The sequence below is a fragment of the Humulus lupulus genome, chromosome 1, assembly GCF_963169125.1.
Source record: "Humulus lupulus chromosome 1, drHumLupu1.1, whole genome shotgun sequence".
In the NCBI taxonomy this organism is placed as follows: Eukaryota; Viridiplantae; Streptophyta; class Magnoliopsida; order Rosales; family Cannabaceae; genus Humulus; species Humulus lupulus.
The window spans coordinates 28,808,850-28,880,938 of record NC_084793.1 but is presented as its reverse complement, the minus strand read 5'-3'; the positions used below and the strand labels follow the sequence as shown (position 1 = coordinate 28,880,938).

The window sequence follows — 72,089 nt, the reverse complement described above, 5'->3', positions numbered from 1 at the left end:
AATTTTCATATTTTCATAAAATTAATATAATAATATATTTCATCAAAATAATTTATAAACAATTTTATTCATGAAATATTTTTCAACATAATTAAAAAAAAAATACATCTATTGAATACTAGAATCAAGTATAATTTTTAAAATTACAGAAATACCCTTATTTTATTTTTAATAATATTTCATTTGTTATTTTAAACTAAAGTAATGATATAAATGTTTTACAAATCAATTTCTTTAAATAAACAAATATTATTTATCATTTTATAGTTTGATATATGTATATTTGTTTTTATATTATAAGCTTCAAAAATAAAATAAGTCATTAACTAAAAAATTATTGGTTTAAGATTTTTTTTTTTTAAAAAATAATAATAATTTTGAAGTGTTGCACATTCCTAGGTATTTGAAAATCACTTGTCAGATGGGTTTCACTTAAACATAGAATCAGGAAAAGTTAAAACCCTGGAGTACAGATTCTCAGGTTAGAAAAACTCAAACCCAGTACTAAACATGGGAAAGTATTCAGATTCTCATTCCCGTGTCTAGATTCCTGCATATCAAACGACCCTTTAGAGATTAGAGAGAGTATGAGGGGGGAAGCCTAGAGCTACGATTATCAACTAAGTAGAAATCAACGCATTGCTTGACAAACATTTATTCATTAAATTTTTAGAAATAACATAACATAAAAAAATGTTTTGAGATAAGCAAAATACTAAAACGCTTATCTTCTATTTCTTAGGTGCTTTAACTAGCCATGAACCCATGTGTCCTGGTAGCCGAGAGTCATAAATATTCACTTAGTTAAATAGAGAAACATCTCAATTAATAAAACACCATAGACTTTTATTAACTACCTATTCCATCTTATCAAAGTAACGAAAACTCATGTGTCTCGGTAGGCGAGAGTCACAAATATTTCTTACTTTATGAGTTTGACCCACGATTTTGATTATTATAAACTTAATTCCTATAGTCACCGTGGGGATGATTCTATAGAAGGTCCATCTATAACTATCTATTCTAAGAAATTTAACCATGTTAAGAAGTCCAGTGAACACCTTCCGTAGGGAGACGAAATCAAAGCACCACAAGGCCCCACTGAACTCTAACCTTGTTAAATCAACGGTGGAGATTGAATTCAAATTTTTAAAACTCATTGTTAAATATTTTAGTATTTTATTCTTTTTGAAAAATATCAACTTAGGTTTGCCAAATTATTAAAATAATTAATAAACAAACTTAGGTTTGCTAAATTATAAAAATAAACAATAAACCAACTTAGGTTTGCCAAATTAATAAAATAATTAATAAACCATAGTTTATAATTTTTCCATTAATTCTAAAATTACCATTGAAAATTAATCCAAATTAGAATTAATTTGTTTCTAATCAATTATTAGGCCCAACTAAAAAGAATAACCTAATACAATTAAGTCCAACTTAGGTAAATGAGCCTTAACAATTTGAGCTTGCATGGAGGAGAGTTAGGTTCAGTATGTCGGATCCACTACTAAGGCTCCCTAACTTCCACACAAAGCCCAAAAAGACAGGAATTTAAACTTTCGTTTTATTAATTGTTATTCAATTGATTAGGCTCAATCTAGTAATGCAAAGCAAATGAGCATTCACAAATGGAACCACCCACAAGAGAAGAATTTAAATTTTACATGTTCAATTGGGCCCAAATAAAACCTAACATTTTATGAAAGTTTTATTTGAGTTTTCCCACATTTTTCTAAAAAAAAAAAAAAAAATAGGCCATCATTATACTTATATTTAAAACTCAAATGCAAAAAATAACTTAATAATGATGCTAGATATATTAATTTTCATATTAATTGGATGGGCCTAACATGAAAACCTATATGACATGTTACACAACTTTATGCATCATTACATTTATCACCAAAATAAATAAATCAATTGCTAAAATAAATAAATAAATCAACATCTAAAACAATTAATTGAGTTATCAAAATTAATTTATTTATTAAATATTTACCATAAAGTTTTTCCCAATTAAAAACTTACCACATAATTAATTTAATTGTCATAAAAGATAATATCTCAAATTTTTAAAATTGGATACTTAGATATTTCTTTAGCACAACAAAAACAAAAAAATATCTTAATTAATTTTTATATTATATATATAAATGGAAGATTTCTCAATAGTTACTACCTAAAATAAATAAACCAAAAATCAATAGTAAAAAAATCACACAAAATAACATATATAATTTAGTTAAACTTAAAAAAAATCAACACAACATATAGTTATTATAAACTAATACAATACCCACATATTACAAAAGAAATACTTTAAAGAAATTTAAATTAAATTAACAAAAAATGTACTCAATTAAAAATTAACTAGACATCAATCCTAAATATACATAAACAAAAGCTAGACAACAACTCAAAATAGACTAAAAAAAAGTAAATAATTAAACATCCTCAAAAAAGTTATTACTAAATTTTTTAAATGTGTCAAAAATAAACTAAAAATATACATTAGAATAACTGAAAATAACCCTTAAATCAACTAAAAATCAACTAGATATTTATCGACTATAATAAAGTTAAAAAAAAACAATTACAAATCACTTAGACATTAACCTCATAGCAATATAATGTTGAAAAAAAATCACTAAAAATCAACACCAAAAAACACAAAATGCACAAATATACCAAAAATATATCCAATATATATACTAACGGTAAACTTATAAAATAGTAAAACTCAACCTTAATTTATTTTACAATATAATACTAAAAATATTAATCTTGATCTATAATTATACTTTTACAAATAATATTATAAATTAATCCTTAAAAATAATTATAAAATAATCATATAACAATATCTTTAATTATCAATGGTATTAGAAAATTGGTACACGTGCCTTATCTATTGTTGTGCCTTAGATATATTTTTCATTTAGGCCATATCTTTTACTTTACACATAAGCTTCCCCATACTATAAACCTATAAAAAAAATGGGACTTTGGTGCAAAATAATGAAAGTAAGTAAATGTTCATCATTTTAATTTTGTAATAAAATAGTCTGGTCATCTTTTTAATATTACATGTCACTAGATATGCTATTTAGCAAATTACTATTTTTTTCTAAATATTTTAATATTATGGTATATGTATATTAGTTTTATTTAATTAATTTTTATTTTAAAGTTATTTTGATTTTTTTTTTCATATTTTATGGGTTGTTGAATGATATACCATACCATAAAATATAAACTCTAAGTTGAAAAATAATATACCAACAAAACTTACAAATTTACTACTAAAAAATATATATACTATCTTAACAAAATTATATACTACCATTAAAATATATGTACCATGATACAAAATTATATACTACCATTATGTATAACAAGATAGAAACTAAATATCATAAAAAAAATTGATATACCATATCATAAAAAGCATATACACTAGTTGGAAAATAATATACTAACAACTCATAAAAAACTAAAAAAATCTATATAACTTTAAAATAAAAACTAATTAAACAAAACTAATATACATATACTACTATATTAAAGTCATAAGCTCCTAAATGAATAAATAAATTATAGAAAATAGCAATTTAGGTAATCAACAATGCAAAATAGTTATTTCTCTACAATTTAAAAAATAAATACATTAACTTTTTGATGCTATTGTTTTGGGTCATTTACTGTAATTTCTCATAGAAAATAAAACACATACCCAAAATATATTTAATACGTATAAACATATTATATATATATATGAAAAAAAAAAGAAATTAATCATAAGAAGCACTTGGCAATAGTTGAGAGAAATAACAATTGCATGCAGAGAACTCGACATGGTCAGTTGAGGTGTGATCATAAGGTTATCCACAACTTAATATAAGACATCTAGATTTGCAATAGCAAGCGACCTCAATTATAGTAATAAGAATCTGACACCAAAAAAGGTAGCAGCATTTTGTAATTATGCCACCAAGTGCTAATGTCTCTATATTATATATCCTCTTTAAGATCTTTTTCGTAATACACCAACTGCTGGATTACAGCAAAAAGTTTTGGTCAACTTGCTATCAGCTAAAGTTCCTTACAAGCCATCACTTTGCAAGGTGAACCCATCATCAGCATAGAAAATGTTGGAGATGACTAGATGAAGAAACATCTTCAAGGTTTTTTTTTTTCATCTAGCTTACTTCAACATGCAAACAATAAAAGCAAGCACTTTGAAGGACTCTGTAGAGAAATTGGTCCAGCTAGGCACCAACTCCCATCAGTTTGACCGTGATCTCAGACAATGTTCTAACAAGTTAGAGACCTCCGTATTTGTCAATGCTTGGCCATGGAAGTCAAGCCGCAACTGTGTCTCAAAAACGTCCAAAGTGTAGAAATGGTCGTCTTCCTCTAATTGTGTAACATCCAAAATTCCTAATAAGGCTTAGTGCCTTGATTACGGACATAGGAATGAAATATTGGAATATTATGTGTTCATATGTAAATTAATTGAATATTTATGTGATTATGTGAATTGCATGTGTTATATTATTATATGACTAATTATGCATGTTTAAGTGTATTAAATGTGCGAAATAGACCCGCTTTTATTTAAAAGGGCATATTTGTAATTTTGACCCTTGAGGGTATAATTGTGATTACATGATTGAGACCATATTATTATGTGGATATATTTGAGATATTCGGCAAGATTCGGTCCTTTCGAGAAAGATAATGGTTTAGTCACAAATGAGACTTATACCCAGCTCAGGGTGAACCAAGGGGTATTTCGGTAATTCGGTAAATTATCACGACTCACTAGAGTATGAGTCGTGTTTTGGGAAAAATAGTGATTTTCCTGGTTTGGCGGAATTAATTGGAAATTTTAAGTGTAATGTGAGATGGGAGAGTAAAATGACGATTTTTCCCTTAGTGGGCTTTAAGATGGAAGTTTTGTCTTATGCGCATTTTGGTCTTTTAGACCCTTAAGTTATTGTAGCTAAGTTTATCAACTCAGGAGGAAGGAAAGCAGGGGAACACAAAAATAGAACTCTCTCTCTCTCTCTCTCTCTCACGTTTCTCTCTCTAAGCTTTGAGGTTTTGTAAGAGAATTTGAATATTTAAGGAGATTTGAGGCAAGTTAGAGGTTGCTAAAGCTAGGAGAACTAATTGGGGATTCAAATTTTTGCAGAGGTAACTCAATTATCTGAGTTTAGTTTTTGGTTAATAATTCTTTTTGAAGCTTTATTGGAATTCTAAGTTTAAGAGATTTTGATTGAGTTTTAAGATTGGTTTTGATGTTTCTGAGCTGTTGGGACCATTATAATCTAGAATGTGCCAGATGCAGGAGACTGTAGGATCTTAAAATTTAAATCTAGATGCATGCTTCCTATTATTTTTCCAAACACATAATAGAAACATAGAATAACACGACATACATATGAACATTAGATTCGTAAATTAACATAAATACAATGATGTAGAAACTTACGAATACGCAGCGGAACTGGAACAACTCCTTCCTTCAATCTCTCTAACTCTTGATTCCTTTCTGTAGCAGAGTATTATCAAGAGATTGAACTAGATCAGCAACACAGTCTTCCTCACCAAGCCTTTGATCAATCTAGAACTAGTGTGGGCTGGTTCTCAACACATGAGAAAGAGATCTAGAAAAGAAGAAGAGAAAGTGGCTAAGAAAGGATTAGAGTGTCTAGGTTATCACTTACCAATGAATTAACTAATACTGACCTGTGAAAACCCTAGATATCATATTCCTTATATAGACAAATTAATGGGCTTTATTTAAATTTAAATTTAAATTTAAATTTTGAATTAATTAAACTAATAAACAAAAAGATAAAAGCCTTGGGCTCCCACAAATGGGCTTGGGCCCAATACTTTTATTTTGAATTTAAATCCCAATTGGGCCTAAATTCAAAACCTTTTATTTATTTATTTATTTTAATTAATTAACTAAATCCTTATTCAAATTAACTAATTAAAATTTGAAACTTGATTTAATTTTTATTTATTTATATTGACACCAATTTATCAATATTAATAAATTTACCCAAAGATTCTCTTTTATTCTCTAAATCTCATATCTCTATAAATTTTCCAAAATTGACCTAGTCAACTTTAAAAAATCCTAATTGATAATTAAATCAATTAATTGAAACATTCTAGATGATTTACTCAAAGGTGATGCGGGGACCATGGATCCATGAAATCAAGCTCCAATAAGTTACCGTGAATTTATTTACGAATAATTTCACTACCTTATTAATTCCTCGTGACTCCACTATAGACTTGGAATTGAACTCTTGAATTCATAGAACGTATTTTCCAAAGCATAAATACGTTATCCATTGTTATAACCATTACAGTTAGTCAATCCTCTATCAATGACTTACTAACAAGCTGGGTGAAAATTACCGTTTTACCCCTCATCAGTATTTTATCTGTAACTCCCACTAAGTTCCTTATAAATGATATTTCCGTGAACTTAATCACAGAAATGAGATCTCAATCATTTAACCTTTTGAACAAAGCAATTAAGGAAATCATATTTTCACTTCTCATACAGAAGTTATAGATTTCATATCTATGAATAATACTCCCACTCAATTTCATTACTAAATCTCCAAGATGTAAGTATGGGCTAGACCGTAGGGTAAGCTGGTAACGAACAAGTCAAAAGATTTAAATAATATAATTAGCAGAATATTATCACTCAGAATTAAGATCGACTTAACCTATGGTCAACGTTGTGATATTGATTAGATTCGATAACAACGATACTTATTTATCAATCAATAATCAATGTCGGTCCTAGTCCGATGTAACCAAATACATCCGATCATATCTACTTGGTCAATGCCTTGGACAAGACATCACACTCCTAATGTGTAAGTAGATCATATCGTAGATTTCCTAATCAGTGAAAATCCAATGCACTGATCTAATCTATGACTTGTTCTTTTGAACATATAATTACAACTATAATCCACTGTGACCTAGTCACCATAATTGTAACTATCCATATGTTCAGGATTTTATGAATGTTTGTATTAATTGAATAAACATGTAATAAAACAAGCGAACAATGCAATTGAATAAACAAAATGATTTCTACTTCTTTTATTGATAATAATAACGTGTTACATAAGAAAAATGGATTTATTAAGGGCATAAAACCCAACAAACTCCCACTTGCCCTTTTAAAACAAATGAGACATGTTTTTCAAACCCATTCCCTCTACATGCTTCACGAAAACACTCTCAGCCAAAGTCTTGGTAAAAGGATCTGCCAGATTGTCTTCCGACGCTATCTTCATCACCTTGACTTCACCCCTGGACACATATTCCCTAATGATGTGGTATTTCCTCTCTATATGCTTTGCTCTTTTATGACTTCGAGGTTCTTTCGAATTTGCTATAGCCCCATTATTGTCACAGTACAATATGAGTGGTTTATCCATTCCTGGAATAACATCGAGATCCATGTAGAACTTCTTCAGCCAGACTATTTCCTTAGCCGCTTCAGACGCAGCTATGTACTCAGCCTCCATGGTGGAATCTGAAATGGCAGATTGCTTAACGCTTCTCCAAATCACAGCTCCACCCCCAAGAGTAAACACCATTCCAGAAGTAGACTTCCTGTCATCGACATCTGTCTGAAAATCAGAATCAGTGTAGCCTATCGGGTCTAGTGAACCTCCCGAATAGACCAGCATATAATCCTTTGTTCTTCGTAGATACTTCAGTATGTGCTTGACCGCTGCCCAATGTTGTCTACCAGGATTTGACTGGTACCTGCTTACAACTCCCACTGCATAGCAGATGTCTGGTCTAGTGCATAACATAGCATACATAAGACTTCCAACTGCAGATGCATAGGGAATCTGTTTCATCTCTTCTTCCTCTTGAGGAGTCTGTGGAGACTGCTTCTTAGAAAGATAAACTCCATGTCGGGATGGCAACAGTCCCTTCTTCGAGTTTTTCATAGAGAAACGTTCAAGTACCTTATCTATGTACGCTGCTTGAGATAGCGCCAACATCTTGTTCTTCCTATCCCGAATGATCTGGATGCCGAGAACGTAACTAGCTTCACCCAAATCTTTCATCTGAAATTTGGTCCCGAGCCAGTTCTTTATGTCTGATAATTTCTTGACATTGTTGCCAATGAGTAAAATATCATCTACATAAAGTACCAAGAACACTTTCACATCATTTTCCCTTAGTTGGTAAACACAGGGTTCATCGACGTTCTGCTCAAAACCATAGGTCTTAATTATTTCATTAAACCTTAAGTTCCAGGAGCGTGAAGCTTGTTTAAGACCATAAATGGACCTATTGAGCTTGCATACTTTCTTTTCCTGTCCAGCTACTACAAATCCTTCTGGTTGATCCATATAAATGGTCTCATCAAGAAAGCCATTGAGAAATGCTATCTTGACGTCCATTTGCCAAATCTCATAATTAAGAGCTGCAGCTATGGATAAAAGTATGCGAATGGATTTTAACATGGCCACTGGAGAGAAAGTTTCCTCATAGTCAACTCCCTCTCTTTAGGTATAACCCTTTGCCACAAGTCGAGCTTTATATGTCTCAACATTTCCACCTGCTCCTCTTTTCTTCTTGTAGATCCACTTGCATCCAATGGGCCTAAAATCCATCGGCGCTTCTACAAGATCCCAGACGGAATTGGAGTACATGGACTCCATTTCTTGGTTCATGGCTTCGAACCACAAATCCTTTTCAGAACTAACCATTGCCTGTTTAAAGGACAATGGATCATCATCACGAGTGTCAGTTACTACCATATTGGTTTCACCATCCATCCCGTAGCGTTCCGGGTTCCGAGAAACCCTCCCACTACGACGAGGCACCGTAACTGTCTGACTTGGACCAGCTGTCTGTTCTTCTTCAACGTTCTTGTTGATTTGCATTGGTATGGGTTGAATATTTCCTGCTGATTGCATTTCTTCCAACAATATTTTACTCCGAGGTTTGAAGTTTTTCATGTAGTCGTTTTCTAGAAAAGTAGCGTTTGTTGAAACAAACACTTTCTTGTCTACTGGACTATAAAACAGACCACCCCGAGTACCTTTAGGATAGCCTACAAACAAGCAAACCTCAGTTCTCGATTCTAGCTTTCCTTCCTTTTTCCTCAGGACATGAGCAGGACACCCCCAAATTCTATAATGGCGTAGACTAGGTTCACGTCCATTCCATAGTTCTAGAGGTGTTTTGGAGATAGCCTTAGACGGTACAACATTTAAAATGTCATTAGCGATCTGAATGGCATACCCCCAGAAAGATGGTGATAGAGTTGAATAACTAATCATTGACCTCACCATTTCTAACAACGTTCGGTTCCGACGCTCAGCAACACCATTTTGTTGCGGAGTTCCTGGGGTAGTGAGTTGAGATAGAATTCCACATTCAGTAAGATGATCTTGGAACTGATTATCCAAATATTCTCCACCCCTATCAGATCTCAAGATCTTTAAAGTTTTACCTAACTGGTTTTGGGCCATTGCTAAAAATTCTTTAAACTTGTCAAAAGTTTCAGATTTTCTTTGCATTAGGTAAAGACATGAATATCGAGAATAATCGTCAATGAAAGTGACGAAATATTCATTACCACCTCTTGCCTGAACATTAATCGGTCCACAGACGTCAGTATGAATGAGCCCTAGGGGTACTTTGGCCCTTTCTCCTTTTGCAGAGAATGGACGCTTGGTCATTTTACCTTCCAGACAAGATTCGCAGACAGGTAAGTCACCCATTGTGAGTTCCTTCAAAGGCCCAGCCTTTGTAAGTCTTTTAATCCTATCATAGTTAATATGACCAAGGCGAAGATGCCAAAGGTATGTCATGTGATCATTATCGATCTTTTGTCGTTTGGCGGTCCTAGGATTAGCTACCTTAAACAATTCATTGTTAAGCGCGAGTGATTCATTAGGTCGCAAAATATACAAGCCATTTTCCATACATCCAACACACAATTCACATCCATTAAATGAAATAGATATATTAAAACTTGTGAAAGTAACAGCAAATCGTTGTTGATGTAATAAAGAAACTGAAACTAAATTCCTACTAAAGTTTGGAATAAAATAAACATCATCCAACAACATAAATTTATTTCCAAAATTTAAACGAGCTTGTCCTTTCGCTTTGACCTCCACGAATTCACCATTTCCAACTCTAAGTTTTAACTCGCCCTCCTTCACCGTTTTCCAGTTGCTAAGTAGCTGCAAAGAAATACACACATGATTAGTGGATCCTGAATCAACTATCCAAACAGAAGAATCATCCTCTAAAACATATGCATCCAAGACTAATAAATTATTATTACCTTGGGTTCCAGTTGCCTTGAGGGCAGGGCAATTACGCTTCCAATGCCCCTCCTCCTTGCAATGGAAACATTGTCCTTTAGCCTTCTTGCTAGTTGGCTTTGCTCCAACAGGCTTTTCAGTTGTCGGTGCCTTTCCAGCTGCTTGCTTCTTAGCTTTCTTTTTGTCCTTCCTTGCCTTTCTCTTCTTGCTCTTCGAGGAAGAGGCTAGGTTAGCCTCACCCTGAGCACCCCCGGTAGTAGCAGCCTTCTTCTCAGGTCCTTTACTCGGTCCACCATTTATTCCTTCATACATCTGGAGCTCATTCAATAACTGAGTCATTCCATAGTCCAACTTGTTAAGAAAATAGTTCGTGGTGAACGTAAGGAAACTAGGTGCAAGGCTGTTGAGAATGATTCCAACTTGAGTCTTCTCATCTACTGTTGCTCCATGCAACTCAGCTTCTTGGAAGTAGTTCGTCATCTTAATAAAATGATCACGAACATGTTGGCCAGGTGCCATCCTACAGTTCACATACTTCTTGGTAGCCTCGAAACTAGCTTGCGCTGACTTGTGTCCAAACATTTCTTGGAGTTGCTCCATGATGTCATAAGCAGTTTCGATATCTTCCATCTTAGTCCTTAGCGTTTCTGACATGCTGGCGAGCATGTAGGCCTTGGCCTTGTTGTTGGCAGCAGTCCAACGATCATACTTCTCCCTCACTGCCTTCGAGGCATTCTCTCCAGGAAAGTCAGGTTCAGCTTCAGTCATCACGAATTTTGAGTTGTCGCCGATCAACACTATGTTGATATTAGATTTCCATTTCATGAAGTTCTCACCGGTTAACAACTCCTTGGATAGAAGAGAGATAATGGGGTTGGAGGCCATAGAGCTACAAATATCAATAAAGGAGAAATCAATGCATTGTTCGACAAACATTCATTCATACAAGTTTCAGAAATAGCATAACATATAAACAATGTTTGAAGATAAGTAAATACTAAAAACTTATCTTTCTATTTCTTAGGTTTTTCAACGAACCATGAACCTATGTGTCCCGGTAGGCGAGAGTCACAAATATTCACTTAGTCAAATAGAGAAACAACTCAATTAATAAAACGTCCCAGACTTTTATTAATAACCTATCCATTCGATCAAAGTAACGAAAACACATGTGTCCCGGTAGGCGAGAGTCACAAATATTTCTTACTTTATGAGTTTGACCCACGATTTTGATTATTATAGACTTAATTCCTATAGTCACCGTAGGGATGAGTCTATAGAAGGTCCATCTATAACCATCTATCCTAAGAAATTTAACCATGTTAAGAGTCTAGTGAACACCTTCCGTAGGGAGACGAAATCAAAGCGCCATTAGGCCCCACTAAACCCTAACCTCGTTAAATCAACGGTGGAGATCGAATTCAAAATTTAAAAACTCATTATTTAATTTTTCTCGATTTAGTATTTTATTCTTTTGAAAATTACCAACTTAGGTTTGCAAAATTATTAAAATAATCAATAAACCATAGTTTATAATTTTCCCATTAATTCTAAAATTACCCATTGAAAATTAATCCAACAATTAGAATTAATTTGTTTCTAATCAATTATTAGGTCCAACTAAAAGGAATAACCTAATACAATTAAGTCCAACTTAGGTAAATGGGCCTTAACAATTCGAGCTTGCAGGGAGGAGAGCTGGGTTCAGTATGTCGGACCCACTACTAAGGCTCCCTAACTTCCACACAAAGCCCAAAAAGACAGGAATTTGAACCTTCGTTTTATTAATTGTTATTCAATTGATTAAGCCCAATCTAGTAATGCAAAGCAAATGGGCCTTCACAAGTGGAACCACCCACAAGAGAGGAATTTAAACTTTACATGTTCAATTGGGCCCAAATAAAACCTAACATTTTATGAAAGTTTTATTTGATTTTTCCCACATTTTTCAAAACAAAAAAAATTGGGCCATCATTATACTTATATTTAAAGCCTAAATGCAAAAAATAACTTAATAATGATTCTAGATATGTTAATTTTCTTATTAATTGGATGGGTCTAACATGAAAACCTATATGACATGTTACACATCTTTATGTATCATTACATTCATTCCCAAAATAAATAAATTAATTGCTAAAATAAATAAATCAATCAATATCTAAAACAATTAATTGAGTTATCAAAATTAATTTACTTATTAATTAATTACCATAAAGTTTTACCCAATTGAAAACTTACCACATAATTAATTAAACATAAAATTAATTTAATTGTCATTAAAGAAAATATCTCAAATTTTAAAAATTGGATACTAAGATATTTCTTTAGCACAACAAAAACAAAAAAAATACTTAACCAACTTTTATACTATATATAAATATATATATATAAAAATATATATACGGTTATATATATTAAGTTAAGATTTTTTTTTTTTTTTAAATCATATATATATACACGGTTTTTAAAAATATATATATATAAACATATATATATATACGGTATGTTTTTTTTTTTTTTAATATAATATATATATAAACATTTATATTAAAAAAAATGGGCAACTACCAAAAAACAAAAATTGTGCAATTTTTCAATGAGCATTTTATCAAGCACCAATTAAGATGAAAAATGCATGGAAAAAAAATGACAACTTAAATTAGCAATATGACACATAAACATTCAAAACATTCAAATCAAATTTCATGTACCATCCAATTAAACTTTTAAAATCAAACATGTCAACAAACATATATAATCATGTATTCTTAACATCTAGATCTAGGCAACCTAGGCTCTGAGGCCAATTGTAGGATCTTAAAATTTAAATCTAGATGCATGCTTCCTATTATTTTTCCAAACACATAATAGAAACATAGAATAACACGACATACATATGAACATTAGATTCGTAAATTAACATAAATACAATGATGTAGAAACTTACGAATACGCAGCGGAACTGGAACAACTCCTTCCTTCAATCTCTCTAACTCTTGATTCCTTTCTGTAGCAGAGTATTATCAAGAGATTGAACTAGATCAGCAACACAGTCTTCCTCACCAAGCCTTTGATCAATCTAGAACTAGTGTGGGCTGGTTCTCAACACATGAGAAAGAGATCTAGAAAAGAAGAAGAGAAAGTGGCTAAGAAAGGATTAGAGTGTCTAGGTTTTCACTTACCAATGAATTAACTAATACTGACCTGTGAAAACCCTAGATATCATATTCCTTATATAGACAAATTAATGGGCTTTATTTAAATTTAAATTTTGAATTAATTAAACTAATAAACAAAAAGATAAAAGCCTTGGGCTCCCACAAATGGGCTTGGGCCCAATACTTTTATTTTGAATTTAAATCCCAATTGGGCCTAAATTCAAAACCTTTTATTTATTTATTTATTTTAATTAATTAACTAAATCCTTATTCAAATTAACTAATTAAAATTTGAAACTTGATTTAATTTTTATTTATTTATATTGACACCAATTTATCAATATTAATAAATTTACCCAAAGATTCTCTTTTATTCTCTAAATCTCATATCTCTATAAATTTTCCAAAATTGACCTAGTCAACTTTAAAAAATCCTAATTGATAATTAAATCAATTAATTGAAACATTCTAGATGATTTACTCAAAGGTGATGCGGGGACCATGGATCCATGAAATCAAGCTCCAATAAGTTACCGTGAATTTATTTACGAATAATTTCACTACCTTATTAATTCCTCGTGACTCCACTATAGACTTGGAATTGAACTCTTGAATTCATAGAACGTATTTTCCAAAGCATAAATACGTTATCCATTGTTATAACCATTACAGTTAGTCAATCCTCTATCAATGACTTACTAACAAGCTGGGTGAAAATTACCGTTTTACCCCTCATCAGTATTTTATCTGTAACTCCCACTAAGTTCCTTATAAATGATATTTCCGTGAACTTAATCACAGAAATGAGATCTCAATCATTTAACCTTTTGAACAAAGCAATTAAGGAAATCATATTTTCACTTCTCATACAGAAGTTATAGATTTCATATCTATGAATAATACTCCCACTCAATTTCATTACTAAATCTCCAAGATGTAAGTATGGGCTAGACCGTAGGGTAAGCTGGTAACGAACAAGTCAAAAGATTTAAATAATATAATTAGCAGAATATTATCACTCAGAATTAAGATCGACTTAACCTATGGTCAACGTTGTGATATTGATTAGATTCGATAACAACGATACTTATTTATCAATCAATAATCAATGTCGGTCCTAGTCCGATGTAACCAAATACATCCGATCATATCTACTTGGTCAATGCCTTGGACAAGACATCACACTCCTAATGTGTAAGTAGATCATATCGTAGATTTCCTAATCAGTGAAAATCCAATGCACTGATCTAATCTATGACTTGTTCTTTTGAACATATAATTACAACTATAATCCACTGTGACCTAGTCACCATAATTGTAACTATCCATATGTTCAGGATTTTATGAATGTTTGTATTAATTGAATAAACATGTAATAAAACAAGCGAACAATGCAATTGAATAAACAAAATGATTTCTACTTCTTTTATTGATAATAATAACGTGTTACATAAGAAAAATGGTTTTATTAAGGGCATAAAACCCAACAGAGACATCATCTGGGAGAGTGTCGGGCGAATTCCTGCTTCTTATGTGGTATAATTGGGCACCTTAAGAAAGATTGCACAAGGGTGAAGAAGGAATAATCAAAGAAGGCAGACAGTTTGGCTTCAGTTCGAGTGTTCACATTAACACAGTCAGAGGCTGAGGCTCAACCCTCAATAGTGACAGGTCAGCTCTTTAGTGCTGGCACTTCTTATACTGCTTTGATTGATTATGGGGCTACACATTCCTTTGTATCTAGTAGAGTGATTGATATGTTGTGTAGACCATGTGAGTATTATGCAGTGGGATTTGGGACTTTATTGGCTACTGGGGATATGGTAGTCTCTAGGAGATGGGTCAGATCATAACTAGTGGATGTGGATAGTAGAGAGTTATCAATAGATCTAATTGAGCTAGTCATGGAGGACATTGATATGATATTGGGTATGGATTGGCTAGCCAAGTATGGGGAAACCATAGACTGTAAGAAAAATATGGTAACCTTTGAACCTGAGGGTGAGGACCCGTTCGTATTTGTGGGAACTGTGCACGGACCCCGTATTCCTATGATATCAGCATTGAGAGCAAGAGACCTATTGTGAGGTGGTTGCATAGGATTCCTAGCTAGTGTTGTATATACCACGAGGGTTCCGCTAGTTGGACCTGAGGAGACCAGGTTAGTTTGTGAGTTTTTGGATGTATTCCCAAAATAGTTACCAGGGTTGCTGCCCCACATAGAGATAGAATTCGTCATTGATCTAACACTGGGGACAGAGCCAGTGTCTAGGGCACCATATAGGATGGCCCTAGCAGAATTGAAGGAACTAAAGGTTCAGTTATAGGAGTTATTGGACTTGGGTTTTATTAGGCCTAGTTTTTCGCCATAGGGTGTGCCAATTTTATTCGTGAAGAAGAAAGATGGTTCTCTGAGGATGCGTATTGACTACAGAGAGCTGAACAAGCTGACTATCAAGAACAAGTATCCACTGCTAAGGATTGATAATTTGTTTGATCAGTTACATGGCAAGACTGTATTATCAAAGATTGATCTTCAGTCTAGTTATCATCCCAAATTTCGAGGACATTTTGAAGACGACCTTTCGAAGACGATCAAAGGACATTTTGAAGAGGACATTTCGAAGACGACCTTTCGTACTAGGTGTAACATCCCAAATTCCCTAATAAGGCTTAGTGCCTTGATTAGGGGGCCAGGAAGGAAATAACTGATTAATTGCACTATTATGTGATTTGATGCATGAATAAATGAATTATGTGAGTTATATTATAATATGACTGTATTTGCATGCATGTGGGCCCGTTTCTTATTAGAAAGGCATTTTTGTGATTTTGGCCCGTTGAGGGCATATATTGAATGGATATATGTGTATATTTTGATTGAGACCACATTATTATGTGGGTATAATTGGGTTATTTGGCACGAGGCGATCCAAGGGAGCAAGTTAGTGGTCTAGTCATAACGGGATCAAATACCTGGCTCGGGTTGAGCTTAGGGGTATTTTAATAATTTAGTACATTATCAGGATTTGTCGGGTAATGGGAAATTATTTAGTGATTATCCGACGACATTGGAAGTAATGGGAATTATGAAGCGTTAATTATGATTAACGGGAAAGTGACAAAGGACTAGTTGCCCTTCAGGGCATAAGAAGGGCAAGGCTAAGAGCAAGGGGTACTTTAGTCATTACCAGCCTTAGGCAGTGATATACTTAGCCTTGGTTTGGATATAGTAGAATCAACATAAATATATTTACAAGCAGCTCTCTCTCTCTCTCTCTCTCTCTCTCCTCTACTATCTATCCTTTCTCACACATAGGTGGGTTTAGATTCTTTTTGAGAAAAGCTAATGAATTCAAGGCTTGGAAGCTTGAATTTGGAGTGGTTTGAAGGCTTGACTTTGGGGTTGGATTAGTTGCAGCCAGGGGGACTTAAATCACACCTGAGGTAAGGTTATAATTCTGTTTTATTTAAATTCTGCCTTGGTTTTCTAGTGTTCTTGAAGTGTTCTTGAGCTTTGTCGCTCAAGGTAGTGATTTTATATTTTGGTGGTGTATTGATCAAATTTAAGCTTTGGTTTTGGTGGTGTTAATGTGCTGATAATGTTTAGGGATTGAATTATGGTTTTGGGATTGTTTGGGAATGATTTTTGGAGGAAATTGGCTTGAGGCTAAGGTTACACTAGGGCTCGGGAAAGGATCGTGCTTGAGGGTTATTCATATTTAACTTGTGCTTGGACCAAAGGTAAGAAAACTGCACCCAATATGTGATGTATGTGATTAGGGCTTGGTACAGTTGTTAGATATAGATATTATTAGGGCTTGGGCCCCTATAACGCCCCCACATCACTATGGTTGCTTCCTGGAATGATGACTGACCCTGCAAACCCACATAAGTCTTTCCAGGAAGTAGCCATAGTGACATGGGGCATTACAAATGATATCAGAGCCTTGACCCAGCAGGACGTGTGGCCGACGGGGATGTCAGACCCCTAAAGGGGGTGATTGTGACAGTCAAAATCCCATGATCCGCAAGGGGAAAGACTGAGTAAAAGCTGTGCAATCCCACATCGCTTGGGGAAGGTCAAGTGCGATGATTCTGAGACTGTGCAGGTATGAGACTACACAGTTGAAGACGGCTTAAATGGATTGATAGGTACTACCTATGCCAACAAGATGCATCTTATTTTTGGTAGCCCATCACTTGAGAACTCCAAAGTTAAGCTTGCTTGACCTGAAGTAGTCTCATGATGGGTGACCTCTTGGGAAGTTTTCCCATGAAACATGCGAGTGAGGAAAAAGCACGCTGGAAATACTTGTGTTGGTTTGCATGACCAGTCGTCATTCGAGGAAGCAACCTGTTGACGCCGTTTTTCGCCAACAGATAAAAGAAGAGAGCACGTAAACAATTAAAGACAATGGCTAAAACAAACAAACGAGTCAGACACGCGGTTTTTACGTGGTTCAGCAGTTAAATCTGCCTAGTCCACGAGTCTCTGTTATTAAACTCAAGATTATCTCTGAAAATTCTTAAGCATAAATTCTTCAGAGTTTTCTCTCAAGGTTCAGAATTTCGGTCCTTTACAATGGTGCATCCCTTCTCTATTTATAGAGAATGATGCAGAATACTATCCCACATATTTTGGGTAGTTGCTCTTTTGTGAATAAAAATAAATAGCCTTAAATGCCAATAATCAGATATAGAAGGAAACGTTCCCCAAAGATCAGGAAACGCATAACTGACTAAATAATATCCCACGATTTTTGGGGATTTACATCAATAAATGAGGATCATATCCCATATCTACAACACTTGTAGATATTCAAGGTAGTCATTGCGTATCTCCAAGGCTTCACGTCATTGTGCGAGCCGCTGACACTTCCCGAGCTGACATTCCTTTCGAGATGGCATATCGAGCTCGAGATCCCTGCTCCGAAGTTGCTTCTGAAGATGAGGGACTCACAGAGCTATCCTTCGAGATCGAGATCATTTCGAGGTCACCATATTCGAGGTCTGTACCATACTTTGCAGGCTCCGATTTACAATCGTAGAGCATACCCTTAACCCTCACGAGACCATTTAATGCGAACTCAGCTTTCGAGGTCATATTTGCTACGGCTCGAAATCTGGGTATAACATTTTGCCCCCTCAAAAGTATTTGTTCGAATCCTAAGAGAAGGAAACTTTTGAACTACTCTTTTCGGGAACCATACCGTCACACTCTTAAAAACGGACACGTGCCAGATGGGTATTGCTCACTTTAGGTACTTGAGTACCTTGGGAACATGCCCACGATCGTTCGTCTGACAGCTTTTCGGCGCTATCTTATCATCGACTCCCCTCCATTCGATCTGTTGAGGATTTCAATCAACGTTCCTGATTAATTCAGTTTTCCCACCTATTTATGCAAGACTCCCTCTTCGTCTTCTTCACATTTTCTCATCACAGAACAGAAAAAAGAAATACTCCCTAAACCTCTTACCACAGTTTATGCTCATTGCATGTTTTCCAGGCCGAAGAAACAAAAGAATCCTGGTTTGTACGACTCAGTGAGTTCTTTCCTGCAACCTCTTCTCCACTCGACGATTTCGCTGCACTCCCCATTACTGTGTAAGTACGCCATTTTTGTTGTTCCTTTTATATTGTGCTTGCTGTGTATGTTAGTTTACGTTATTAGCATGATGCGATAGGAGGGTTTGAACCGATAGGTTTTTAGGCTTTCTGGATTTTCACTCTGGAAGTTCGTCTCTGGTTTATATTCAGATTCAATCGTTTGAATGTGGTTTCAACTTTCTGGGTTTTGAAGATTTTAGGCTATGTTTCTTGTACACCAAGTTTTCGGGTAAAAACCCTTATTCTTGACAATCACACGAAACCCGAAAAAGCCCTTTCCTGGCTAACCGCCACCTTTCTTTCCCTTGAATTTCGGGATTTTCAAAAAATCATCCACGTTCTTTTTCTTCCATGTGGAACACGCGCTCTGACTCTTTAGTGAGGGTCTTAATATTTAGTTTCTTGCCCTTAGTTATCCGAGCTTATCTTATCGAGTTCGTGATCCTTGCATGCATGGCCCTCACCATTTTTTCTTTCTCGTTAGATGTCACAGAATCTGGAAAGACGGTGGGGGTCATTACGAGCAATCCCTTACGAGCCCAAATCTCCGAGCCCGGAATCGGTCTTTGTTCGGAACCAGCGTCGGATTAAAGAGTACGAGATCGCACGCGAGCAAGAAGACATCCGAGCCCACTATCGCCGCCAGATTGACGAGGTCATCGAAAAGAAGAGAAGGGTCCTTCGGGAAGCCATCTATCCGGAGCCGAACCCCGGACCTAGGCCAGTTCCCCTCGACCCCGCGTTAAAAGTCACGGTAGCATACCATCCGGGGGAACTTCAGTTTTCCTTAATGACGGAGCCTTCGTCTTCGCAGCCTAGGAGGGAGATGTTTGAAGCCGAGTTCTACCAGAGCTCGGTTACCACCTCCGACCAGATAACTGACATCCTGGCCCTTCATGGCCTTAGCTCGTTGGACACACTGAACTGCCGAGCTCCGACAAGACATGAACGGAGCTGCTTCGCTCCTGGGGGCTGTGATTCCAGTGTGAAGTACGCGGCCTGGAGCCAGGAACACCTAAAGGCAGGAGCTTTGCTGCCTCTGAAGTCCTTTTTCAGAGATTTCACCGATTTCGTTGGGTTGGCTCCATTCCAACTCAACACCAACTCATACAGGGTGCTGTCTGCCCTGAGGTCCTTATTCCACGAGCTGGGGTGGATAGGACCTTCACCCCAAGAGATTTTATACCTCTTTTGTTTGAAGAGTAATCCCTCCCGAGCTCGGGGAGGAGATGGTTTTTACTATCTTTCGAGCTATCCCAAAGAGACAAAAATCTTTGAAGACCTTCCGAACCATCCCCCTGACTTCAAAAGGGCTTTTTTCTGGACAGACGGTCTGTTCCCGTCTCGACATCGTTCGTTTAGGCGAATTCGTAAGTATTCTCGTTACTTTCTATTTTTGAGCTCGAATCTTTAGTCCTTGTATCCATGTTTAGTTGAAGTGTATCTCGCCTTTCAGCTAACTTTCAGCGTCCCACCCCCGACGAGACAATGAAGGAGCACAGAGGGAGCCTGCTCCGACTCCCTTATGGCAGGAGGTCTCTTTCATTTCTGTTACATGAGAACAAGCTTCGAGCTTGTGGCTTGTTGGGACAGGGCCAGTCAACCTCTGACTGGTCCAGTAAAAAATACGAACGCTGGGAGGAAGTGCCTCTGCCCACAGGCATCCTTCCCCCGAGGAGGGAAAGGAAAGCATCTCTCCCAATTCGCTCGAGAAGTCCGCGGTCGGGGAACGAGGCCAATGATGAAGCCTCGAGCTCGGACTCCGGTGGAGGTAAAACCCTTCCTACTTCGCGAATGTGGTCCCCCACTTTATTAAAACACAGGCCCAATAGACTAGTCTCGTGCCCACAGGATAGATACCACTTCTACATATGGAGTTGGGTAGATGATTGTGTCCATAGGTTTGACAGTGGGCTCGGGAAATACGACACTATGTATACCACGGACGAGATGTGGAATGGGATAGCTGTATAGTATGGGACCAATGATTATAGGGACCTTTCGAGGTTATCACCAACTTATAGGGAAGGCCCTCCCCCCGCCTCTTCTGAAGATGGGGGAATTTCATGGTCCCCAAGCTCAAGCTCGGGGGAAAGTTCCAGTTAGGTTTTTTCTTCAACTGGTTTACACCTTTTCCCAAAGTTATTATCTTTGTTTAACTCACTGTCATTATGCAGGTGCCATGAATCCCGACCTCGACGCCGTGATCTTTAGTGATGGGGGAGCTGGCGCCCAGAAAAGCAAACGCCCAAGGATACCAAAGAGGCCCGATCGACAGTCCAAGGTACCTAAACGTCACGAGACGACTCCCACGACCCAGATCACTGCGGACACCTCCAAGGAGCCGACTGCCCAGGTCGATGGGTCAGGCTCAACTGCATCCATCTCTCAGCTTCCCACCGATACCCGGTTAATAGTTGCTCGGCCTCCGAAGAAACCTTCTACCTCGACGGTTCAGCTGCCAACGGCCCGAACTCATACTGAGGAATATGTACTTGATGGCACCGCTGGGGCAGAAGGGGCGCTTCTCAGCTCGGACGTCCTTTCTCGGGTAGGTCAGAGCTTTTCTGGCTTTGGTGCCGACCACTGGGACCTCGTGCGCAAGGCCTCGGACTGCAACACTCTTTATGAGAAGAGTATCGAGCTCTCCGCCGCGGTAGCCTTCTCAAACACTCTTTATGTCTTAGAGTATTCACGTCTCTGATTATATTTCTGATTCATTCTTTGTGTTTCAGGCCCTTGTTGTTTCAGCACAACTCAACTACAAGCTGACCAACGAGGTGCAGACGAGCTTAAATCTGGCTCAAAAGTCGAAGGATCTTGAGCTGAAGATGATTGACGAGCTCAAAGACTCGAAGTCTGAAATTGAAAGATTGAAGACCCGTCTCGAGGAGCTTGAAAAGTCAAACGCTGAGCTCGAGAAGGCCAAAGCCAAGCTCGAAGAGGAGAAGTCTGAAATCGAAAGATTGAAGACCCGTCTCGAGGAGCTTGAAAAGTCAAACGCTGAGCTCGAGAAGGCCAAAGCCAAGCTCGAAGAGGAGAAGTCTGCAACCTTCGATTTCATGGAGAGCGAGAAGACCCGCCTCCTGGATGAGGCTAAGGAGCTGAGGGAGAAAGCGGTCGATCAGGCCATGTACAAACTTTGGGCCGACAATGCCGATCTTGACACCAGCTTCCTGGGTCCTCTCGAAGCCACATATGTTGAGCGGTGGAATGCCCGTCTTTTGGAAAGTACAGCTGCTCGAGAGGCGACCCAGCAGGATAGTCATGCTATTCGTCCTGGAGGGTCTGGTGATATTGATGCTGAGAAGGCCAAGGATACTCTTCTTTCTTAAATCCGTTCTCGGAGAGATCAGCTATCGGGGCTGCGTCCCCTCATTCTTGTAACTATTTAAATTTGTGCCCACAGGGCTGACACAATTTCTTTATATGCTTTACATTTCTTGGCTCGAAATATTTTACATTTTTCTTGCATTGATGAGTTATGTTTATTTAATTCATACAAACATAGTTTAGATTTAGGCTCGAAATTCGATGCATTCATGCATAGTTTATTCGAATTATCCGTTTCCGACCTCGTTATTTATCAAGGTCGTACATTACTTTAACCATGAACTAAAAAGTACTTATATGGCATGTAATATGAATGATTTGGTTAATCTTTTAGTCACTTTTCCTCATCCTTAGTATCTTAGCTCCGAGGTTATGAGTTCGAAACTATTTTAAGATGTTCCAGCCTCGATCTCGACATATTTCGTGATGGGTTTAGGCTCCCATTTATCATTGATCGATAATTTGGCTGGTTTGTTCCAAACCTGTTATGCTTGCACATCTGGTTAACTCCAAACGTTTTTGGTTTTTGGTAGTTCGGTAATGTCCGAACTATCTAAGCCCGTGTACTTGGTTATTTCCAAATATTATGTTTTTGATAACTCGGTTAAGTCCGAAATATCTAAGCTCGCTCGGTTAAGTCCGAACTATCTAAGCTCGCGTATTTGGTTATATCCAAATACTTTTTTGTTTTTATTTTTTTTTATTTTTAAGCTGGAGGTATGTATACCAATGATGCCCCCTTAATATCCTATGAGTGTGACCATAGGTTATTAAATTAAGAGAGATTGCAAAAATAAAAATAAATTACATGTGAAACAAAGTAGACCCTTTATTTGAAATTCAAAAACAAACTAAGTACAGAAAATCATGGTTATGGGCGACACTTCCTTCACTATTGATAATATGGTCTCAGGTGTTCGCCATTCCATGCTCGTGGTATGAGGCTCCCATCTAATCTTGCAAGTTTGTATACGCCAGGGCGGATGACTGATTCTATCTGGTATGGTCCTTCCCAGTTTGGCCCGAGTACTCCTGCTGCTGGATCTCGGGTTGCTAAGAATACTCGTCTCAAAATCAGGTCTCCCACTCCGAACTTTCGGTCTCGAACCCTCTTATTGAAATATCTCGTGGTCCGTTGCCGGTAAGCAGCATTTTTCATTTGAGCCTCTTCCCTTTTTTCTTCGATCAAGTCTAGGGTTTCTTCGAGCTGAATATGATTGGAACTTTGGTCGTAAATCTGAGTTCGAATTGTCGGAATTTCGACCTCAATGGGCAACATTGCCTCGCAGCCGTATGCTAGAGAAAACGGGGTATGCCCAGTTGATGTCCGAGCTGTAGTTCTATATCCCCAAAGGACTTGGGGTAATTCCTCAGGCCATCGTCCCTTTGCTTCTTCCAACTTTTTCTTCAAGGAACTCTTGAGAGTTTTATTAACGGCTTCGACCTGACCGTTCGCTTGAGGGTGAGCCACTGACGAAAAGCTCTTTATTATACCATTCTTGTTACAAAAGTTGGAAAATAAGTCGCAATCAAACTGGGTTCCGTTGTCAGACACAATCTTTCTTGGCACTCCATATCGGCATACGATGTTCTTTACCACGAAATCCAGGATCTTCTTCGAAGTTATGGTCGCCAATGGTTCAGCCTCCGTCCATTTTGTGAAGTAATCAACCGCGACCACAGCATACTTTACTCCTCCTTTGCCAGTTGGGAGTGAGCCTATGAGGTCGATGCCCCATACCGCAAAAGGCCATGGGGACGTCAACATGGTTAGTTCGGAAGGTGGAGCTCGGGGTATTGTGGCGAATCTCTGGCACTTGTCGCATTTTTTCACGAACTCGAAAGAATCCATTTTAATGGTTGGCCAGAAATATCCTTGGCGTATAATTTTCTTGGATAGGCTATGCCCCCCGGTATGATCTCCGCAAAACCCTTCATGAACTTCTCTAATAATCTTCTTTGCCTCGGGGGGAGTCACGCATCTGAGCAATGGCATGGAATACCCTCTTCTGTATAGCCTTCCATCCAGGATGGTGTAACGAGGAAGTTGATACATTAGTTTCCGAGCCTGACTTCGATCTTTGGGAAGAATTCCATTTTCGAGGTATTCAACGATCGGGCTCATCCAGGTCGGTTCTGTCTCGATCATGCACACATCTTCCTTGTCTGACTCAGTAATGCTGGGTGCTGACAGATGTTCTATGGGTACAGCATTCAGCTCCTCATTTTCAGTGGAAGTGGCGAGCCGAGCTAAGGCATCTGCATTTGAGTTTTGTTCTCGGGGAACTTGTTCGATTGCATAAAACTCAAAAAACTCCAATGCGTACTTTGCCTTCTCCAGATAAGCTGCCATTTTTGTGCCACGAGCCTGATACTCTCCCAAGATTTGATTAACTACGAGCTGAGAGTCGCTGTAGCAATGTATAGCTCTGGCCTTGAGTTCCTTTGCTATTCGTAGTCCCGCCAGTAAAGCCTCGTACTCAGCTTCATTATTAGATGCTTTAAAGCCGAACCTTAATGCAGAGTGAAATTTGCTCCCTGCAGGGGTGATCAGAATAACTCCTGCCCCCGCTCCATTTTCATTTGACGACCCGTCGACGTAAAGTTTCCACAGCTCGTGGGCCGTGGTTGTTACTTCGTCGTCGGCTGTACCGGTGCACTCTACTATAAAATCTGCCAACGCTTGTGCCTTAATGGTTGTTCTCGGATGGTAGGTGATCTCGAATTGTCCGAGCTCAACAGCCCACTTAAGGAGTCGACCAGATGCCTCTGGTTTGGACAAGACTTGCCTTAATGGTTGATCTGTCAGTACATGGATAGGATGTGCCTGAAAGTAAGGGCAGAGCTTTCGAGATGAGTGGATCAGACTGAGGGCGAGTTTCTCCATCAGTGGATACCTTGACTCTGCCCCCAGTAATCTTTTACTGATGTAGTAGACGGGTTTCTGTATTCTCTCTTCCTCTCGGACGAGCACCGCGCTTATCGCGTGTTCAGTTGTTGAGAGATATAAGAACAGTACTTCTCCCGTCTCAGGTTTCGATAGGATAGGTGGTTCGGCTAAGTGCCTTTTTAGCTCTTGAAAGGCTAGCTCGCACTCGTCTGTCCATTTGAACTTTTTACTTCCTTTCAATAAGTTGAAGAACGGGAGACCGCGGTCCGTTGACTTCGAAATGAACCTGCCCAGAGCTGCCATCCTGCCAGTCAAACTTTGAACATCTTTATGCTTCCGAGGTGAAGGCATATCGATCAGGGCCTTTATTTTATCGGGATTAGCCTCGATTCCACGAGAGTTGACAATGAAACCCAGAAATTTCCCCGAAGACACCCCAAAAGTACACTTCTGAGGATTCAACTTCATGTTGTACTTTCTGAGCACGCCAAAGCACTCTTCGAGGTCATCAACATGGTTTTTGTTAAGTTGAGACTTTACGAGCATGTCGTCAACATAAACTTCCATGTTGTTCCCTATTTGCTCTGAGAACATCATGTTTACGAGCCGCTGGTACGTGGCTCCGGCATTCTTGAGTCCGAATGGCATGACATTGTAGCAGTAGAGCCCTTTATCCGTAATGAAGCTTGTATGCTCTTGGTCGGGGGCATGCATGGGAATCTGGTTATATCCAGAATAGGCATCCATGAATGACATCAGACCATGCCCCGCCGTGGCATCCACGAGCTGATCAATTCTCGGTAGGGGAAAACAGTCTTTCGGGCAGGCCTTGTTGAGGTCTGAGTAGTCAATGCATGTCCTCCATGTCCCATTGGGTTTCGGGACCAACACTGGATTGGCCACCCAATCAGGGTAAAAAGCGTCCCTTATAAAATTATTTGCTTTCAGCCTGTCCACCTCCTCCTTTATTGCTTTCTTTCTGTCTTCATCCAGCTGCCTTCGCTTTCGCTGCTTCGGAGGAAAGCTTTTGTCTATATTCAATGCGTGGCTCGCTACATTAGGGCTTATTCCCACCATGTCAGAGTGGGACCACGCGAAGACATCCTGGTTTTTCTTCAGAAAGCAAATTAATTGCTATTTTGATTCGTCTAGGAGGTGTTTCCCGACCTTCACCTTTTTCGAGGGACTAGATTCATCGAGCTGAACCTCTTCGAGCTCCTCCAAAGGTTGGAGGTCAATCTTCTCTTCAATCCTTGGATCGATCTCCTCGTCAATTTTCAGAACTGTCCCGTCTTTATACTGTATGACAACAAGTGCTTGCGCGCTTGTTTGTTTCTTTCCCCTTAAGGAAATGCTGTAGCACTCCCTTCCTGCCAGTTGATCTCCTTTCAATGTTCCGACCCCGCTTGGAGTTGGGAACTTAAGGGCTAGATGCCTTACAGATGAAATTGCCCCCAGCCCGACCAGGGCGGGTCTCCCGAGCAATACATTGTAGGCAGATGGTAACTCTACTACCACGAACTCCATCATCTTGGTCACCGAGACTGGATAGTCTCCCAAGGTCACAGGGAGTTCAATGGACCCCATACAGGTGGTTCCTTCTCCAGAAAAGCCGTACAAAGTGGTTGCACAAGCCCTCAGGTCGCGAAGGGAGAGCCCCATTTTCTCTAGGGTTGCTTTATAAAGAATGTTAACTGAGCTCCCATTGTCTATGAGAACTCGACGCACTCTTTTGTTGGCAAGCTGTAGGGTGATGACGAGTGGATCATGATGAGGGAACTGGACGTGAGAGGCATCCTCCTCGGTGAAGGTTATAGGCTGAGTCTCAACCCTTTGGCTTTTTGGTGCCCTTGGTTCGGGTTCATATGGAGACCCGTCCCCTGTCTTCAGCTCATTCACATATCGTTTTTGAGCATTTCTGCCCCCTCCTGCGAGATGAGGACCTCCCGAGATGGTTATTACGTCCTCTCCATCTATCGGTGGAGGCCTATCCTCATCCCGAGATCGGGAGTTATTATTCTGTGTTTCCGGAAGCGCGGCTACTCTCTGGCTGGCAGTAGCCTGTCCAGTATTCTGGTTTTTGACATACTGCCGGAAATAACCTCTCGAGATCAATCCTTCGATCTCGTCCTTCAGCTGTCGGCACTCATCAGTTGTGTGGCCGGTGTCCCTATGAAATCGACAATACTTGCTGGAGTCCCTCTTGGACTTTTGATTCCTCATAGGATCCGGTCGCCTGAAGGGGACCTGGTTTTCATTAGCCAGGTATATGTTTTCCCGGGACTCGTTGAGCTCGGTATGCACTTTATATACGGAGAAATATCTTTCTCCTTTTTTCTTCTTTCCTCCATCAGCCTCGGGATTACTTCCCTCGCTTTTTTTTCTCTTGGAAGGATTCTCCGAGGCAGGCTGTGTAACTAGAGGGTCAACCGAGGTTGAGGCGGAGTTAATGTTTATCGTTGTAGTTTCGGTCTGCGAGGTCGCTTTGAGTGTTGACCTCGCTTCCTCTACATTAACAAATTTCTGCGCCCGTCTGTTAAACTCGGTTATCGACCTCACCGGTTTCCCTTGTATGTCATCCCAAAGTGCACTCCCGGGTAAAACACCAGCTCGGATGGCCATCAAGTGCCCGCTGTCATCCACGTCACGAGCTCGGGCGACCTCTAGATTAAATCTTGTCAGGAAGCTCTTTAGTGTTTCGCCTGGTTGTTGTCGGACGTTAGTCAAAGTGGATGCTTCGGGTCTGACTCCCACCATAGCCCGGAACTGCTTCTTGAAGTCTCTAGACAATTGATCCCACGAAGTTATAGAATGTCTCTTGTACTTCTCGAACCAACTCTTGGCAGGCCCGGCCAATGATGTTGGAAACAACATACATCTGAGCTCGTAACCCACGTTACTAGCTCTCATAATAGTGTTGAATGTACTCAGATGGCTGCATGGGTCGGTTTTTCCTTCAAACGCTGGGACGTGAGGAATCCGGAACCCTTGGGGGAACTGAGTGTTAGAAATATTAGGAGCAAACGGCTCGAGCTCCTCATCAGAGTCCTCATATCGACCGTTTCCTCGCTCATTCTTCAAAAGCCTAAAGGCTTTTTCGAGCTGATCGATCCTTTCTTGTACTGGGTCCTTAGGCGGTGTTTGGAATTGATAGTCATTAATCGCGATCCCAGGCTCGCGTCTCTGTGAGGGATCTCTACGCCCATTCAGATGATTCCTAAGATCCGGGTTTGTCTGATCTCCCTTTCCCCTGCTCTAATTCAGGTGATTGCGCAGGTCGGGATGGCTCTTGTGATTCCCAGTATTTTTACGACCCCGGTCGTGTTTACTGACAGACCTTGTTTCTCCGGACTCATCGCTAGTGAAACTCATCGATCGGTCATTTCGTGGTGGATCCTTTCTACGTCGCCTCGTCACTGCAGTACGAGATCGGGACGTCTGACTTCTCTCGGATGGCGCGCCTTTCCGCCCCTGGAACGTCTCCCCGTTTCCTTGTCTCTCCCCTGTACGCCCTTGATCCTGATCTCGACCAGGTTGAGCGTTCCTGCGGGGAGGTGAAGGATATCTTATGGGAGACGGAGGAAACCGTATAGGTGACGGTGGTTGCCGTCCTTGCCTCGGCCTGGAAGGTCCAGAATTTGCCCGAGATGGGCCGGTTGCGTTTGGTGCGCTACCAGGAACCTGAGTCCGAGCCTCGACAGGAGCTTGGTTGTTCTCAGTTCCTGCAGGCACTTCCACAGGTGGATTAGGCGGGACCCGAGCTTGGGTACTCCTCTGAGGCCTAGAAGGAGCAGATGGCTCTGTTGGTGCTGGAGGCTGAGCTGGCCTCCTTGTGTTAGCATTTTTTCGTGGACGTCCACGGGGCTTCCGGGGAGGAACGTGCACGTCCCTTGGAGGAGGGGCTCGGTCTTCGCGCGGAGGTGGGGGCTGAGCCACCTGCGCCTCCGCGGCTATCCTAGTCAACTCCTCGTTACGTTTGTTGGCATCTGCCAGCAGTTGTTTCAGCTGCCGATTCTCCAATTCTACAATAGGGACATAACGCTCAGGGTTATAGTACATGTCCTCATCCCTTGGTTGTGGAGGTGGTCCCCGGGAATCAGAGGACCCACTCCTTTCATCAGCGTCCGGGTTCTCCATTGGCTGTTTTCCAGGATGCCTTGGGTAATTTTCTTCAGGAGTGTTCTGATTGTTTGTAGCCATGAATCTCTCAGGGATGGATGCTTGAGGCTCTCAATGAAAGCACCAAACTGTTGACGCCGTTTTTCGCCAACAGATAAAAGAAGAGAGCACGTAAACAATTAAAGACAATGGCTAAAACAAACAAACGAGTCAGACACGCGGTTTTTACGTGGTTCAGCAGTTAAATCTGCCTAGTCCACGAGTCTCTGTTATTAAACTCAAGATTATCTCTGAAAATTCTTAAGCATAAATTCTTTAGAGTTTTCTCTCAAGGTTCAGAATTTCGGTCCTTTACAATGGTGCATCCCTTCTCTATTTATAGAGAATGATGCAGAATACTATCCCACATATTTTGGGTAGTTACTCTTTTGTGAATAAAAATAAATAGCCTTAAATGCCAATAATCAGATATAGAAGGAAACGTTCCCCAAAGATCAGGAAACGCATAACTGACTAAATAATATCCCACGATTTTTGGGGATTTACATCAATAAATGAGGATCATATCCCATATCTACAACACTTGTAGATATTCAAGGTAGTCATTGCGTATCTCCAAGGCTTCACGTCATTGTGCGAGCCGCTGACACTTCCCGAGCTGACATTCCTTTCGAGATGGCATATCGAGCTCGAGATCCCTGCTCCGAAGTTGCTTCTGAAGATGAGGGACTCACAGAGCTATCCTTCGAGATCGAGATCATTTCGAGGTCACCATATTCGAGGTCTGTACCATACTTTGCAGGCTCCGATTTACAATCGTAGAGCATACCCTTAACCCTCACGAGACCATTTAATGCGAACTCAGCTTTCGAGGTCATATTTGCTACGGCTCGAAATCTGGGTATAACACAACCATAGTGATATGGGGCGTTACAACCCCTGTGAATGAGCATGCTTATGATTATACCTGTGATTGTTTGACTAAGCATGTTGAATGCTCTGTATCGGGATAATTTTTATATAATGTATGCATTTTTGCATTATCTAATTGAGAAAGGCTTGACTTATAATTTAAGGACATCAATAGCAATGAGTGCTGGCCAAAAGCGTTGACTTATAAGTCAAGGACGGAAATAGCACCCTGAGCGTTGGTTGATTTGGTTAAGCCTACTCAGGAGCGCATTATACGCTTGTTCGACCCAATGGTCGTGGAAAATTAAGCATTAAGTACGTTGGGCCAGTTCTAAGGATAGTTATACATAGGATAGGGCAATGGGTCCCGGGGTGACTTATTAATCTCATACCCTAGGGCGTGGCCCCGGTGTGACTTATTAGTCATCTAGTTAGGGCAATGGGACCCTATGTGACAGTGTAGTCACTTATATGCATAGAAGGTATACATGAGTAGGTTTATTACTGCTAGGCATGCTTATTATGATTCTATTATATATTATTAACTGCTTATGATCATGTTTAAGTTTTCTTGATGAGCCTTAGCTCACGGGTGCTATGTGGTGTAGGTAAGGGGAAAGGGAAGTTGTACCAGCCATGAGTTGGAGAGCTTCGGTGGCAACGTGTACATATGCGGTTGCTCGACCATGACGATAGGGGGTTTCTCTGAGTAACTAGGGTTTAACCCTATTTCGTCACTTAGGTCAGCTGGCTGTAACTTTTGAACTATAATAGACCTTTCAAACGTTATGTTAGGATCACATGTATGAACGTAAATATTTTTATTGAAATGGTTATTCCTTTTTGACCAAATTTTTTAACCCTAAACCGTTAATCATGTTTAGTTACACACTTATGGCCAAGAGACTCGTTTAGAGAGTCTAACACCATTTAAAACACAGTGTAACGGTCTTGGCTATCCACGTCGTTACACTAGGTATGGGCATTATGAGTTCTTAGCCATGTCATTTGGATTGACTAATGCCCCAAGAACCATTATGGAACTGATGAATAGAGTGTTCAAGGATTACTTAGACATGTTTGTGATAGTCTTCATCGACGACATCCTAGTTTATTCTCAGACAGAGGTAGAGCATGAGTAGCACATCCAATTGGTATTGCAGAGGTTGAGGGAAAACAGATTGTATGCAAAGTTCCAGAAGTGTGAGTTGTGGTTATCTCAAGTGACGTTCCTCGGTCACATCTTCAGTCGAGATGGAATTAAGGTGGATTTGACCAAGATTGAGGTAGCTAGGGATTGACCAAGGCCAATGAGTGCTTCAGAGATTAGAAGTTTCCTTGGATTGGCAGGGTATTACCGAAGTTTTGTGGAAGGGTTTTCAATGATTGCAACACCACTAAAGAAGCTGACACGTAAGAACCTAAAGTTTGTATGGTCAGATAGGTGTTAGAACAACTTCTAGAAGTTGAAGCGGCAGTTGATCACTGCTCTGGTTCTGAGTCTTCCTTCAGATCAAGAGAAATTTATGGTCTACTGCAATGCATCGAAGCAAGTGTTAGGTTATCTCCTTATGCAGGCTAGAAAGGTGATTTCCTATGCATCACAACAGCTAAAGGATTATGAACAACGGTACCCTACACATGAACTGGAGTAAGCAGCGGTGGTCTTTGCTTTGAAGGTATGGAGACACTACCTTTATTGGGAGAAGTGTGAGATATACACTGACCACAAGAGCTTGAAGTATTTCTTTACCCAGAGAGACTTGAATATGAGACAGAGGCATTGTCTAGAGTTGGTGAAAGATTATGATTGTGAGATTCTTTACCACCCAGGGAAATCCAACGTGGTGGATGATGCTTTGAGTTGAAGAGGTCCGAGATAGTTGTTTAGACACATATCAAAGGAGTTGACAAAATAGATGACTAGAGTAGGTATAGAGTTGGTGGTGGGCCAGTTAGCTAGCATCACCTTGCAGTCTACTCTCTTGGAGAGGATTAGAGAAGGGCAGATGATTGATCCTCAGTTGATGAGGCATAGAGATGACGTCCTAGGTGGAGTGTCTAGTGATTACACTATCTCAGAGATGGGTTTACTGAGATACCTGGAGCTGATTTGTGTTCCGATGGACACTGCTATCAAACAGGAGATTCTGGATGAATCACATACCACACAGTACTCACTCCATCCAGGCACCACGAAGATGTATCAGGATTTGAAATCGATATATTGGTGGCCTGGGATGAAGAAAGATGTAATTGAATATGTGGCTAAGTGTCTAACGTGTCAGTAGGTGAAATCTGAACATCAGAGACCAGTAAGGCTATTACAAAATTTGGGTATCCTTGAGTGAAAATGGGAGGACATTACTATGGACTTCGTAGTGGGATTACCCAGGACCGTGGGTCAGCATAATTCAGTTTGGGTGATTGTGGATCAGTATACCAAATCAACCCATTTCTTGCCAGTGAGGACAAACTTTACAGTGAATCAGTACGCTGATCTTTATGTGAAAGAGATAGTGCGTCTTCATGGGACTCCTAGGCTCATTGTGTCAAAACGAGACCCTATTTTTACTTCCAAGTTTTGGGGAAGTCTACAGAAGGCTATGGGTACACAGCTAATGTTCACTACTGCCTATCATCCTTAGACAAATGGATAATCTGAGAGGACGATACAGATATTAAAGGACATGTTGCGAGCATGTGTGCCGAACTTTGAAGAGTCCTGGATTAAGTATATTCCATTGATTTAATTTTCCTACAACAATAGCTACCAGTCGACTATTGGAGTGGTTCCTTATGAGATGTTGTATGGTAGGAAATGTAGATTACCCATCCATTTGGATGAAATGGGTGAGAGTAAATATATGGGTCTTGAAGCAGTTCATAGGACCAATGAGGCTATCGAGAAGATTAGAGCTCGGATGCTCGCTTCTCAGAGTAGACAGAAGAGCTACGCTAATCCCAAGCGTAGAGACATAGAATTCCAGGCTGGGGACAAGGTTTTCCTCTGTGTTTCACCATTGAGAGGGGTGAAGTAGTTTGGGAAGAAGGGCAAGTTGAGCCCTAGGTTCGTGGGACCTTTTGAGATCCTGGAGAGGATTGGTCAGGTATCCTATAGGTTGGCTTTACCCCCATCATTGTCAGAGGTTCATAATGTATTCCATATTTTGATGCTTTGAAAATATACATCAGATGTAACTTATGTGTTGAGTTATGAGGATCTGGAGCTACAGACAAATTTGTCATATGAGGAGCGGCCAATTCAGCTCTTGGATTGAAAGGAAAAAAGTATTGAGGAACAAAACCATACCTTTGGTTAAGGTATTATGGAGGAACAACATGGTCAAGGAAGTGACCTGGAATTAGAGTCAGACATGCGAGATCAATATCCCGAGCAATTCAGGTAAATTTCGAGGCGCGAAATTTCTATAAGGAGGGGATAGTTGTAAGGCCCAAAAATTCCTAATAAGGCTTAGTGCCTTGATTAGAGGCCCAGGAGGGCAATATTGGAATATTATGTGCTCATATGTGAATTTCATGGGTTATATTATTATATGTCTGATTATGCATGTTTAAGTGTATTAAATGTGCGAAACAGACCCGCTTTTATTTAAAGGGGCATATTTGTAATTTTGACCTTGAGGGTATAATTGTGATTATATGATTGAGATAACATTATTATGTAGATATATTTGAGATATTTGACAAGAATCGGTCCTTTTGAGCAAGATAGCGGTTTAGTCACAACAGAGACTTATACCTGGCTCGGGGTGAGCCAAGGGGTATTTCAGTAATTCGGTAAATTACCGGGACTCGCTAGAGTATGAGTCGTATTTTGGGAAAAATAGTGATATTCTGGGTTTGGCAGAATTAATTGGGAATTTTAAGTGTAATGTGAGATGGGAGAGTAAAATACGATTTTTGCCCTTAGTGGGCTTTGAGAGGGAAGTTTTTCCTTATGGGCATTTTGGTCTTTTGAACCCTAAAGCTATTTTAGCTGAGTTTATCAATTCACGAGGAAGGAAAACAAATGAACACAAAAACAAAACTCTCTCTCTCATGTTTCTCTCTATTTCTCTCTAAGCTTTGAGGTTTTGAAAGAGAATTTGAATTTTTAAGGGGATTTGGGGCAAGTTGGAGGTTGCTAATGCTAGGAGTACCAGCTGGGGATTCGAATCCTAGCAGAGGTAACTCAATTAGCCGAGTTTAGTTTTTGGTTTTATATGGTTTTTGAAGCTTTATTGGAATTCTAAGTTTAAGATATTTTGATTGAGTTTTAAGATTGGTTTTGAAGTTTCTGAGCCCTTGGGACCATTATTATAGTCGAAACTAGTTAAAATCATGTTTTGGGATGATTTTTGCTAAGTTGGCGATTCTTAAAATCGATATTTTTTTCTGGGTTCGCAGGTTGCGCCGTGGCGCTGTTCTTGGGGACTCGCGGCCTGTAATGTCCCAAAATTCCTAATAAGGCTTGGTGCCTTGATTAGGGGCCCGGGAGGGCAATATTGGAATATTTATGTGAATTAATTGTATATTGATGCAATTATGTGAATTGCATGTGTTATATTATTATATAGCTGATTATGCATGATTATATGAATTATGTGAGTTATATTATAATATGACCATATTGGCATGTTTAGGTGTATTACGCATATATGTGTGAATGTTTCTTATTAGAAGAGCATTTTCGTAATTTGGCCAATTGATGGCATATTTGTATATAAATATGTGCATTTTGATTGGGACCACATTATTATGTGGATACATTTGAGTTATTCGACACGAGACTATCCTAGGGAGCAAGTAGTGGTTTAGTCACAAAAGTGAGAAATACTCGGCTCGGGGCGAGCCAAGGGGTATTTTGGGTGATCTAGAGAATCACCGAGACTCATTGTAGTGCGAGTCATATTTTGGGAGAAATAGCAATGTTCCATGTTTAGCGGAATTATTTGAGGAAATTTCGGTATATAGCGAGATTAGAGAGTAAAAATGACATTTTTGCCCTTATGGGGTGTTGAGAGAGAAGAGGGTTGAGTGGGGGCATTTTGGTCATTTGGGATCGTTCGTGTATAAGGGTTCGGCTGAGTTCATTAACTCAGAAAAAAAATCTCAAGTATCACTCTCGTTCTCTCTTTCTCTCTCTCCTGTTCATTCTTCACGCTCGTTAGCGTTTTCGAATGAAGCTGAAGTTTTAGAGCTCAGATTCAAGCAAGGTTAGAGTCATAACGATTCTAGGGAAGATTAGAAGCTTGATAGCCTGGGAATTTACCTGGAAACAGATTTATTAGAGGTAATTCGAGCTCCTAAACTTCTGAATTTTGTTTTTTTTTTTAAGTTTCTCAAGCTTGATTGAATTTCATGGTTTTGGTGAGTTTATGATCTGTTTGTAAGTTGGGTTTTGCTGCCTGGGATGTACTGGTGATGTTTTGGAATTGAGTTATGGGTTTGGTACTTTTTTGGGGTGAGTTTTGGAGGAATTGGCTCAGAGAAAAATGGGCTCGCAGGGTCGGTCATGGCCCTGTTCTTGGGGCATCGCGGCCCTCATGAACCCAGGAGCCTGGACGGCTCCCTAAACCGCCATCGCGCCGCGGCGCTTGCTGGGCTATGCTGTGGCCCGTGTCCAGAGAAAGGAGAGGCTAGGCTCTCTAACTTGTGAAGAGTTGCGGCGTTTGTGAGGGTCGTCACTACTCAAAACGGGAATATTTGCAAAAGTGGATTTTGAGAGACGGAAACTCAAACCTAAGGGCTCGGGAATGATTCTACTACCCAGTTTAGTAGAGTTCGAGGTCCAGGAGACTAGGACTTGCTCTGGAGGTCTTTATTTGCTCAATATTGATGAATGTCATTGATTATGGTTGTGACTAGGGTACGGATAGGGCTCGGGACGGGATCGTGCTCGGGGGTCGTGGTTAACGAACTCATGCTTGGACGAAAGGTAAGAAAATTGCACCCGGTCTGTGTTTAGGGCTTGACCCGATTATAGTACATGATTATTACTATGTTGAGAATGTTTTATTAAATAGGTTAAATGCGTTGTGTTTACATGTGTTATGGAATAACTGCTTGTTTGTATATCTGACTAGGAAGCTCAACTTATAAGCTGAGGATTCATCTGTGTTATCTGATGAAGAGTTTGGCTTAATAGTCAAGGACGTATCTGTTTTAAAAGATTCGACTTATCAATCAGATGTTAAAAGATTCGACTTATCAGTCGAAGGTTTAAGACTCGACTTGTCAGTTGAAGGTGAAAGACTCAACTTATTAGTTGATGGTTAAAAGACTCGACTTATCAGTCGAAGGTTAAAAGACTTGACTTATCAGTCGAAAGTTAAAAGACTCGACTTATCAGTTGAAGGTTTAGGGACTCGACTTATAAGTCGAGGGTTTAAAGGCTCGACCAAGGAGTCGAGGGCGGCAATAGCGTGCTAAATGCTGGTTGATAGGGTTAAGCCAACTCGGAAGTGAGACATACACTTGAACGCCCCTAGGGTCGTCTAGAATGATAACCATCAGACCTGCTTGGCCAGTTCTAAGGCTGATATCTGATAAATTGGGCACTAGACCCTATTGTGACTCTATAGTCACTTATCTAGATTGATTGCATGCATGAGTAGGGTTATTATTGTTGGGCATGCTAATTATGAATATGTGATCTGATAATGTACTACTTATAAGCATGATTATGTTTTCTTGCTGAGCCACGACTCATGGGTGCTAAATGGTGCAGGTAAAGGAAAGGAAAAGTTGGACCAACCATGAGTTGGAGAGCTTCAGGGGCAGAGTGTACATATGCGGCCTGCTCGTCCGCCACGGCAGAGGTTATCAATTGGAACTAGGGTTGGACCCTGATTTTGTCGCCTTGGTCGGTTTTTGTATACATTTTTGGGTTTGTAACGGTTTTAAACTATGTTTGGATCCCATGTATTGAAGTCAAACTCTTTTAATGGAGTTGTTGGCTTTTGACCGAAAGTTTTAGTACCTAAACCTGTGGTAGGTTTCAATTACACGGTTTAAGTCTAAATGACTCGTTTAGCGAGTTAAGCACTATTTAATTATACAGTATAACGGTCCTGGATTAGGTGGACGCTACAAATTGGGACTAAAGTAACGACTAATTGACATAATTATATATATTTTGGCAGCAAACTTATAAACATCAAAACATCGGCAAGAGTCAAAGTGAATGAAATAGGGAGATCTCCAGAACAAAATCATATGTTTTGCCTCACATCTTTACATCCATACCCGCCGGAGAAAGGCCAAATGAACACCACCATAATACATCGTATAAAAGAAAAAAAAATATTTGAATTGTAAAAATGAAAATTTATCCGTGTCACTGTATAAATGTAAACGTTTTGCTATTTTTAGTATTTTTTTGTAAATTTCCCTATATATAATCGTGGTGATCAATTAGAACACTCAATACTAATAATATTTTTATGTCTCGTCGAAATATTAAGTAGAGAATATTTGTTTTGTGGCCAAATTAACATCATTTAAAATAGTAAGAAAACCACTTCATTAATTTAGACAATTAAAAAAAGTGAAATCTATTATATTACTTCAATCAAATATAACTTAGTTACTTGCTTACCAAATAAATAAAGTCAAATATAATTACAGAAAAATAAAACACAAACAAAGAAATAAGTAAGCATAATTAAATAAAATGGTTTATACTTTTTTGTACCATGTGTTTAATCTCATTATCTGTTTGGATCATGTATTTTGAAAATTACTTTTTGGACCCTATATTTTGTAAAATAGTTCAAATAGAACGCTAAACCCGATTTTGGTCAAAATTTTCTCAACTGAAATCACAAATAATTCATCAAACTAACAATTCAGAACAAAAATAAAACCATTCTGCTTACAAACTGTGTTGTTATATTCAATTTTTTCTTTATTAAAATTGAGTTTAGGGGTCTATTTGAACCATTTTACAAAATATAGGGTCTAAAAATGAATTTTTTAAAACATAGGATCCAAATAGATAATCAGAAAAAACACATGGTCAAAAAAAATATAAACCCTAAATAAAAATTTGACTTATTTTATATATTAACTGAAATTGAGACTTTTTTTAATATATTCCTAAATTAAATTAACAAAATAGTTATAATGAACTTGAAAATACCCAAAACAAAAAACTAATTAGAAAAATATTTTGCAGAAAAGTATTTCATCACTGCAAATAAAGGAGATAAAAATATATATATATATATATATATATTCAATATCTGGCTAGCAAACTAAATGCAACTAAGCAAAATAAATAATTAAATTTTAATGAATACGTATGTAACTCATTTATTAACAAGTGTAAATTACTTATCTAACATGTATATGCCTCTTAACAAGTGATTACATTAATTGTTAAGAGAAAACTCCAAATATTCTCATTTACAAATTCCCCAATTCCCCATACTGGCTCAAAACTTTGAATCATTCGTAACCAAATGGGATTAGGCACTATTTTTTTCTTCTTTTCTTTACACTTTTCTTTATTGAAATTTAAAAGAGTTTAACTATATTAATGTGCAGCCAATTTGTTATCTATGATCATATTAGTTTTCTTTACAACTTTAGTTCGACAAACATATAAACTATCCACAAAGCACACAACTTGTTCCTTAACAATAAAATGACTATTTAATGTCTTTATTCCATTATATAATATAGATTTTATTATATGAGAAATATTTTTTTACATTCTTACTACACACACAAGCGTAAAGAAAATGAAATTTGTAATTGACTCATGTAAGGTGCTTTAAGATAGAAAATGATTAGTTATATAGTATAACTACTATTTAGTAACTAATTTTACTTTTACTGCGTTATATTAGTGTTGACCCATCACACCATTTGCAACCATGCCACTTCTACATCCTTTCATCCACGATTTGCAAACTAAATCAACCACTAGTCCCACCTCTACAATTGGCTTTTGCATATATCAACCATTAGCTCCACCACCAACACCGCCACTTGCACCTACTCTACCACCAATGGTTCCTCCTGCACTAACTCCTCCAGCTCTACTACCACCGCCTGCATTTACTCCATCACTAGTTCCACCACTAACACTTCCTTCCCCACTAACAGTTTCCTCTGCATTAGCTCCTCCTCCAACTCGAGCACCGCCACTTGCGCTCCCTCCACCTATAGTAGAGCCACCAATAATGCCACTACCATTAGCTTCTCCATTAACTGTACCACTAGCCCCCGCACTACTACCTCCAGCATCCCCATCGCTACCAACGACCCCAATACCATTACTTGCACGACCACCTGCGCTTGCTCCACCACCCACAGCTCCGCTTGCATTAGCTCCTCCTCCAGTGCTACCACTACCACCACTAGTTCCACCACTAACACTGCTACTTGCACCTGCTCCTCCACTAATAGTTCTGCCTGCATTAACTCCTGCTCCAACTATACCACTAGCTCCTGCACTACCACTACCAGCAACCCTAGCACCACCACTTACACCCCCACTTGCACTTGCTTCACCACCCACAATTCTGCCTGCACTAGTTCCTCCTCTAATGCTATCAGCACCACTTGCAGTTACTCCACCACTAGCTCCACCACTAACATCGCCACTTGCACCTACTCCACTAACAGCTCCGCTTGCATTAGCTCCTCCTCCAACTCTACCACTAGCCTCCGCAATACCATCTCTAGCACCCTCAACAACCCCAGCACCACCACTTACACCACCAGTAGCTCCACCACCCATAGTTCCCCCTGCACTAGCTCCTCCTCCAGTGCTACCACCACCGCTTGCACTTACTCCACCATTAGCTCCTCCACTAGTTCCACCACTAACATTGCCACTTTCACTTGCTCCTCCACTAACAGTTCCGCTTGCATTAGCTCTTCCTCCAACTCTACCACTAGCCCCCGCATTACCACCTCTCGCAACCCCAACACCCCCAGCACCACCATTGACACCACCACTAGCTCCACCACCCATAGTTCCACCTGCACTACCTCCTCCTCCAGTGCTACCACTACTGCTTGCACTTACTTCACCACTAGCGTCACCGCTAACACTGCCACTTGCACCTACTCCTCGACTAATAGCTCCGCTTGCATTAGATCCTCCTCCAACTCTACCACTAGCCCCTGCACTACCACCTCCAGCAACCCCAACACCACCACTTATGCCACCACTTGAACTTGTTCCACCACCCACAGTCCCCCCTACACTAGATTCTCCCCTAGTGCTACCACCACCACTTGTACTTGCTCCACCACTAGCTCTTCCACTAGTTCCTCCACTAACACCACCACTTGCACCTACTCCTCCACTAACATTTTTGTTTGCATTAGCTCCTCCATCAACTCTACCACTAGCTTCTGTACTACCACCTCCAACAACCTCAGTACCACTACTTGCACTTGCTCCACTACCCACAGTTTCGCTTGCACTAGCTCCTCCTCCAGTGCTACCACCGCCGCTTGCACTTATTCCACCACTAGCTTCTCCACTAACACTACCACTTGCGCCTGCTCCTCCATTAACAATTTCGTCTGCATTAGCTCCCTGTGCAGCTTTAATACCACCTGTAGGAGATCCACTGACAGTTCCACTACTACTAGCTCCCCCTCCAATTGTAGCTCCACCACTAGGCCCCGCACTATTACCTCCAGCAACTCCACCTCCACCAACAACCAAAGCACCATCACTTACACCACCACCTACACTTCCTCCTCCTCCACCACTAACACCGCCACTTGTGCCTGCTCCTCCATTAATAGATCCGCCTGCATTAGCTGCTCCTCCAGCTCTACCACCAGCCCCCGCACTACCACCTCTAGCAACCCCACCACCATCATTTGCACTTGCTCCACCGCCCACAATTCCTCCTGCACTGGCTCCTCCTACAGTGCTACCACCACCGCTTTCACTAGCTCCTCCACTAGTTCCACCACTAACACCGCCACTTGCATCTACTCCACTAATAGTTTCGCTTGAATTAGCTCCCTTTCTAGTGCCACCTCCTACGCTTACTCCACCTGCAACTCCTCCACCAATAGCTCCACCCGCAGTAGATCCACCAATAGTTCCACTACCACTCGATCCTCCTCCAATAGTTGCTCCACCACTAGCACCAGCACTACCGCCTCCAACAACTCCACCTCTAGCAATAACCCCAACACCGTTGCTTACACCACCAACTGCACTTGCTCCACCTTTAGCACCGACTCCACCACTTGCACCTGCTCCACCACCAATAGTTCCACATGCACTAGCTCTTCCTCCAACTCTACCACCACCACCTGCACTTGCTCCTCCATTAGTTCCACCACTAATACCACTACTTGCCCCTGCTCCTCCACTAGCTCCTCCTCCAACTCTAGCGCCACCACCAGTGCTTACTCCACCTGCAGCTCCCTCAGAAGTATATCCACCAACAGTTCCAGTACTATTAGCTCCTCCTCCAATTATAGCACCACCACTAGCACCCGCACTACCACCTCGAGCAACTCCACCACCACCAACCCCTGCACTAGCACCTGCACTTGCTCCACCATCCACAGTTCCTCCTGCATTAACCCCCCCTCCATCTCTACCACCACCGCCTGCACTTACTCCACCATTAGTTCCACCACCAACATTGCCAGTTGCACTTGCTCCACTGCCAATATTTCCACCTGCACTAGCTCCTCCTTCAATTGCAGCTCCACCACTAGCCCCCACAGTACCACCTCCGCCAATAATCCCAATACCACTACTTGCACCACCACTTAAATTTGTTCCACCTCCTACACTAACACCACCATTTGCACCTGCTCCACCACCAATAGTTCCACTTGCACTTGATCCTCCTCCAACTCTTTCTCCACTGCCTACACTTTTTCCACCACTAGCTTCTCCACTAGTTCCACTACCAAAATGACCACTTGCACCTGCTCCACCACCTACAATTCTGCCTGCACTAGCTCCTCCTCCAGCTCTAGCATCACCACCTGTGCTTACTCCACCTCCAATTGTAGCTTCACCACTAGCCCCCGCACTTCCACCTCCACTAACAACCCCAACACCATTTCTTACACCACCACCTATGCTTGCTTCACCTCCAGCACCGATACCACCACCTACAACCATTCCACCACCAATATTACCACCTGCATTAGCTCCTCCTCCAGCTCTACCACCACCACTTGCACCTAGTCCACCTCCAACACCAACACCACCTACAGCTCCACCTCCACCTGCACCAGCTCCGCCTCCCCCTCCTTTACCTCTATACCCACCACCGAAACAATTATTCAATTCTTTTCTATGTCCTTCTCCAAGTCTTGTGAAAATCATCATTGTCATTAAAACGAACACTCCAACGTTTCCCATAATCTTTCTCATGTTTACGTACTGAACAAATCAGACCACCGTAAGATAACAGAAATAGAATATGGATCGATATAATGTAGTAAATATGACAACTTACAATGCACTTATGTAGTCTACGTTGAGTTGCATAGCCCTATTTATAAGTGAAGTTTAGAAGAGCACTTACCTATAATCATATCTAATATTGTATCACCTTGTGGTTCTCAGAGTCTACAAGTGGCTCATCCATGGCCGGCGCAATCTGTAATTGCACTAGCACTCTCATAACCAAGCTAGTGCAGCTCCTGCCGTCGAGGGTTTCTTTCATATCACAGCTACGTGTCGATGAGAATCAAAACAAGTTAAAAAGGCTCATGTACGTGTTGCTAGCTACTAGAATGTTATTATTAATACACTTATATCTTCTAAGATAGGGTTCATTATAAGTAGAATACTCGACAAAGTACAACGTGCCTTAATAATACTGATTCTGGAGCCGTAGTGCCACAGTGCAAAATCCCAGTATGGTATTCGAGTAACTTCATCATCACCTTTTTTATTTTATTTAAATGGCTTAGTGCGTCTCAATAATTTCATGGTAGGTAATAGGATACCAAGTCAAACATATCTACATATATACTTCTTTTGGTATATACTTCGAGAAGAGTCGAAAGTCCATTATTGCAGATATTTGGGTCACTAGCAGAAGAAGAAGCTCATTAATTATTCAATAAAGTTGGTCTTTTTTAGCATAATTAAATTTCTTTGGTATATGAGATGACCATATGACCCTGCTTCTATTATATTGATTGAAAACATGCATTGGACGACGTCGTTTTAAGTTAAAATAACAAAATATTCTCCCAGGTATAATTTTTTGCAATGATATATACATATATAACTTAAAAAAGGTTAGGTTACAATTCAATATGGTGGTGATAAATTTCTCCAATCAGCACGTCTGATCTGTACGTCAGAATTAATTCCATTAGCATCTTATATAAATGAAACTGTAATATTAACATTTTTATAATAATAGTTAGTAGTAAAAAGGATGAAGAAAAAAATGCAGACACATAAATTACCAATGATAACAACTTCTTCTTCTTACTATTTACGTTTGGTACGATTAGTTTGCTAAATACATGGTGTTCCTAGACATTTTATTTTTTTAACAAAGTTTAATAAACTTAGAAAGAAAATGTTTTATTAAAATTTTTATTTCTATTGTATAGAAGATACTATTTTTATTAATATAAATGCTATTTAAATTTGTAATTGGAAATACAATCTAAAATTACATCATCAATAATAATCAAACAAGTGTTTCCCTACAAGTTTCAATAGCGAAATATGTATATAAATTAATATATATATATTATATAATAAGTGTGTAGATAATAGAAATTTTTTGTTTTAATAGTTTTTTATTTTTTTTATAATATTAACAGAATATTCTTATATTTAACAGAATATTTTTATATTTAACTTTAATTTGTAAATACTTAAACTTAAATAAAATAAATAAATTAATTAAAATATAATATTTTTTAGATATTTTACAATGATAATTATTTAAAAATAATAAATAATTAAACAAAACAATATATGATATTTTTGAAATATTTTACAATGATAATTATTTAAAAATAATAAAATCATACGTTTTATAACTTAAATAAAATTTAATTAAACTTAAATTCACTTATTAGAATAATATCATATTAAACATATAATATAATCTACTATCAATTAGTAAAAAATTGCTTTATAAAAAAAACTAGCAAGAAACTTAAATTTAAAATCTACGTATAATATTTAATGTTACATTAAACATATAATATATAATTTATTGTTGTCACTCCCAAATTCAAAAACTAGAACAAATATAAACTTAAACAAAAATAAATAAATTATTTAATTAAAATAGAATGTTTATTTGAAATTTATATTACAATAATATAAATTTAATAAAAATAATTAATAAATTCTATAAATAAAACCAAACAACCGTGCACGTGCATGTTCCACATTGTTTATATCTAGTATATATATATATATATTTATATAAAAAGTCATGAATTGAATGCTGGCTAGGAAACAATTAAAATTATAAAATAATAAAAATTGAGAATGATAGCATGGTATGAATTTATTATAGTCACGTAGAAATATAACCCATTTTGATAATTGAATAAGGGAAAAGAAACCCAATTTCAATATTTTCAGTACTCTCAAATTGCAAAGCTTCTTTTAAAAAAAACAAATAATAAATAAATGAAGAAGAAGAAGAAATATTATTATTCTTTGCTTAGTATCTCTCAACAGTAACTTTTGTGGTCCTTACTTTAACCAGTGCTTTGATTTTTCACCTTTTGAAATCATTTTGTTTGCGGGAGAGTTCAATATTCCTTTTTTTTCTTTGTATTTATTCAATTTATATATATATATATATCTTCTATATAAAAAAAATGTGTAAATAATGAAATTTTTTTATTTTAATGGTGTGTTTTGTTAACTTTATCGGGATATTCTAAATATTTAACGGAATATATATTTCGAACTAACTAAAATTAAATATTTATTAATTATATTAATATAAAATCAAATATTATAAAATATTATTATTATAGTAATATTTAATGTAAGACTACATATATAATAATTATATTAATATAAATTTAAATTAAAATGTTATAAAATATCATTATTATAATAATATATAATACAAAGCTAAATATTTAATAATTATATTAATATAAATTTACATATTATAAATTATTATTATGATGATAACATATAATCCTAATTTTTTACTAATTATATTAATATGAATTTAAATATTATTAGTATAATAATATTTAATACAATACTATATATTTAATACTTATATTAATATAAATTTAAATATTATAAAATATCATTACACCCAGATTTCGAGATAAGAAGTTATGACCCCGAAAACTGGGCTCGTCAGGTGTGAGCTCGAAATGTATGAAGACATCATATAGTCCAACCGTTAAACCTCTCTAAAGTAAAACAACGATCTCGAGGATGTGTAACCTCGAATATTTTCTGAGCTCGCGATGGGCAATGGCACGACACTATATTGTTTGCCGATTGTCTTCAGACGAGATATCTCAAGCTCAGGAAGTGCAAGCTCGTCAGCACCTACTTGTCCCGAGCATAGCGCGAAGTTGGGTGACAGACTATGAGTCAAATTGCTGATCTCAAAGATCTGATGAATCACCTGGGATAGCCCATTATGTGTGAACATGTTTATTGTTGTGCAATCTCAATATTTAAGGGATATCATTTAATCTGTTATTCATCCCCGATCTTCATGGGATGTTTCCGTGTATATAGGAGATAATGCATTTAATATCATTAATTCAATTGATTTACTCTTCCTGAAATATGTGGGAATGAATTCTGCAACATTCTCTATAAATAGAGAAGGAATCACCACTTGTAAAGGGCCGATTTTCTGATTTATGGAGAGAAAACTCTAGGTAATTCATCTCTGAAGAATTTCCAGAAAACTCCTAAGTCTTAATAACATAGACTCGTGGACTAGGCAGAATTAACTGCCGAACCACGTAAAAATCCTATTGTCTTTCTTCACTATTCATTCGCTCCATTGCTTTATTGTTTAATTGCTCTACAATTTAAGTTGGCGAAAAACGACATCAACAGTTTGGTGCTTTCATTGAGAGCTGTTAAACAGTACATGTGTCAAAGAACCTCCCAAATCAACAATGGCAACAGATGATCCCAATGTTCCTGAGGATGAAATTTTAGACGAAGCTGACTATCCCTGACGCCCTGGAAAGCATCCCATGGTGAACTCGGACCCTGATGAGAGGAGTGGTTCATCTGATTCTCGGGGGCCACCAGCCCCCACAGACGACGAGGACATGTACTACAATCCTGAACGATATGTCCCGATAGTGGAACTCAAAAATCTTCACTGCGAAAGCAGTTGGCAGAGGCCAAGAAGCGCAATGAAGAGCTAGCCAGACTAGCTGCTGAGGCACAGGCGGCTCAGGTCCCACCTCCGCCAGAGGATCAGGCTCTGCCTTCGCGGGACGTTCATGTTCCGCCACGTAGGCCTCGAGGGCGGCCACGCAAAAATGCTGCCACCCAAAGAGCGGAGCGACCACAGCCGCCAGCGAAATAACTTGCTCCGCCGAGAACCTGGAGAAATAACTGGGCTGGAGGTCCTGCCAACCCAACTGCGGAGACACCAGATGGAGTAGGGAATAAACAAGCCCCTTCGGAAGCTCGGACCAAAAATCCTGGTACCACGCAGAACGTTACAGAACCTGGTCGAGAGAACTCAGGACCTTCTAGGCCTCGTAATGGATGGCAACCACCATCACCAATAAGGCACCCACCATCGCCAATAAGGTATCCTTCACCAACTAGGAGGAACACACAACCGACCCATGGTGATAAGGAAAGGCGAGCTGGGCGAAGGCGTGGAAATGGGGAGAATGCTAGGGAGCATAGAGGTACCCAACCCACGAGAAACGAAATGTCTCGGTCTCACACTATTGAGACGAGGCAATCGGCAAGGAACCCATCTCAAAATAAACGTGCAGCCAGCCGTGTCAGTGAAGGCTCGGGAGACACTAGATCGGTCAGTATGTATGACCAGGGACGTAGAAATACTAGGAATCGAAGGGATCACCCAGATTTAAGAGAACACTTGAACTATAATTGGGGGAATGATAATCCGTCGAATCCAGATCTGAGAGATCATCTCAATGGACGCAAGAACCCCGTACTGAGGTGCGAAGCTGGGGTTGTGATCAACGATAACCAGTTCCCACTGCTTCAATTCAGACCCCCCCGTGGATCCAGTCCAAGAAAGGATTGAACAGCTGGAAAGAGCATTCAGGCTCTTACAAATTGAACGAGGTCGGGATCGGGACAAAGAGTTCAACGAAGAACTCGAACCCTTCGCCCCTCATATTTCCAGCACCCCGTTTCCTCAGGGATTCATAATTCCTCATGTTCCACCATTTAATGGGAATTCAGATCCATATATTCATTTAAGTACGTTCAACATAATCATGTGAGCCAGTAATGTGGGCTACGAGCTCAGATGCATGCTGTTTCTAGCCTCGCTCACAGGACCAGCAAAAAACTGGTTTGAAAAGTATAAGAGGCATTCGATTGCTTCTTGGGATCAATTATCTAGAGATTTCAAGAAGCAATTCAAATCCATGGTCGGAATTAGGCCCGAGGCGTCTGCCTTGACCAATGTTCGACAGCAGCCGAATGAAACATTGAAAAGTTACCTCACAAGGTTTAATTTGGAAGTTGCTCGAGCACGTGACATGGACGACAGCGACCATTTAATGGCTGTCCGTGTCGGAGTAATGCCTGGAAGTCCTCTCTGGGAGGATATGAAGAGGAAGCCCGTAAGGTCCTTAACCGAGTTCAATCGATGAGCTCAGAGGTTTGTTAATATAGAGGAGGTGAGGTCAGCATTAAATATGACCTCTCAGCCCATAACTACAATAACAAACACAAACTCTGCCTCGACCTTGGCGGATCCTACGACCTCAAAACCCCCGGGGGACAACCCTTCTAAAAGGAAGAAGAATGAAGGGAATAACCCCGTGGCGGAAAGAGGAAAGAAGAAGAAAGGGGAAAGATATTTCTCTGTATACAAAGTGTATACCGAGCTCAACGAGTCTCGGGAGAATATCTACCTGGCTAATGAAAACCAGGTCTCTTTCAGACGGCCTGACCCCATGAGGAACCAAAAAGCGAAAAGAGACTCCAGCAAGTACTGCAGATTCCATAGAGATATTGGACATACAACCGATGAGTTCCGACAATTAAAAGATGAGATCGAAGGCCTAATCTCGAGGGGATATTTCAGACAGTATGTTAGGAATCAAAATCCCAATCAGGCTTCCACCAGCCAGAGGGCAGCAGCAGCACCACCTACCCAGAACAACAACTCCCGAGCAAGGGAAGAAGAACGACCCCCTTCGATTGATGGAGAAGATGTTATAACCATCTCGGGGAGGCCACATATTGCAGGACCGGACAGGAACGCCCAAAAATGATATGTGAATCAGCTGAAAACAGGTGACGGGTCTCCTTACGAACCCGAGCCTAGAGCTCCAGAATAGCAAAGGTTTGAATCTCAACCCATAACTTTTACTGAGGATGATGCGTCTCATGTACAATTCCCTCACAACGACCTGCTGGTCATCGCCCTTCAGCTCGCGAATAGGAGGGTACACAGAGTCTTGATTAATAATGGGAGCTCAATAAATATCCTTTATAAGGCCACCTTAAAAAAGATGGGACTCGCGCTTCGCGACCTAAAGGCCTGTGCAATGACGTTGTGCAGTTTTTCAGGTGAAGGGATTGCTTGTGTGGGATCCATCGAACTCTCCATGACCTTGGGAGATTTCCTAGTCTTGACAACCAAGATGATGGAGTTTGTAGTAGTGGATCTTCCATCGGCCTACAATGTACTACTCGGGAGACCCGCCCTAGTAGGGCTGGGGGCAGCATTGTCCGTTAGGCACCTGGCCATCAAGTTCTCGACTTCTAGTGGCATTGGGACGCTGAAAGGGGACCATCTTGTAAGGAGGGAATGCTATAGCATTTCCGTTAGAGGAAAGAAACAGACAAGTGCACAAACACTTGTCATAATTCAGAATAAGGATGGGACAGTCTTCGAGATAGACGAAGAAATTGATCCGAGAATAGAAGAAAGAGCTGATCTCGAGCCATTATAAGAGCTCGAAGAGTTCGAGCTCGAAGAAGTTGACCCCCCAAAAATTGTGAAGGTGGGGAAAAACCTTCCAGAAGAAACGAAATAGCAATTAATTTGCTTTTTGAAAAAGAACCAGGATGTCTTTGCGTGGTCACATTCGGACATGGTAGGGATAAGTCTGAATGTGATAAGCCACGCTCTTAATATTGACAAGAGCTTCCCCCCGAAGCAGCAAAAACGAAGACTCCTGGACGACGACAGGAAGAAGGCCCTGAAGGAGGAGGTCGACAGGTTAAAGGAAAATCGATTTATACGAGATGCCTTCTACCCAGATTGGGTCGCTAACCCTGTCCTAGTTCCGAAACCTAACAGAAAATGGCGAACCTGTATTGATTACTCAGACCTCAATAATGCATGTTCTAAGGACTGTTTCCCCTGCCTTGGATAGACAACTCGTAGATGCCACAGCTGGGCATGGACTTATGTCGTTCATGGACGCTTATTCTGGATATAACCAGATTTCCATGCATGCCCCGGACCAAGAGCATACGAGTTTTGTGACAAATAAAGGACTATATTGCTACAATGTCATGCCGTTCGGGCTCAAGAATGGTGGAGCCACATACCAACGGCTCGTAAACATGATGTTCTCTGAACAGATAGGTAATAACATGGAAGTTTATGTTGATGATATATTAGTTAAATCGAAACATAACAATAACCATGTGGACCACCTTGAAGAATGCTTTGCCATGCTACGGAAGTACAACATGAAGCTCAACCCCAAGAAATGCTCTTTTGGAGTATCGTCAGGGAAGTTCCTAGGTTTCATTGTAAATGCTTGGGGAATAGAGGCAAATCCAGATCCAAGCGTTAATTGACATGCCCTCACCTCAAAAGCATAAGGATGTCTAGAGTTTGACTGGATGGATGGCGACATTGAGTAGGTTTATCTCGAAATCTACGGACCACTGTCTTCCATTTTTCAACCTTTTGAGAGGGGGCAAAAAATTCGAATAGACAGAGGAATGCGAGCTGGCATTTCAGGAGCTCAAAAAGCACCTCGCGGAACCTCCTTTCTTGTCGAAACCTGTCACAGGAGAAATTTTGTACCTATATCTCGCTACAACCGAGCACGCCATTAGCGTCGTGCTCGTCCGAGAAGAACAGAAGGTGAAAAAGCCAGCAGCAAAAGGTTACTGGGGGCAGAATCGAGATACCCCTTAATGGAGAAGTTAGCTCTCAGCCTAATCCACTCATCTCGAAAGCTCCAACCCTACTTCCAAGCACACCCCATCCATGTGCTGACCGAACAACCACTACGACAAGTCTTTTCCAAGCCAGAAGCCTCAGGCTGATTGTTAAAATGGGCTGTCGAGCTTGGGCAATTCGAGATCACTTATCATCCGACGACAACCATAAGAGGACAGGCCCTGGCAGACTTCCTAGTGGAATGCACTGGAATGACTGAGGATGAAGTTATAACCCCAGCCCACGAGCTGTGGAAACTTTATGTCGATGGGTCTTCCAACGAAAACGGATCGAGGGCAAGAATGATACTGATCACCCCAACTGGAAGTCGATTTCACTCCGCTTTGAATTTGATTTCGAAGCATCAAACAACAAGGTTGAATACGAAGCTCTACTGGCAGGACTTCGAATAGCCAAGGAACTCAAGGCTAAGGTGATACATTGCTACAGTGACTCCTAGTTGGTAGTCAACCAAATTTTAGGGGAATACCAGGCTCGTGGGACAAGAATGGCTACATATTTAGAAAAAGCAACAGCAGCTCTCGAACATTTCGAATTCTACACAATAGAGCAGGTTCCCCGAGAACAAAATTTGAATGCAAACGCCCTAGCCAGGCTCGCCACATCCACCGAGGTCAATGAGCTGAGTATTGTGCCAATCGAGCATCTATCGGCACCCAGTATAAGCGAGCCCGAATAGGAAGATGTTTGCATGATTAACTCCGAGCCAACCTGGATGACCCCAATAGTTGAGTACCTTGAAACCGGCATTCTCCCAACTGAATGGAACAAGGGTCGAAAACTGATGTATCAGATTCCTAGATACATTATTGCGGAAGGAAGACTATATCGAAGAGGATACTCTATGCCACTACTCCAATGTGTGACTTCACCCAAGGCTAAGAAGATCCTAGAAGAGATACATGAAGGATTCTGTGGGGACCACACTAGGGGGCATAGCCTATCTAAGAAAATTATACGCCAAGGGTACTTCTGGCCCACTATCAAAGCAGACTCATTTGATTACGTCAAGAGATGCGATAAGTGTCAACGGTTCGCCACAATCCCACGAGCTCCACCTTCCGAGCTAAATATGATGACCTCCCCATGGCCCTTTGCGGTCTGGGGAGTTGACCTCATAGGCTCATTGCCAACAGACAAGGGCGGAGTTAAATACGCAGTAGTCACGGTAGATTACTTTACGAAGTGGACCGAGGCCAAACCCCTGGCAATAATTACCTCAAAGAAAGTTTTGGACTTTGTGGTAAAAAATTTAATCTGCCGATATGGAATGCCAAGGAAGATAGTATCGGATAATGGTACTTAGTTCGATAGTGAACTATTTACTAATTTTTGTGAAAAAATGGGATAATAAAGATCTTCTCCTTTGTGGCCCATCCCCAAGCGAATGGCCAAGTTGAAGCTGTGAATAAAACCCTGAAAAGCTCAATGAAGAAGAAATTGGAAGAAGCTAAGGGAAAATGGCCTGAAGAATTGCCCCAAGTCTTGTGGGCATATCGGACCACAACTCGTACTTAAACATGACATACCCCTTTTTCTCTGGCATATGGATGCGAGGCTATGCTACCAATTGAGGTCGAAATACCCACCATTCGTAGCCACGCTTATGATCAAGCCTCGAACCAATCCCAGCTTGAATTAAGTCTAGACCTGATCGAAGAAAGACAAGACGAGGCTCAACTAAAAATGCAGCATATCAGCAGCGAGCTACCCGGTATTTCAATAAAAAAGGTTCGAGACAAAAAATTCGGTTTGGGAGACTTGGTGCTAAGGTGTGTGTTCTTAGCTACGCGGGACCCGCCTGCTGGCGTGCTCGGGCTTAATTACGAAGGACCTTATCAAATCAAATCGATTATCCGTCCTAGCGTCTACAAATTGGCAAGATTGAACGGGGATTTGGTACCACGAGCATGGAATGGCAAGCATCTATGACCTAGGATTTGTTTTTCTTTACTATGCTTCTGTTAATAAATTGTTCAATTCCGAATAAAGTTCATTTTTGTCTCAATATGCTGTATTTTTTGCAAACTCTCTTAATTTAATAACCTATGGTCACACTCATAGGATATTAAGGGGGAATTAGCGGTATATATACCGTAAGCTTGAAAAAAAATAAGATATAGCATACACGAAAAGAATAAAAGTGCTTGGATTTAACCAAATACGCGAGCTAAGATAGTTTGGACATAACCAAACTATTAAAGAATATAAGTGTTTGGATTCAACCAAATACGTGAGCTAAGATAGTTTGAACATTACCAAACTATTAAAAAATAACCAAATTATTAAAAGTAAAGTATTTGGATATAACCGAATACGCGAGCAAAAATAATTTGGACATAAAAAGTAAAGTATTTGGATATAACCAAATGCGCGAGCCAAGGTAATTTAGATGTAACCAAATGCGTGATCAAGATATAACTAGATAAAAAATGTATAACTATATGGATTACGAACCGAAAACACGACTTAAATAGGTTTGGAACAAACCAGCTAAAACTAATCGACAGAAAGTTAGAATATAAATAAACCTACTTCAAGTTAAGTAGAGATCGAAGCTAGAATATTTTGCAAAAAGGTAGTTTTGATCTCATAACTTTGGGGAGCTACCCGAGGACGAGGAAAAGTAACTAGAAAAGCAGGATATAACTAAACCACCTACATTACACACCATGTAAGTACTTTTGAGTGCATGGTAAAAGTAAGTTCTGACCTTGATAAGTAACGAGATCGGATACGGATACATCGAGTAAACTGTGCATGAATGCATTGAATCTCAAGCTTAAATCCACCACGTGTTTGTATGAATAAACAGACATAAGGACACTTAATATAAATTGCTTGAAATATTTCGACTTAAGAAATGTAAAGCAAAAATATTAAAGTAAAGTCAAATACGGTATTATAAATATCATAAGAAAATAGCTCTTTTACGAGCTATAAATTGTCTTAGCCCCAAGGGCATAAAAAATAAAAGATAAAAACTATTACAAAGGTTTCAAAGGGACGTAGCCCCGGATCGAGATTTAGGAGGAAGGAGCACCCTCCTTAGCCTTCTCAGCATCCTCCTTAGCCTTCTCTGCCTTCTCTTGAGCAGCCTCCTCCGCTTCAAGTCGAGCTTGACATTTGGCCACAAGCTCCTCCTCAAAAGAGCCTAGGAAGCTGGTATCGAGATTAGCATTGTTGGCCTAGATCCTATACATGTCCAGGTCAACTGCTCGGTCCTTCCTCTCCTTGAACTCTTCGAGGAGACAGGTTTTTTCCTCCTCCATTATCTCGAAGGTGGCATTTTTCTTCTCCTCAAGCTTGGCATTGATCTTCTCAAGCTCTTCAAGCCTGGCATTCAGCTTCTCGAACTCTACTATCCTGAACTTCATCTGCTCAGCCTCAGCCTCCAGTTTTGATTTTTCAGCCTTAAACTCGTCTGCGAGCATGAGCTGAAAATCCTTCACCTCCTGAGCATATGACATGCTCGAATGGATCTCGTTGTTCAGCTTGTAATTTAGTTGATCAAACGCAGTAAGGGACTGACACACAAACAAATCAAGTTAGAACATACACCAAACACAACAACAACGATAATAAGGTGAGAGAAGTTACCGTAGCAGCGAGCTCGACACTCTTGTCATAAAGAGTGGTGCAGTCTCGAGCATTGTTCAAGAACTACCACTGGGGAACCTCGAAGCTGCTAATGCTCTGGCCTACTCGAGATAGGTCATCCGAGCCTAGTGTAGCCCCATGGGTCCCGGCAGCATTGTCGACAACATACTCATCAACATAAGTAGAAATAGAAAACAGACACCCTTTGGATGCTAGTTTCTTTGAAAGAGGGCCGAGCATGGGTAGAATCTTGACGGCAGAAGGTGGAGGAAGAGCATTTTTGGTGGACGCATCGACTTGGGAGGCAGGACCCACAGCTGGGCTCATAGCAATGGGAGCTGGGGGAGGAGGAGTCTTCTCGGTCCTCTTAGAAACCTTAGCAGGTCGATCAAACTTCTGCGAGGCTCTCAGGCGCTTGCTCTTCTTAGCCCCCTCACCCATGGTGAGCATGGTCTCAAGATCAGAATCCATAGTGCCTGCACAGTCACACCACATTATAAGAAATTTCAAGACACAAAAAGTTAGCATAATGCAGACAGTCAAGGAATAAAATGACAAGAAACGAGGAACCTAACTGGAACTCTCCCCCGAGCTCGTGCTCGGCGACCACGTAATTCCCCCATCTTTGGAAGTGGCAGGGGGAGTCCCTTCCCTATATGTGGAAGTCAACCTCGAAAGGTCCCTATAATCATCTATTGACGCGGTTCTTCGTCAACAGGTAATTAAGAGAAGAAGAGGAAGAGATTAGTGCTGAAAGTAGAACCGTCACAGATATGAAATCTTAGAGAATGAACTATGTGACTCAAGACACGTTTTTTAAGTGGTTCAAAGGTTAAAATCCTTCTACTCCACTAGTCAATATTATTGATGTATTCTGGGTATTTGGTTTACAAAGTATATGGCACTTCAGAGACTATTTTTTCCAACCACTATCAACTCCCAGGGTCCCCATATTTATAGGAGAAGGCACCTGGAAGTTGGTAGGGAGGTCATTACGTGACCTTCCCATTGGTCATATCAACTCTGTAATATTTATGATTAATTCCTAAACCTGACACATAAGTGTGGTCTAATCAGTATGTAAGGAGATAATGGGCCGCATGGCCCAACCCAGCCGTGGGTGTCTGAATGCGCACGTTCCTGATGCGTGCCCAGAAAGTCAGGGAGATATCGGACACGTGATGTCAGATATAGGCACGTTTATCTTGCGTGTGTTGACTTCACAAAGGGTCAGGAATCCACGAGCATCAGCTCGCACAGCGAGCTGCTTCACTGACCCAACCTTCGGCCTGAAGGACTCCTTCCCCTAATCTTAGGCAGCATTGGCGAGTTCTTGAGGATACCCCGAGCTAAGTGGGTACGACCTGGAAACCGGATCTCTGACCTGGGGAGGCTTACGGACTAACCTTGATTAGTCCGAGGCTTGACCTGCTAATCAGCCCGTGGGAAAACCAGGGCGTACATCATCCGTTCCGTATTGGACGGCTATTCCATCCCAAACCTCGTTCAGACTATACATAGTATCGTACTTCCCTAACCAGCTATCAAACCTATGGACCCTCTCATCTACCCAGGACCATACATAAAAATTATCCCTATCATCTGGACACAAAATTAGGATGTCGGGTTTATGCTTAAGAAGTGAAGGAGACCATAAAGCCGAGCTAAGGATGACCGTACCTCTGTCACTCGAACTCGAAGCCTCGTCATTAACCTCGTTCCCCGAGCATGGACTCCTGCGATGGCGAGCTAGGAATCGTGCCTTAGAGCTTCGCCTCGGAGGAAGGCTGCCGGTTGGGAGAGGCACAAACTCACACTTGGTGTACTTCTTGTTGGACCAGTCGTTTGTGGATTGATCCTTTTCTAAGACACCACAGGCCCGAAGCTTATCTTCATGAAGAAGATAAGACAGGGAGCGCCTGGCATAAGGGAGTTGAAGCAAAGTCTCCTTATGCTCCTTCATCTCCCCAGTAGGAGGAGGATGATGATAGTTGGCTGAAGAAGTAAATGTATTATGAGTGGTTCGAGCCTAAGCAAAAATTCGAACACAAAAAGGAAAAAAAAAAAGGTCGATACTTACGGATTCGCCTGAACGAATAGTGTCTGGAGGGAGCCAGACCGTCCATCCAAAAGAAGGCCACCTTGAAGTTGGGAGGATGGTTTGGGAGATACTCGAAGATTTTCTTCTCACGAGGATAGCTCGAGAGATAATAGAAGCCATCTCATCCCCGAGCTCGGGAGGGATTGCTTTTCAAGCAAAAAAGATATAAAATCTCCTTTGGTGAAGGTCCTTCCCACTTTAGCTTGTGGTAAAGCGACCTCAGGGCACAAAACCCTAATTCTATACCTAGATTCTTGGTCTACACGATATGATACTCGAAATTAAGATAACCCAGTAAAAGAGCCGAATTTGCATCGTTCATGCAAATTCTGGGTTTGGAAAATCCATAACAATAGAAGAGCCTAAAAACTACACAATATTGATTGAAATATTCTAGTGCAAAACTAGTAAATGTACCTAAATGCTACTGCAACAATAAACATGCATGGAAAAAATAAAGTATAAACACGGATATAAGGGGTCAAGGGCAGATACTTACACAATGTAGATGGTGGATATAGAGAAATCGAAGACCGAAGGTGAGGTTGCAGGAATGATTTCACGGAGTCAAACAGACCAGCAATATTTTGCTTCCTCGGCTTGGAGAACATGCAAGGACCGAAGTTTTTAAGTTATGGTTTTCTTTTTTCTGAAAACTCGAAACGTAAAGTTGAAATGAGGAAGACAATGGCGTATTTATAGGTCCCCAAAGGATACCAAACGAAGAAATGATTTGGACCCCTGGCCAACTTTGATATCTGATCAAATGGCCAGGGACAAATGGAAGAATGGCGCCATAATGTTGGCAGGCGGATGGACGTGCGTGTGATGTAAAAGGCACTCAAGTACTCTAACCATCCAATACCTGGCTGACGCATGTCCACACTCGAGTACAATTGATGGTACAGTTTCCAAGGAGGGCAGTTCAAAAGTTTCCTTCTCACGGGATTCAAGCTGGTAACTTTTGAGGGGGCAAAATGTTACACCCCGAAAACTGGGCTCCTCAGGTGTGAGCTTGAAATGTATGAAGACATCATATGGTCCAACCGTTAAACCTCTCTGAAGTAAAATAACGATCTCGAGGATGTGTAACCTCGAATATTCTCTGAGCTCGCGATGGGAAATGGCATGACACTATATTGTTTGCCGATTGTCTTTAGACGAGACAGCTCAAGCTTAGGAAGTGCAAGCTCGTCAGCTCCTACTTGTTCCGAGCATAGCGCGAAGTTGGGTGACAAACTATGAGTCAAATTGCTGATCTCGAAGATCTAATGAATCACCTGGGAGAACCCATTACGTGTGAACATGTTTATTATTGTGCAATCCCAATATTTAAGGGATATCATTTAATTTGTTATTCGTCCCCGATCTTCATGGGATGTTTCCGTGTATATAGGAGATAATGCATTTAATATCATTAATTCAATTTATTTACAGAATATCTTCTCAAAATATGTGGGAATGAATTCTGCAACCTTCTCTATAAATAGAGAAGGAGTCACCACTTGTAAATGACCGATTTACTGATTTCTTGAGAGAAAACTCTGGGTAATTCATCTATGAAGAATTTCCAGAAAACTCCTAAGTCTTAATAACATAAACTCGTGGACTAGGCAGAATTAACTGCTGAACCATGTAAAAATCCTATTGTCTTTCTTCACTATTCATTCGCTTCATTGTTTTATTGTTTAATTACTCTACAATTTAAGTTGGCGAAAAACGGCGTTAACAATAATAATAATATATAATACATAATCTTAAATTTTATAAAAAAATATAATCTTTAATGTTTAAAAAGGTTATCATATTATATTTATATATTTAAAAAATCATTAACAATATTTTGGTTTAATTTTTCATTTAAAATTTCTATGTTATTCTTTTATATATAATATTGTTTATTTATTTGAAATTTATATGACAATAATACAAATTTAGTGACCCAACCTTCGGCCTGAAGGACTCCTTCCCCCAGTCTTAGGCAGCATTGGCGAGTTCTTGAGGATACCCCGAGCTAAGTGGGTACGACCTGGAAACCGGATCTCTGACCTGGGGAGGCTTACGGACTAACCTTGATTAGTCCGAGGCTCGACCTACTAATCAGCCCGTGGGAAAACCAGGGCGTACATATGCCCCCCAAGCTCCTGCTCGTGGTATATGACGTCATATATAGAAGACCACAGTAGGGGCTTTTAGACTTCCCTACAACCCTTCACACTCCACTTTTGGTGCAGGCGTCTAATACGTGGAACGCCGTGGGTGGTGACGGTACGTTTTACGAGAACCGCATTTAATGGCCTAGCCTATTGCCCAGTTGTCGTTTCATATTTCGAGTGGAAGGCCTCGAATCCCTCACTAGGGTCATCCAAGAGCCTTCTTCACGTGATCCTTCCCTTATATAAAAAGGGGGTGGCCATCCTACGCACGGACCACCCATTCATTCAGAAATTTCCCCAAATCTCTTTCCTTCTTCCTTCAATGACTTTCAGAAGAACGAAACCCTCGACTCTACTGCCACCATTTTCCTTGTTCTCGAAGCTCAGGCGCACGAGTTTCTCCAAAGCTTTGGAAGCTACTGCATTGACGAGGCTCCTACCAACGCAACACTCACGTTTTCCATCCAGCTATATACTGTAAGTTTTCTGACCCTGTTCATTTTGAAAATATGCCAATGTAGCCTAGGTGAGAATTTTTACTGTAGCCGCATGCAAGGGCTTTCTGGGTTGCGAGGGTAGGAGGGTGACAGCCCTTTTTAGGCTAGGGCACACTTGTTGTAGGAAATTGCCTTAGAGTATGGGTTTCAAGATGCTTCTTCAGGAACAATTTCTGATTAGGATTTTTAGGAACTTTGGGTGTAAAACTAGGTAGCTTAGGGGATACGCTTCAAAAGCGGTTTTGCATTGTTCTGCCTGTTGGAACTTCCCCCCCAAGGCAAATTTTTACTCTGAGCCCCCTGACACACGAATTCCGAGTAACCTGGGATCTGTTGGGAGCATATGCGCGTGTTCATTGAACCGCGTGGTTCCACTCTCCATGGGCTGGGCTTACCTCAGCTCGTGTAAATAATAATTGCTTCGCCCTTCTGCTTGGGTCGCCTTTTCTAAAGTGTTTTCTTTTGTTCGATAGGCGACCAGATGGCTCCAAAAAGGGACTTGCCCCAGAGGAACGTGGGAAGCTCGATCTCCCAGCAAGAGAAAGGAAAGGTGGTGATGCCCAGCTCGCCGATCCCCCACTTTGGCCCGGCCGTGGAGAGATAAGTCGAGGTTGCCCCCGACGCATTCTTTGAGGCGGAGAGGATCGTCTCAAAGGTGACCGACCAGGCGAAGATCAATAAACTTTTCCTCACCCACAATATCCCACTGGGGAAGGCCTCAGTCATAGCCCGACCTGCTGCGGAGGGCGAGCGGAGCTGTACGCCGCTAGACGAATCGTTCGCGGCCTGGAGCGGTGAGCACTTCAAGGCAGGGGCCTTCCTCCCCCTGGACCAGTACTTCGCCGACTTTCTGAATTACGTGGGACTGGCCCCATTTCAGCTCCCCCCCAACTCCTATCGTCTGCTGGCGGGGTTGAGGTACTTGTTCAAGAAGCAGGAGTGGGAGGTCCCTACTCCTGCTGATATTTTATATTTCTTTTTCCTCAAAGCCAGCCCGGATCAACGGGGGCGAGGTGACGGGTTTTACTATTTAACCCGTTTTCCTAATACGGCGGCAGTCATCGAGCTGCCAAGTCATCCAAATGACTTCAAGGACCAGTTTTTCATGTCAACTGGGTTCCAGAACTGTGAGCACCACTACTTCAACCGTCCTCGTAAGTGAACCCTGACCCTAGCTCGCCTTTTGAGTTTTGTTTAATTTTAGCTCCCCCGTACTCCATTCTGACTCCAGCCCAACCTTGCAGCCATCTACGCGAGGACCGAGAAGTCTGCGACCCTCGGGGGTCAATATGAAACATTGGCGAGCTTGCCCCCCAGTGAAAAGGACTACCGCGTGCTCGTGATGGACGAGACGATGGTGTTCTGCAAACTGATTTTTCCAAATAAGACTCTGAACCTGAAGAGACCCCGGGGGTCGCCCCCAGCTCGCGCAAACAGACCTATCCCCGTGGAGGAGGTCGCGGAAGAGGAGGACGAAACGGCTGAAGTTCCGCTCGTGAGGAATAGAAAGAGGACCTTGGAGGTCGCTCAGGGGATGGACGAGGAGAGGATCCAAACCGGAGCCGCCGCGGGTCCTTCCGGTCAAGGTAACCCTTACTTGTTTAAGAATGTAGATAGGGCCACTGCAGACCCCCGGCTGGTTAGGTACAACCCTAGGCAGATCGTCCATCGTCACGGGAGGGATCCGGACCTGAATACACTCCTGTTCCATTGTGTTGACCGGCTCGTGCTGGATCACCAAGAGAGCCGGCCTAGGGGTACCATAGTAGTAGATAACACCCTAGCTTTTAGGTCAATCCTGTTTGAGGAGTATGGGACCAACTTACGCACATGGCCATCACTTCAGAGGGGTACCTATGCCCCGGGGCTAAGACAATATGTAGAAGAGTCAAGCCCCGAGTCAGAACCGGACCTAGAATCCGCGCCAGTTCGTGAGATAATTGTCCTAGGCTCTTCCAGCTCGGGGGGTAGGGCTCCCTTAATATTCGTATACTTTTTTTCTTTTACTCTCTTCATGTTTGCTAACTTGTAATAACCATGTTTTTGTCTTTGGCAGAAGAGATGTCTCAGCCCGGGGGTAATTTGCGGGGTGTAGTCTTCGGCGGGAATCCCCCAGCGGGGCCAAGGCTGAAAAGGCTCCGAGAGTCCAAGAGCGCGGCCGGGGCCTCCACCAAATCCCCGGCTAAGGAGAAGGAAAAGACCCCGCCATCCCAGGTCGAGGGGGCAATCCTCCCCGTTGCCCGAGCAGGAGCCATGCCCCCGCCGCCCTAGCGGTCTCCACCATCCACCCAGGACGTGGTACTGGAGGTCGGGGCTCCCGTGCTCCTGGACGTACGCATACCGGTCAACTCCCATGATTTGGGAATGATCCTCGAAGCATACCGGTCAACTCCCATGATTTGAGAATAATTAATGTAACCATTATTTTTCCAACTAATGTTTATTTCCTAATTAATCTAAAAAATTCTAAATTATTGATTTTATATATTTTATTTATTTATTTTCATCATCATCATAATCATTCATTATCAAAAACTTGTTAAGTGATTTATGGTAATCATCAATGGATAGTAACCATTCAGAAGTCTTCTATATATATAATATGATAACCGTTTTTAAATATAAATGATAATTTTTAATAAAAATTAAGATTATATATTATATATTATTGTTATAATGGTATTTTATAATATTTAAATTTATATTAATATAAGTATTAAATATATAATTTTGTATCAAATATTATTATAATAATATTATTATTTATAATATTTGAACTCATATTAATATAATTAGTAAAAGATTAGGATTATATATTATTATCATAATAATATTTTATAACATTTGAATTTATATTAATATACTTAATAAATATCTACTTTTATTTGTGTATTATATATTATTATAATAATGATATTTTATAACATTTGAATTTAAATTTATATTAATATAATTATTAAATATGTATTTTTATATTAAATAATATTATAATAATGATATTTTATAATATTTGAATTTATATTAATATAATTAATAAATATTTACTTTTAATTAGTTTTAAAAGTATATTCTGTTAAATATTTAAAATATTCTGTTAAAATTAAAAAAAAACTATTAAAATAAAAAAATTTCGTTATCTACATATTTTTTATATAAAATATTTGCAATAAAATTCTCAAACTTGACCCGTTTCATAGTCCCAACTACTTTACATTCGTTAGTTCATATCAAGTTTTTATCTTTAATTTTTTTTTTCATTAAATTGGGACTGTATTAAAAAATCTCCAACTTATATTTTTTTATTTTCACTTAGATCCTATTTTTTAAACATTTGCTTATTGTCTCAACCTATACTTTAAAAAGCTCACAGACATGTTCTGTAGTTATTTTAAAATTAATAAAGTCTTATCACTACGAGATATAATATTTTGAAATAAGAATGAGAATAAATAAGACTACTTAAAGTTAATGTAAAATGTATACAACAGAAATTAACCAGAGAATCAACTTTGCATATATAACACTCCAATGAAAGTTTTTCCTTAGCCTCACTATAATAAAAAAATTATTATAAGTTGATTATATTATTTTCATAAATTCTAAATATATATATATATATAAATAATATAACAAACTTAAAAAATAAAAATTACAATAATTATACAAAGACCATCACTCCTCCATGACTTTTGCTCTCCAAATGTATAATCCAAAAAGCATTTGCCATTCCTATAAGAATAGAGAGTGGATGTCAATATGGGCATGTTGAGCTGCTGAGATTGAAGATATGGGCCCAATTGCTGAAGCTTCTTGAAGATATGGACCCAAAGGGGCTAGCATTATGAGTCGGGCTTGCTTAGACACCTGAAAAGCTTCATTCCATGGGGCAGAAAGAGACTTGTGTGAATGATTTGGGCTGCTCGAAAATTAAGGCCCCATATTAAAAGGAAAATTTTTACACTACATCATAATATAGTAAAAAAAATTTAATATGCTATCATACAAATTCTCCCACTAATGTGCCCCCTCCCATATTTTTGACAAAAATACCCATTCAATTAAAAATCTCACATTTAACACTTCACACATTTCTCTCTCTATTTCTCTCTCTCCTCCATCACTCACAATTATTTTCACAGCAATCCAACTTGAAATAGTCGAATATACTGAACCGAGCTGCAATATTTGGACTGCTATTATCTGAAGTTTCATTTCATGTGAAGAAATTGTCATTCTTGGCGTTTTTTAAGAGAAAAAATCATGGGTAAGTATCATCTCATTCTATCTACTTGTGAATATGAAATGTCATAGTTAGATATTAGATTTGAACTATTCTTGTGTTGAGTGTAGTATTTTTTTCTACATTTTTTGATATGTTCTTCGAATATGGAAGATCTGGAATCGGTGGATTTCCAATCAAAATCGATGGCATTTTGATGGTACATCAATGCCCTACCGATACCCCATCGATGCTATTTCGATGCTAAGACGAACATATAATTTAGATGTTATTTTCGATATAATATCAATGGTATATCAATGTTGAATCGATGTCATATATGTTGATGTAGTTCAACATCGATTATGCATCGAAATGTCATCAATGTTGCACTGCAATATAGATAGCGTTACATAGGCATCGATTGTTCATCGATGTTGCATCGATTCATCATCTATTATACTTTATTTTTATAATTTTTTTATGTGTTTTTTTCTGTAAATTTGCAGGTTCCAGAGTTAATATAATTGTTTCTTACAACAATGTTTGGGAACGGAAATGAGAGAAATGAAATTTCAAAGCTAGTTTGAACACTATAATAGACGTACTAATTGATGTTGGTTACATAGAATTATTGGAGAAGTTGTATTCGAAGCTGAAAGAGGATAGGTCATTGTTTGACTTAAAGTTGGAAGTGTCGTTTACATGCAGTGATTTTAGCTTAGATCCCATTGAAATCGTGGATGATGGAGTTACTGCTCTTACTCTTGACAATTCAAAGTCCTTAAGACATCGGGTTCCTTTATGCGTTAGTTCGATTGCAAAGAACATTTCTCTTCTTGATTCATCTCCTAGAGCAAGTGTTAATAAGGAAAATCATAATCAATCCTGCATGGTTGTTCCACAAACAGCTCCTGGGCCAAGTGTATGCATGGGAGGTCCTAGTCAAAATGAAACTTTTTTCCCCCAATAAATCTCCCGCGTGATGATGGGTATGAGTACGAGCCTTATGTCAATGACGATCCAGTTATCCATTTGGGTGATGATGATGAAAGAGTTGAGGGGTGCAGTAGTTCTGATGATAACTGATCTGTTGTCATTACTACATGTGGAGCAAGTGGATAGTTTAAATGTACGACCCTTGTCAAGACGCCAAGAAAGCCAAGGACGCAGGACTCCTGGCTCAGAGAGCAGTTGTCCAACTACACAAGGCAATAGAAATAGATGGATTTCTCCAGCATATACTATTGAAGATATCCCATGCCCTTCTTATGTTATCCCCACGTTATCTGGAGTGAGTTGTAGAGTAATAGAAGTGTTGACAGTGTTTTTTGTCAACTTAAATAGTAGAGCAATTAAACAATAGAATACTGGTGCAAATGAATAAAGAGGAAAACTAGAGGATTTTTACGTGGTTCAGGAGTTAACTCTGCCTAGTCCACGAGTCTATATTATTAAGACTTGGGAGTTCTCTGGAACTTTTCAGAGAAGAGTTGCCCAGAGTTTTTCCCAGAAATCAGAAAAATCGGTCCTCTACAAATGGTGTTTCCTTCTCTATTTATAGAGAAGGTTGCAGAATTCATTCCCACATATTTCGGGAAGATATTCTATAAATCAATTTATATAATGATATTTAATGCATTATTCCCTACATACATGGAAACGTCCCTTGAAGATCGGGAACAGATAACAGATTAAATGATATCTCTTAAATATTGGAATTGTACAACAATAACCATGTTCACACGTAACTGATTATCCCATATGTTTCATCAAATCTTTGAGATCAGCCATTGGCATTGAGTTTGCCGAGACCATGAGTCATTCATGAACTTACCGCCCAGCTTCGCTTATGCTTGGAACAAGTAGATGCAGACGATGTTGTCACATTCGAGCTTGCACTTCCTGAGCTCGAACCATCTCGCTTGAAGGCAACCAGTGAAAAATATATTCAAGTGTTGTACCATGCCATTGCGAGCTCAAAGAATATTCGAGGCTACACATCCTCGAGGTCGCGACGGTTGGATCATATGATGACCGCATATGTTTCAAGCTCACACCTGACAAGCCCAGTTTTCGGGGTCATAACTTCTTATCTCGAAATCTGGGTGTAACATTTTTCCCCCTCAAAAGTATCAGTTCGAATCCCATGAGAAGGAAACTTTTGAACTGCCCTTCATAGAAACTGTACCATCAACTGCACTCGAGTGTGGACATGCGTTTGACAGGTATAGGATGATCAAAGCACTTGAGTATGTTTTCACCAAGCCCATGTCTTCTCACCTGCTGCCATTGCCACGCCCGTACCCGTTCGTTTGATCAGATACCAAACTCGTCAAATGATCCAGATTGATTCGTCGTTTGACATTCTTTTGTGGCCTATAAACATACTTGTACCTACTTCTTCCCTTACTTTCGCATTCAGAGCTTTTTAGAGAGAAGAGAAGAACAAAAAACCAAAACTCAAAACTCGTTCGGCTCTTGCATGTTCTCCAAGCCGAGGAAGTAAAACACCGCTGGCATGTTCGACTCCGTGAAATCGTTCTTGCAACCAATCCTTCGATCATCGATTTCTCTTTACCCACCATCCACACTGTGTAAGTATCTATTCTTGTTCTCATATGTTCATGTACATTCTGCTTTTTCCATGCATGTTTATGTTGTAGTAGCACTTTGGATACCGGTTTTAGTACCATAATGCTTTAGTCAATGTCGTGTAGTTTTTAGGCTCATCTGATGTTATGGATTTCCAAACCCAGATTTTGCATAAATGATGCAAATATGGCTTTTGCTGGGTTATCTTGATTTTGAATATCATATCGTGTAGACCAAGAAACTGGGTAAATGATTAGGGTTTTCAAATTGCACGTTTCCCAAAAATATCACTTTTTGAGTAACCGCCAACTTTTCCCTGAAAATCCGGGATTCTAAAAAATAAATCGACTTTTCCCCCTTTTCGTGGAATACACGCTCCGAGCCTGATCTCGTTCTTTTGATTGAGCTTGTTCCATAGTCTCGAGCATTCGAGCTCAGACCGTCTAGATTTTTATTCTTAATCTCTTGTTCGTCTCGCCCTCACCCTTTTTCTTTCTTGCTAGATGTCGCAGAATTTGGAAAAGCGGTGGGGGTCAAATCTTGCGATTCCTTACTCACCGAAAACCCCGAGCCCGGAGTCACCCTTTACTCGGAACCAGCGCTTGATTCAGGATCATGAATTGAGGTGTGAGCAAGAGGACACTCAAGCTCACTTTCGATGCCAAATCGACGAGATTGAATAGAGAAAAAAGAAAAAACCTTAGGGTCGTGATCTATCCAGACCCGGACCCCGATCCCAGACCAATCCCTCTCGACCGTAATCTTAAGGTGACGATCGTGTTCAAACCGAGCGATCTCAAATTTTCATTGATGGAAGAATCATCAAATCGCCCTTCCACCTCGCAGCCAACCGCCATTCCCACCTCGAGGGGAGAATTTTTCGAGGCCGAGCATTATTGGAGCTCGGTCTCCTCATTGGGGCAGATAACCAACATCCTACCTTGCCATGGCCTAGGATTATTAGGCTCGCTAAGGTGTCGAGATCTGGCCTCCACCGAGCACAGCTGTCGTGCCCAAGGAGATGGTAATCCCGACAATAAGCTAAAGTTCTCGATTTGGAGCCACGAGCATATGAGGGCAGGGGCCTTATTGCCCTTGAAGTCCTTTTTTAAGGACTTTCTGGATTTCGTTGGGCTCGAGCCCTTCCAACTCTAGACCAACTCATACAGGGTCTTTGTAATGCCCCAAACTCCAGGGACCATTACGATGTGCCTTATAAACAGTGTTAAACTCGCTAATCGAGTCATTTTGCAAAAATCGTGTATCTAAGTATGATTAGAGGTTTAGGGATTAAAATTTTTGGCTAAGATATAACGTTTCATTAGAATGTTTACTATATACATTGGGATCCCAAAAATATAATTTAAAGGTCTATTACAAGAAAATATTTACAACCAGCTGATCTAAGCGGCAAAACAGGGTTTAACCCTAGTTCCCCTTCAAACCTCAGCCGTGGTGGTCGAGCAGCTGCATATGTACACATCGCCACCTAAGCTCTCCAACTCAAGGATTGTCCAGCTTTCTTTTGCCTTTACCTGCACCACATAGCACCCGTGAGCCGAAGCCCATCAAGAAAACTCAATATGCTCATAAATAGTTATAACATGTCATCAAATCATAAGGCACACGCCTAGCAGATATAGCCCTATTCAAGCAGGCAAATGAGTCCATGTAATGTTGAGTATAACACATCAACCAATGATCATAATAATCATACAGGGCTTTTAGCCCCAAATAGAAGAGTGACAGTTGTAATAGTCACTAAGGTGGGTTTATTCCCAATAGCCATGTGACGATAGGGTCACCAGAGCTGTATAGATAAGTGAGCCTTTCACTAGCTTATAAAAGATAGATGCATGATGACCAGTCACCAACATAACCTTCCTCATGACCATAGAGTCATAACCATGGAACTCTGTTCCCTAGCCATGTGACAAGCAATCACCTAGGCATTAGGCCCTGGCTCTAGTAATTAGTCTTAGACTAGGCAAGCGCTTATAAGATTCATCGACCTTAGGGTCGGTTCAGTGTTAATGCCTTAGAGTCATTCAACGATGATATCGATTAGATCTAATCTTCATTCGGCCCTGTGTTCAGGACGCTTATGCCGTTTTTGACTCTTAGGTCAGTATCCCTGACTAGTCAGTACCATATATAAGTAAACAATGCCACCAAACATATATCATATGTCAAATATCCAAATACAAGGCATTCAGCATGCTTACTCAATAATTACTTGCACAATTAGGATCATGCATAAACACAGAGGCTCAAGCTCTAAACAATCTCATACTCAATATTCATAGCATGCCCTAATCACATGTTTCTCGTACATTACATGCATCACATTTAGACATCCAACATGCATCAAGAATAACCATGCATGTCACATATACACAGGACGCAGTTTTCTTACCTCGGGTTCGAGCAAGAATTAGTTAAAGAGCAACCCTTGAGAATGATCAATCCTTTGATCCTTTAGCGGTCACCTAGTCATAAAAAAATATGGAATCCCATCAACAAAATAAATCATAAAAAGGTTTATAATCTAAAACCTCACTCCCGGGATCCATCTCGCACTCTCGGGACTCTTAATCTACCCAAACGGGGTAAAGGAACCAACCCCCGAGCCTTAAAAGTCACCCCGAGCCCTAAAATAGGCTTGCTGGAAAATTCACTAGCGTTGGGGTGCTGCCTAGTGGCGCTGGAGCACTGCCCCAAAGTCAGAGAACCCCAGAATCTGCCCTGCCTAGCGCTGGGGCGCCAGGAATGGCGCTGGGGCGCCATCAGCAGACCAGAAACTTTTCTAGCCTTCTCCCCTGCGATTTCCCTTGAAAACCAAACCTCAAAACCAATCCCAAACTTCACCCAAACATCCAATTCAACCCCTAAACCTCATCTACATCACACCCTCAACAAAACCCAAGCAACCAAACTCAAGAACTTCCATTAATTCCCAACTAACACATCAAAATCCTCAAATGAAAACTTATTAGAAAAAAAGGGTATAACAAGATTTTCATGGCTGAATTCCTTACCTCAAGCTTGATTTAGATATCCTTTAATGATTGAAGCAATGTCTTAAGCCCTCAAGCCTTGCTCTCCTAGCTTGCTACCTCAAATTGGCTCTCAAAAATTGAAAGGAAGAAGGAGGGAAGAACATTTACGTGAGGGAGAGAAAGAGATGAGGATGATGCTCCGTTTTCTTATAATTCCACAGACTTCGAAACTCAAAGGGCTGATATATATATATATATATATCTTAAGGGTGAAAAGGCCATTTTTCCCCTAGGTCAAATTAAAACCCTTAACAGCCACCACGGGCAAAACCGTCATTTCCTGCGTATCTCGTTTTTTATAATTAACACTCCAATTCCCGTTATTCTCGATATTCTCAAACACCAATAATTCATATCATGTTACCCTTTAATTCCCGGCAACGTTCTAATCACCAAATTACCCCAAGACTCACTCCGAGCCCCGAACTTAATCTCGTTATGACTAGACGGAAAACTTGCATTCCATGATCGTCTCATGCCGAATGGCTTGAACCAATCCGCATATAATGTGGTATTATTTATAATTCACCCACATGCACGAAAATACACAATTACGCCCTGAACGGGACAAATTACCAAAATGCCCTTATAATTAAAATGAACACATGTGCATGCATTTACCATCATATAATAATATAATTCACATAAACATGCATATAATCATTAGATATCACAATAAATCAATTATGGCCCTCCCGGCCTCCTAATCAAGGTCCTAAACCTTATTAGGAAATTTGGGGCATTACAACTATCCCCTCCTTACAGAGATTTCGTCCTTGAAATTTATCTATACAGCCCGGAATAAGAATTCCGCATAATTGATTCCTGTTTCCCAGGTCATTCTCTTGACCTCACTGTTTCTGCAACATACCTTAACCCAAGGTACACTTTGTTCCTTAGAACCTTATTACTTCTGTTACAATTTGAAATGGCTATTCCCTACCGGAATACTTAACCTTAAGATCCTTATAACTCAACTCATGAACTCCTTTCAACCCATGTCCACTACATGGAGGTACATAACACATTGTATATAGCTGACAGTGCCAAAGAAAAGGCTGATCCAAAATCAACCTGACCAGTCTTATCCAAAATTCAAACTGTCAAATAATCTAGGATTCAAGCTGTTAAAATACTCTAGGGCTCAACTTGTCCCTAACTCATCACCCCTTTCCATGGTGATACTTTTAAGGAAGATACAATCTCCTACTTGGAACTTCATGTTCCTACTTTTCAATTCAATAACACTTTTCCATTTACTCTGAGAAGTGAGCATCCAAGCTCTAACCTCTAATAATCTCAATGGTCCCCTAAACTACCTCAGGACCCAGATAAAACATCTCACCCATCTCATTCCAATGAACTGGTGCTAAACATCCTCTGTCATACCTTATCTCATAAGATACCTGTCCAACACTGGATAACTTTCTTTCTCTCACAAAGAGATCTGAATACTGATCAGCTGTGTTACTGATCCTTACTGACAAAAATAAACTCACTTGGACTACTGGTTCATAATGACTCCATGCCAACTCATACTGACCCACTAACCTGGGCAACCCCACTGCAAAACCCATCGCGATGCTCTCTTATTTCCATTACAAAATACTCAAGGCTGCAATGACCTGACTAATTCCTGATACTTTGTCTTAACCCGCTAACAGATTAAGAACTTTACCACACATCCCTCTCCATCTCAGGCCACCATTAAAAAGATTTCATATCCTATTACATTTCCATGATGCCTGTATGAAGAAATTAGAAGAGTAGCATGAAATTCATCAATAATCTCCCAATTAATTCAAGTGTCCCTCGAATCCCAAATCCGACCCTATACAATAAATTCATACCTGACACTGCAAAACCCTTAGCTAATCCAGCTAAGACTTTCCACTCAATGTTTCTTATCTGTGGTTCACTTAGTCATCTTTTCCTTTTTATTTTCTCTAAGATAGTAATCTCAAACATAAAACTGGCCACCTGGCCCACCAGAAACTCTACTCCAGTTCTGGTCAGACACTTTAACCAACATATTGCATAGGCAATTACTTTTCTCTGTCACTGAGATGTCATAACGACCTACTAACTGGTTCTGATCTGCAAGAAGACTCAGAACTAATTCCCAAGGTACATGTGGTATCCTTACCACCCAAGGAAACTCTTGCCCCTAAGGCATTCCTTGACCTTGGAAAATCTCTGCAGAGAAGATACCACAATACCATCGTCCAAGACGATCACAAATCCCATTAAAATAATCCTTTGAATGCTTTGTTCATCTGACTCACAGACACTTGGCATTAGACAAATTCTTAAGACATACTCAAGACTTCTAGTGCTCTTATCTAATACAAACACAGTCTTTTATAAAACTTTTTTCCCTGATATCTAACTGGTACTACCTAGATCAAAAATCCATTTTTGAGAATTCCATCTCACTCAATATCTAAGCCTCGAGTTCTTACAACCCTACTGAGCCATTCAATACAGTGCTCAAATTTGATTCCATCCCTGGCACTAATCCAATCACCATTCCATTCTTTTCACACAAAGGAAACCATGGCAGATCCCTTGGAAGCACATCCAGAAACTCACAGACTAATCCAGTCTGTCCTGATCCCGCTGGCATAATTTAAGTGGTATCCACCACACTAGCTAAGATTCCTATGCATTCCCCTGCAATAAAACTCTAGCTCTCAATATAAATGTCATCAGTATACAGAACCATGCACAGTGCCAACTGCCACAAGGCTTTCCGTTCTCAAGCCCAAGAGATGCTATTCTTTCCTTGCCATTTGAAATTGCCCCACACTTACTTAACTAATCCATATCCCAGATCAAACCAAAGCCAGTCATAATTAGCTTTATCAAAACCACTAAGGAGTCCTTTTCATCATAACATAACCCTGTGATTTGCTTAACATCTTTATGCTTCTATATATGCAAAAAACAAAGGAACAACATGGCACCAAGGCCAATCAGCAGAGCTTAGAAATCATAACTAGAAAACTCACCTGCCACCCCTGAGGAATTAGTCTCAGTCTCAGACTCTGACTGCCTCAGAATAAACACTCGAGTTGGAATTGAGTTGTCTATCCCCTTTTGCT

At 40.0% G+C, this 72,089-nt stretch overlaps 1 protein-coding gene across 1 annotated transcript; it reads right to left on the bottom strand.

Annotated features, from left to right (window-relative positions):
• Nucleotides 1-39,138: 39,138 nt before the first annotated feature.
• On the bottom strand, nucleotides 39,139-43,066 carry LOC133806209 (uncharacterized). The gene is made up of 2 exons (XM_062244356.1): nucleotides 42,953-43,066; nucleotides 39,139-42,780 (listed from the first exon to the last, which is right to left on the bottom strand). The coding sequence occupies exons 1-2, from the start codon at nucleotides 43,064-43,066 to the stop codon at nucleotides 39,355-39,357; spliced, it is 3,540 nt and encodes a 1,179-aa protein (XP_062100340.1). The 3' UTR covers nucleotides 39,139-39,354.
• Nucleotides 43,067-72,089: the final 29,023 nt, after the last annotated feature.

Bases quoted from the DNA above. Each gene is read 5' to 3' on its own strand.
- LOC133806209 (XM_062244356.1), bottom strand. From the start codon at position 43,066: ATGAAAGAAACCCTCGACGGCAGGAGCTGCACTAGCTTGGTTATGAGA. The intron at 42,781-42,952 runs GTGATACAATAT...TGATTTGTTCAG, and splicing joins TAGACTCTGAGAACCACAAG to TACGTAAACATGAGAAAGAT.